The sequence below is a fragment of the Microcebus murinus genome, chromosome 4 (genome assembly GCF_040939455.1).
Source record: "Microcebus murinus isolate Inina chromosome 4, M.murinus_Inina_mat1.0, whole genome shotgun sequence".
In the NCBI taxonomy this organism is placed as follows: Eukaryota; Metazoa; Chordata; class Mammalia; order Primates; family Cheirogaleidae; genus Microcebus; species Microcebus murinus.
In genome coordinates this window covers 93022955-93094784 of record NC_134107.1, presented here as the reverse complement: position 1 = coordinate 93094784, position 71830 = coordinate 93022955, and the positions used below count along the sequence as shown (strand labels likewise).

Sequence of the window (71830 nt, the reverse complement as noted above, 5' to 3'; positions counted from 1 at the left end):
TCTACGGGCAAACTGGATGGGCTTAGGAGGAAGGTTCGGGAGAGGTGTGGAGGGAGCAAGGAGAAACCAAACTGCTCCCAGGGCAGGAGGCCTGCAGGGACAAAGTCGTGATGAAGAAGCCAATTCCTAGGCCCTAGTCCTATTCTATGCGGATTTCACGTGCACCCCAGTGTCCGCTCTGGGGACAGTAGGAGCACTTTCTGAAGGGAGGCATGGAATATGAAGGTGAAAGTGCATGGGGTGGGGAAGGGGGTACACACTGGAGGACCACGATACAGGCGGCAAAGAGGAGATGGGACTGGGCGGGTAGACTGGGGTCTTTCGAAGACCAGGCGCCAGCAGGCCGGGCTCTCACCAAGCAAGACTGCCCCTTCCTCATCCTGTGTGCAGCCTGCACAGCAGATCAGTACTACAGATTCCCTCTCACCCCGCATCCCTCGTAAGGTTTAGGCTTCCTTTAGGACAGAGAGAGGGAAATCAAGACTGTCTTTTTTAGTGCCTCCTTTGGAATAACATCAGTTAACCTAGTCTTCATTTTGACCTTAGAGCAGTCCACCAGAGTGGCTGTTTACAGACAAGGATGCCCAGAGCTCAGAAGGGTGAGTATCGTGCCCTATAGGTGCACGAACTGAGATTCAAGTCCAGATCCGTGTGTGTGTCTCTGCTATACTGGCGACAGCCCAGATCCTACTGACTGGGACTCTAACCGGCGTGGAGAGAGCCAGACTGTCCCTGCAGACCTCAGAGCAAAGGACCATGGCTGGGAGGGACAGAGCTTCTCCCCAGCTTGTGTTTGCCTAGCCCACTCAGCATCTCCAGATGACAGCTCCTCTCGCTCACAGCCCTGCACCTCTGTCCAGTCCCCAGATGGCGTCCTTCTAATTGTGCCCCAACGTGCTCCAAACCAGCTGTGCAGGGAGAGAACCCTTCCAAAGGAGAAGGAACAAAATCTGCAGCGAAGGGAAACATATTCCTTGTATTCAAGGGAGTCAGGAGGACTGGATGGGGGTAGGGAACGCAGGGAGAAGTCTGGCATTACTGGATTTTAAGTTCTGGAGGGGAACTTGCAGAAATGCAGGCCCAGAGAGCTAATGCAACAAAACCAGAGAAGTTGAGGCCAGATGATGAGATTAGTTCTGGTCCGCACTCTGCTGCCAACAAGCTGTACGCATTACTCCCCCTCTTTGGACCAGGCATTCCCATTTATAACAGGAGGGGCCAGACCAAATGAGCTCAGAAGTCCCTTGCAGCTGCCATTCAATGAGTTTAGGGGCAGGGCAAAGAGGAGAGGAGCCCTTCTCCTGGTGCCCGTGTCTGTTTTTCTATTTTGCCACGAGGCTGGTCTTCTGTTCCCCTCCTTGCAAGTCCTGCTCTCGCCCCAGGACTCAACTTTCCCAACTTTCTAGCTCAAAATGCTCTTGGCTTATACGTGGTAAGATAGCTGATTTTCCTGCAACTACACCACTCCCAACCCTCCTTACCTCAACCCTCTGAAGGTGGAAGCATCCCCTACCCCACCTGCCAAGAGGGCCAGCTGAGTCATGCTGTGACCCTAAAATGCTTACCTTCTCCCTGTGCCAGCAGCGTGGGGAGGAGCAGCATGAGCAGCGCCTGCCGGGCCCACGGCAGCATGGCGAGCTTCCCGCGTGGGAGTGCCTCCGAGTGGCTGCTCAGGGTGAGCCCCTCCAAGGGCCAGCCTGCCCGCCCGCTGCCAGCCTCATGTCCCAGCCAGCCTGCCTCTCCGGGTCGCTGCCTGCACCTTCTGAGGCTGCAGGCTCACACTCCCTGGGCCACCAGGGTTGGGGAGCCGCCAAGTTTTCCAGCAATCAGACCTTCAGCTGGATCAGGTTTCGGGCGGGAGGAAGGAGGAGGGAATGGCCGAGAGGGGAGCCCGCCCTGGCTGATGTCATATGGCGGGAGCTCAGTCCACCCTTTCAGCCAGGTGGCGTGGCCATGATTCCCCTGAGGAGTGAATTGGGGACAGGGGCTGCAGGAGCCCGTGGAGCATGGGTGCAACCTGTTTGCTGGGAGGTGCACCAGGGTGCTGCTTTCATTTCTGTCCCTTGGCAAGTATGCTTCAGTGGCACTGGGCTGGGCAGGGGAGGGTGAGTCAGGCAGGAGCCAGAGGGCCATTCTCTTGCTCTTCAGGGTGACATAGTGCTCCTAGCCAAGCAGGTGACTGGGAACCTCTGCAGACGTGGGAAAGGTACCTGAGGTCGCCACAGGTCTGCCTTTTTGTCATCATACTTAATACTAAGATGTATATTAAAAATAATAAAATATATGTAGTCAAAAATATATTTTATGCATTTTACTATACATAGTATTAAATACATATATGTGGTAAAAATAATAATAATATATGCTCATTATAAAAAAATAAAAAGAAAATTTTAAATCATCCATAAACTTACCGCCCAGAAACAACCACTGTTAATATTTTGTTATATATTCTTCTATGCTTTCCTTCTATAATATGTATGCAATAAAGTAAATATACCACAATACAAATTTTTTTGCTTAGTATCATTTCATAAGCATTTTCCATATCTTCCTTTTAAATGTGGCTTTCTTTTAAGAAGTGTTTCTTTTCTCTTTGTAAGTTAAATAGTTAAGTAGCTATCCCTCAAGCACTCAACTGTGTGCCCCTAAAGTTGCCTGAGGAAAGAATTGCTGCGAATTTCTATTTGAAGGAGTCCCACCCCAGTTCACCACTTGGGTAAATGTGAACGTTTCTACCTCAACTGTGTTGCAGACAAGATGCACCTGCATCAGTCATGGCAAGCTTCAACTACAAAAACATTTATTCCTTTTCATTTCTTTTCCAGGTGAAGCTAAGTGTGGAATTGGATGGGAACACTAGGAAGGAAGAATGTTCTGAATTGTAACTAAGTTTCAAAAAAGAGAAACCACCTTGGTCAGGGCTGAGTCCTTTGTAGTTTTTGTTGTTGTTGTTGTTGCACATGTCTTTTTTTTTTAGTGTATCCTTTTTAGTTTTTATTTATGCACATCAAGGAATCTGCATGTAGCATTGAGCCATTTGTTGATGGAGTCCCTTCATATGGCCATCAGCCAGGGTTTGGCTCTGGAATGTTCAGTCAAGTTCAGGGAGCTTGGGATATGCTTCTCTTAAGCCATATGTTTCATCACTGCACAATCCAGAAAAACAAGGAAAATCAGCTCCAAGAATTTCTTTTATGGGAATAGAGATGAGGATAAATGGTAGAATAGGGGGCCCTAACGTTCTAGAGATTTTATAGAGCCAGACCTTCCCAAGATGAATGTTCTCAGACCCCAGGTTTGACACAGGACAAGATGAGACAAGAAAAACCGAGTGCCTCCTGGGCCACCAAGCTCAGAGTCAGTGCTGTGGACTCCTAAATGCGTCTTTGGACCCAACAAAGATTCTTAGGCTCCTGCTCTCCTGCATTCATGGCCATTGCCACCCATAAATCTGCTGCAAATTTCTAGAGGACTTTCTATTCTTGTATGTGCCTTGTGAAATCTGCATACAGCGTTACACCATTCTTTCATGGGGTTCCTTCATATGGCCATAAGCCAGCCAGGGTCTGGCCTTCAGCAGTAAGAAAACCATTGGCGTCACCATCATAATCATTTTATCAGTAAGGAACAAGCAGATATAGAATTGCCCCCCTGCCCCCTGCACCCTAACCACTATCCCCACATGCCCCATCTTGTACTCTGTGGGGTGCTTTGTGTATCTATCCAGTGTGGCTGGGCCCATTCCTCCCACAGAGCCAAGCCATTTGGAGACAGAGCCAGGAAGAAGCATTAGAAACTGGACTCTTTCTGCAAGCAGTAGCACCAACGCAGGAGGAAAAAGGGCAAGAAGAAGTAGCAGGTAAAACAATATAAAAGAGGTTGGGGCCAGGCGCCGGTGGCTCACGCCTGTAATCCTAGCACTCTGGGAGGCCGAGGCGGGAAGATTGCTCAAGGTTAGGAGTTCGAAACCAGCCTGAGCAAGAGCGAGACCACATCTCTACTATAAATAGAAAGAAATTAGTTGGCCAACTAATATATATATAGAAAAAATTAGCCGGGCATGGTGGCGCATGCCTGTAGTCCCAGCTACTCGGGAGGCTGAGCCAGAAGGATCGCTTGAGCCCAGGAGTTTGAGGTTGCTGTGAGTTAGGCTGACGCCACGGCACTCACTCTAGCCTGGGCAACAGAGTGAGACCCTATCTCAAAAAAAAAAAAAAAAAAAAGAGGTTGGGAGGAGAAGTAGTACAGTATATAAAAGGATGGAAGAAAAGGAGGATGGGACAAGGAGAAAGATAGGTAGGAAACCATGGAGGAAAAGGAAGAAGGAAACCAAGGAAGAAGGGAAGGGAAAAGAGAGAGGAAAATGGAAGGAGAAAAGGGAGAGGAGGAGGAAGGATGGAGGAGGCTGAGCTATGCACCCAGGGTGGTCTGAGGGGGGCTCTCCCTCCCACCATGGTAGTCTGAAAGTGGGCGCTCCACACCGTGGAGTGGGGTGCCAGCCACGGCGTGTGTGCAAGAAAGCCTGGAGATCCTGTCCCGTGGGGCCCGAGCCTTCTTCTGCGCTGAGCCCCTGGGATCCTCTGGGACTGGCCAATTGGGTTAGGGAGGAAAGAGGCTGTCCTCTGTGCAGCGCGGGCATTAGAGAATTAGCTGCTTAGGTAACAGGATTAGAGGGAGCCGGGCAGGCCGCGGCCCGGGATGGAGATGTATTGTCTGCGGGCCTCTCTGCTGCAGCGGCAATCAAGTTTCCCCCGAAGAGATTTCCTGTTAATGGATTTGATGGCACAACAGACAGAAGGAAGTTGGAGTCATGTGGCCAGTGGCAGGGTGTAAATTACCTCGGATGAAACCGTGGAGTAACTTTTGCCCCTTTTAAACAAGATAAGAATTAGTGCGAGGCCTTGATGAACTTGCCTTGGCCGGCGGGGACGAGGGAAGGGCAGAGACCTGGCTAATTTGATTCCTGCGCTCTGCCTGCAGACGGCCCGGCTCCTCCCCGGGAGTGGAGGCAGACACGCAGATGGCAGCGGGCCAGCCCGGGTAATGAAAAGCTCTGCGGCTGCAGGACCCACAGGCCTGGGCCTTCCCTGCGTGTCCAGCGGCTCAAGCGCGGAGGGGAGGACGACTGTGCTCCCCGTGGGCCTGAGCCTCCCACCCGCAGACAGGTGCTGTCACCACTGTCCAACCCATTGCTGCTTTTCTCGCTCCCATTTTCCGGGTTAAAACATAGAGCCCGTAGAGCCCCCACGACCTGCCTTAATTCCCACGCTGGTTACGGATGCAACTGAGATCTTCCAGACCCCTGGTCCAGCCCCTTCCATGACAGCTGTGTTTCCCGTCTTCTGCAGTAAAATTTTACTAGTCTGTAAAACTTTTACCACCAAAGAGCCTGACCTTTTAAAGCCTGTAAACTTACCAAAACTCCGCAACCTGGAGTAACATCTGGCCCCACTAGGGGCCCACCTGCTGGGGAAGGGGTGGGGAGACTTATGGCTGTCATCACGGTGCTAACTGGAGGATGCGACCTCATCTTCCCCCGTCACCTTGGGGACAGGGCTCCATGGAGCTCCTCCTGTTGGACACTTAGGTGTGGCCCTTGCTCACACAGTGTCCCTACAGGACCCACCTCTTTCCATGCTGGGGGACAGAGAGGGAGGACAGACAGGTGCACCTTTTCCGACACTGCTTCCAGGGACCTGACACATCCTGGCATGGTGGCTGGAAGATTTATGGGCTGTCTACTCACAGAGAGGGTGGAAACCAGCAGTATGGGAAAATGCCCAACTCAATTTTCCTTGTTCTTCTACCTGAAGAGGCAGAAGTGGCCTTTATAGGGAGGAGAGAGGCACAGCAGTGTTCTCAACAGACAGAGGAGCGTCTCTTCCTTCCTGGTCTTCCTCTCTTGATGTCCCACCATGTGTGACCCTGACCTTTTCTCCACCAGGGCCCTGAGTCCTTGGAATGGCCCCACTCTGTACCACCCCACCAACAGCGGCCACTGTTTATCAAGCATATACTGTATGCCAGGCACCGAGCTCAGCTCTTATTTAATCTTTGTTTCCTATGAAGGAAGTATTATTATTATTCCCATACTGCAGATAAAAACATTGAGGTGAAGAGCTGTTAAGCTACCTGTGCAGAGTTACATAGCTAATAAGAGGAGGGTGTGGCACTAGGTCTTCATAGACTCGAACCCCTGGGCTCTTAACCACTTGATGGCACTGAGGACCACAGCATCTTCTCAGACTGAGACCCAGGCCGGTCGGACTCTGGGTCCTGCACCCCTACCTCCCAAATCCTAGAACAGCTGGGTGTCCCACTCCTGGCTTGATTCCTCTTGTTGAAAGGGCTGGCTCTATGAGTCCACTAATTAAAGATATTTTTATTGAAGAGTATCCTAAAGATATATGATAACTTAGACCATGAAGCTTACAATTTTCCCCAGTACAAAGTGGGTCTTCACAGTAAATTTGGCCTGGTGGCCTCTGTAGTCCCTCCTCATGGTGTGGAAGGGATGCTAGGGTTTTGGAGTGTGCTATTACTCTGTTGAGTCTGGGTGCCTGGGGCGATGCTTCATCTGAAGGGTGGGGCCATTTCTTGTCTCCTGTCACATGGGAAAGAGGCCTTTTCTAGAATGCCAACCAGAATAGGTTGGAAATCCTGAAGTTTTGGCACAGGGGGGCTTTTATTGCTCTCAATATTGACCCCAAGAGGTCAAGATGACCGAGAGGTTGTTCTTAGGAGGTGGATATGCATATCGCCACCTTCTTTCTACATGGAGACAAGCAAGGAATAGGAATTAAGAAACCCAAGCAAGGGACCTGTGATGTTGTACTTTGGGGACCCTCCAAAGCTATTTCAGGACACTGGAAAACATGGCACAAGTCTAGAAGAACTGGGACCCCCTAGGCATGACAAGTTAGTAGTTGAGTCTTCACACACCCCTTTTGCTTACTTCCCCACCCATTCCCTTCACTGTGTTCATGTTGGGATTTCCAACCTTCATCCTCCACACTGAGGGGAGGAGAAGGAAGGGGACTTTGTTCCTGGTAGGCCAGTGTGGTGGTGGCAGCAATGGTGCGGGAGAGACAGAAGTACCAGAGGAGGCGGAAACTCAAGGGATGGCATATAGGGCTGCATGGTTCCTGCCCCACCTGCCTGGAGATCTTCCCGGTGCTAAGCTCTGGGGTCTGGGGACTTGTGCTCATGGGGAGGTGGCAATCCTTCATGCAGGCCGTTGGGAGTCCTGGGTATGGAAAATGGCAGAACAAGCAGGGTCCCATCCTTCCTTCTTCTCTTTCCCCTCTTTTCTGGCATAGAAGGAAGGTCTCACTCTAGTTTGTACAGGTATCCAAGAATGAGATGTTCTAACCTCTTGGGTATATATCTTTCCTAGAAGATGAAACTTCCCTCTACTCCTTTCCCCAAATCTCTACCAACTTCTAGCTTTTTTATCTCCTTGAGGGTGGAATCTTTCTTCTGTGCCCCAAACAACACAGCCAACTCTAGCGTGCACCCAGGGTGGGTGACCCTGAAGAGTCTATCTAGAATTACTAATAACAAGCTGGTTGCAAAGGCCAGGCTGTAATGGGGTTGGCCATGGGTCATTAGCCTATCTGCTCAACCCAGAGCTGGACCTGGGAGCAAAGGTCATTTGCCTTAGAGTTCTCTCTAACTCAAGAGAATTAATAAATTCCAGGGACGAAGGGACAAGAAAGGCCACCTTATTCCTGTTGAATGGCCATTCATCCATCTGGCCACCCCAGAACTGGACCTGGGGCAGAGGGCGGTGGGGCTTACATTTCTCTTTTACGTGAATTCTAATTTCTAAGGAGGAAGGGACTGGAGTGGCCATCTCACCCATCCCCTTGCTTCTGGGAAGAATACAGACTTAATGCTTGTTATTAGTATTTTCTGAGAAATTTTCAGAGAACTCAAAAACCCCTTGGGATTCCAAAACAAAGTCTCTTCTAATATCTAACTTTAATTGCACTTGGTCCATTTTGAATCATTTCCTTTTGTCCTGTAGAAATCAGCGCCATCTCCGATCCATCCTCGCCACAGTCTCTGAAAAGTGATGGAAACACAGGGGTGGAGAAGAAAACAGAGGCAGAGAACAGCAACATTTACCAACTTTGCACGGCCCTGCACTCTGACAACGAGCTTTCATGCCTACTCTTTTCCTGAACTCATCACAACACTCTGAGGTAAGTGACGTTATCCTCATTTCACGGGTCAAGAGCTACGACTCTGAGATATTCAGTGACTTCCCCAAGGTCACTCCGCTAATGGATGACCAAGCCTGGTTTAGACCCCTAAGCCAGGCGGGGACAGACTCCCGAAGGTCCAACTCTGTCCTCTGCCTTTTCCGCTGGGGTGAGAGGCAAAGAGGAAGGAAACAACACAACAGATTGTGATGGCTGTTGCCTTCAGGGTGAGATGTGCATCTAGGGCACGGGGTAGGGAGGGATATTTTATTTTTCACTCTCCGCCCTGTTATGCCTTGAAATTGTAAATATATTACCTTTTCAAAGAATGTTAAAGAAGCTATTAAAAAGAAGCAATGAGAAGGATGGAATACAGCCTGGTCCCAGTCCTGGTTCCATCAGAAACTGTCTGTGTGACCTTGGGCAAACCAACTAAATGGTCTATGTCTCAGTGTCATCACCTATCACATGAGAATAAGGAATAACGGCCCCACCTACTGAATTCTTCTGTCCACCAAATTCACTGGACTTTTCTTTGAGAGTAATAGAGTTGAGCAATTATTAATCTAGAATGCAGAAGGCAATAACAGCATCACCTGTTCAAATTATGCATGTCCCCATGCCCAGATATTCTTATACCCACGCCCTCTTCCTCATTGCACAGAAAGTATGAAAAGCATCACTCATGGTGCTACCAGCCCTCTGGAACCTCTTTTATGAGGGCACCAGTCACCTGCCCCAAACCCCACCTCTGAATGCCACGTCACACTGGGGTTTAGGTTTCACAGGTGAATGCTGGGGGCATACAAACAGTCTGTAGTCATACCTAGAGTGTCAACCTCAGTTTTCACATCTAAATTGGGCATAGCCATATTTGTCCTCATAAGTTCTTGCGAGGATTCAGTGAGATGTGGTGAAGCCTGCAGCACGCTGCCTGGCACACAGTGTATACTCAACAGTGCTCAGTTTCCTTCCCTTTACAAATAAGAGGGGTCAAGGGTATTCATAAATAAAGGAGGTGATAGGTCATCAACACTCCAAAAGAGTTAAATATAGCAATACAACCCAAAAGCAGCCTGCCACAGTGGCCTGAGGGTGGAGCCCCGGCAGAGGGGCAGGAGAATTGAAAAGCAACAGCTTGTATGTGACCCAAGTGACCGTCATCTTCCTTGAAGGCCAACTTCTCAGTGAGACCTTCTCTGACCACCCTATCTAAATCACATCCCAATACTAGCTAGATTCCCTCTCCACAGCACTTGTCACCATCTAATGTACTATATATATTGAAGATAAGCTCCACAAGGCAGGGATTTTTACCCATTTTGTTGGTTGTTGAATTCTCAGAACCTACAAGAGTGCCTGTCACATAGTAGATGCGCAGTAAATACTTGTTGGCTGAATGGATGGCATTAGCAGAAGGGAAGATAAGTGGGGGATGGGAGTTTAGTAAAATCTACCTGTGCTCTGGGCCTCTCCCTACCTCCCTGGAGCCTGTCAACTGAGGTAGGAAGGATGCCACCAGCCCTAGAGCCGGGATTCTTGGCTGCCTCCTCTGGTTCCAGAATTGCACTGAGCAGACAGTCATGGTCCCACTGGGTTTTGACTCTCGTCTGCTGCCCTCTCGGGCAGTGGCACAATGGGACCACTGACCACTGGGGCAGCTGGGCAGACATGCATTTCTTGAGATGAGAGCCTCTGGGCCCTCGAGCTGCCATCACCTGGAGAGAGGAAGCACTCCAGGACCCAGAGTCTGTCGTCCTGGGTGAGTAGACAGAGAGATGGGACAGTGTGGAGAGGGCAGGCATGGGAGAAAGAGGGAGGCAGGGAGGCCCCACAGGGGACTCAGCTAAGGAGGGCTCTGCCCACACCACCCAGAGGAGAGGCAGGACACTGAGGAGGCCACGTGGCCCTCCTGCCCTGGGGCCACTGTCTCATTCACCTCCGCATTTGTGGGAGAGCAGTCCATGTCCAGCCTACAGCAGGACCCTCAACACGCCCCAACAGGCGCAAGCCTGCCTTTGTTTTGTGTTGTTGTTGTTGTTGTTGTTGTTTTCTGAGACAGAGTCTTGCTTTGTTGCCCAGGCTAGAGTGAGTGCCGTGGTGTCAAACTAGCTCACAGCAACCTCAAACTCCTGGGCTAAAGCAATCCTCCTGCCTCAGCCTCCCGAGTAGCTGGGACTACAGGCATGCGCCACCATGCCCGGCTAATTTTTTCTATATATTTTTAGTTGGCCAATTAATTTCTTTCTATTTATAGTAGAGATGTGGTCTCGCTCTTGCTCAGGCTGGTTTCGAACTCCTGACCTTGAGCAATCCGCCTGCCTCAGCCTCCCAGAGTGCTAGGATTACAGGCGTGAGCCACCGCTCCCGGCCACAAGCCTGCCTTTGTATCAAAGTGCTCCAGAAATACAGGTATCAGAGGAGGCTCCCTTGGGCCTTAGAAGCCATCTAGTCTGGCCACATTCTGGCACCCACATCTCGATGACATCCCCAGTGGGAGATTTGTGGGTGCAGTTGGGTTCGCGGGTGCCCCTCTTGCTATCCAACCCGTCTCAGATGCTCCATGTGGTATCCTGAATAATGGCCCCAAAGATACCTGGTCTCGATGCCTGGGACGTATGGATGTCACCTTATATGGCAAATGGGGATTTGCAGATGTTGTTAGATTAAGGATCTTGAGATGAGGCTGGGTTGTCAGGTCAGCCCTGAATGTAATCATAAGTGTCTTTGTAAGAGGACGGCAGAAGGAGATTTGATGACAGAAGAGGAGAAGGACACGTGAAAACAGAAGTGGGAACTGGATGTGGATTGAAGATGGAGGAAGGAGCCACACACCAAGGAACGTAGTCGGCCCCTTGAAGCTGAAAAAGGTAAGGAAATGAATTCCCCCTCAGAGCCTCCAGAAGCAACCAGTTCTGCCCACACCTTGACATTAACCCAGTGAAACTGACCTTGGACTGCCGACCTCCATAGCTGCAGGAATAAATAGCTGCATAAACAGCTGCATAAATCCATGTTGTTTTAAGCCACTAAGTTTGCAGCAGTTGTCACAACAGCAATAGGAGCCTAGTGCACCCCGTTCCACAGGCAGCGCCCACTTCACAGCCACCAGGACAAACCCCAATTCTGTTATCTTATACCACACTAAATCTCAGACCCTCGGAGACAGGAGTTGGGGTGGGAGAACCCAATAATATCCTGAGTGATTTTCAGCTCTTCTGGCCTCATGTTCCTACTCTGGAATGTTCTTAGTTGAGCCTTCCTCTTCCTCCTCCTCCTCTGGAGCTTCCCACCCCTGTAAATAGACCCTGAGGTGTCTTGCTGGCCTGAATGAAGTAGCTTCCCCGAGAGGACCCTTTCCCTCTTCCTGGTTCCAAGCATCTAATTAGCCCTCAATGAAGAGTCCTCCAAAAGTGCGTGGCACTTTGCATATTTGCTGACATAATCACATTTGCACATCTGCTGTCGCCACCAGTTGTCATCCTGGAACATTTCTTTCCCCTCCGGCTTCCCTGAAGGTGGTTCCATGTGTGCACTGGGAGCAGCAGCACTGCCCAAAGCAAGTCCTCGTGTTTCACGGGGCCTCTCCTGAAGTCCATAGCTTGGCCTGTCCTTCCACTGAACAGAGGGCGAACTGACCGGCCCCAGGGTATCATTGAACTTCACACATGAACACAGATGGCTACAATACCGTCTTCCTCCTAGGCTTGAGATTTTTGCATATTATGTCCTTTATTCACCACAACAAGCCTGCAAGGATTATTGCTTCTACTTTTCCAGTGAGAAAACTGAGGCTCAGTACACGGAGGGAATCAGTCGAGCACTGTAATCACCACCGCATGTGGTAACCATGAGTGCTGTGCTCCAAATATTCCAGTTCTCCCCTTTTCTGGGCACTTGTAAGGATTGTACTTCCTGACCTCATGGTGGTTGGGTGGGTTGCATGATAGGGACAATAGGACAGTTACTTGTGAGCAGAAGGGACAGGTGTGTCTTCCAGGCCAGGCAAGACCGACACTTGCAAGATCTCTTCTCTGCCACGGTGGCAGGTGATACAGCAGGTGGAGACTGCTCCACTGGCCTGGGTCTCAGAGTGAGGACATGGAACAGACAGAGCTGCAGCTGGCCTCCTTGGGCACCCCACGGCCTGCTGTCCTAAGCCACTGTGACTTAAGGGTGTTGGGCCTCAGAAAATAATTCCCTAAAATGAAAGCCTCAGAAGCAAAACTTTTTCGCTGACCTTCTCCTGCCCTCCGATCTCCCAGTCCCACCTCCCCCAAAGTTAACTGTAGAAACTAGAATCCCTCTTCCCCAAGGCACGTCATGGAAACCAGAACTCCTTTTCCCCAAAACCAGACATAAAACCTAAAAATATTACTCGAACTTTCCCTCTGCTTTTCTGTTCAAAACTGGCCATAAAGAAATTATTTGGGGTCGGGCGCGGTGGCCCACGCCTGTAATCCTAGCACTCCGGGAGGCCGAGGCAGGAGGATCGCTTGAAGTCAGGAGTTTGAGACCAGCCTAAATAAGAGGGAGACCCCATCTCTACTAAAAATAGAAAAAATTGGCCAAATGTGGTGGCATGCCCCTGTAGTCCCAGCTACTCTCGAGGCTGAGGCAGGAGGATCGCTTGGGGCCAGGAGTTTGAGGTTGCTGTGAGCTAGGCTGACGTCAAGGCACTCTAGCCCAGACAACAGAGTAAAACTCTGTTCTCAAAAAAAAAAAAAAAAAAAGAAGAAGAAGAAAAGAAAGAAAAAGAAAAGAAGTTATCTGACCAAACTTGTTTGACTGTAGGCCACAAGACCCCCATTCCAAGAGGGCCCTGCCCACACCCAGAAGGAAGGAATGCTGCCCAGAGAGGCCAAGAAGAATCTAGACAGACAGGCCTTGCTGGGTTCCCCACTCAGTCTGTTAGCATTAGGTAGGTCCTACCCTTTTTGTCCAATCATATGTCTACACAGCTGTCCATACTCTGTTGAACCTAAGCATAAAAATGGACAATTTCCCCTGTATCTTTGGGTCTTCATTCTAAAGGCTCCTGTGTATATACATTAAATACATTTGTGTGCCTTTTCTCCAATTCATCTGCCTCTCATCAGTGATTTTCAGGGCCTTTCCCTTTGGTCTCTGCAATGGTTCTGTGTTACCACAGCATAGTCTGTCCTGACTGATCGTGTTCAAATGCCGGCTCTGCCGCTTTCTAGCTCCACGCCTTGGACAAGCCCATTAACCCCCTAGGGGCTTGGGAGGATGGGTGGACAGGACACATCATAGAGCATGGGGAGGATTTAATGAGACAATGTATGATTCTTAGCACTGTGTCTGTCACACAAGTGCCCAGTGGAAGTTGTAGTCACCGTGGTTATTATTATAAAGGAAATTAAGAGAATTACCCAAAGTCCCCTAGTTAGAAGTGACTAGCAGGGTCCAGGAAGGGAACAGAGACTGAGTTTTTAGCAACTATTACATGTTTTATACCATATACTCACAGAGTCTTCATTCTATATATTGGGCATACTAATCCCTATTTTACAGATGTGTAAACTGAGGCTCAGGGAAGTTATTTAACTTGCCCAGGGTCATGTAACCATTAAAAGGTAGAGCCAGGATTTGAATTTAGACATGGATGACTCTTTCTCCATCATCTTCTTTATCTTGTTGAAAGAAAATTCTTCCAGCGCTGGGCACATAATCCTTCCTAAAGTCCTGCCTCCTCCATTCCACCCTCCAACCAACCCCGTTGCTTTCCCAGATCAGCACGGTTTGTAAAGGGCTCCAAATGCCAGCCCTCTCTAGCCTGCTCCTTAAGTCAAGGTCTTACCCATGCTGACTGCACCTGCAGCGGCCCAACCCCAATTCTGACACCTCCCACTCCCCTTCCCACTTGCTTCTCTTCAGCCCTGGAAAACACCACAAGGGTCCCCAGGGGCTTGGCCCAAGGCAACATGCGCATCTTCACACCTGGGGCAGGAGCCTCCTCCCTAGCAGGGTGGAACCTGCAGGTAGCCATGAATAATCATCCGTCACCTTTGCAACTTCCACTCCTTTCTCCCTGGTCCTCATCACCACTCGGGTTTTCAGATGAAGGTACTAAAACTGCTAGAAGGTAAAGCAAATAGTCCCAAGATCAAATTCTACTCTTCCACTTACTTGCTGTGTGATGCTAGGCAAGTTTCTAAACCCAGCTGGGCCTCTGTTCCTGTACTTGCAAATTCACCCTACCATGTCCGTTTGTTATGAGGACAAAATTAGATACAATATGGAAAGTCCCCATACAGAATGTGACACATACATGTGTCCCCTAGGTGGTGTCTATCAGTAATCATTGTCTTTATCCCTATCTGGGATGTATTGTTATTGCTCTCCCAGGCTCATCTGTAAAATGAGAGCTTTGCACAAGCGCACCTAGATTCTCCTCCAACTTTAAGTTACTGCCTCAAACACACACACACACACACACACACACACACACACACACACAGGCCTATAAAGCCACAATGACAAGCCTGGGCTCTCCCCTCTGCATCCAGCTCAGGGTGGTATGATGCTTGAAGGGCACAGAGCAGGAAGTGAGAGGGGGACCTGCCTCGTGGCAGAAGGGTCAGCAGGCTGAGGGGACCAAAGAGCCTGGAGTGCAGCTCCAGAGCCGTCTCCTTAGCCCTGGAAGCAACGCCCCATAAAACGGGATGGGCGTTTGAATTATCACCAGCAAGGGGAGGTCTGGGAGACGGAGAGAGCTTTCATCCCTCCCAGGGACCAGGGCTGAGACGCAGTGGCGGCAGGGAGGACAGGCTGCTTGGCAGCCTGGGGCACTTGGCTGGGAGGTGGCGCCTCCGCCCAGCACCTCTGGCACCTCTGGGAGGCGAGGGCTGAGCAGTGGCAGCAGCACAGCCTCCCCCGTCACCTGGGATCGCAGCCACCTCACTCTCCATCACTGGGGCTCTGATAGGAGAGGGCGGCCAGGCGCGTCACCCACCGCAGCCCAGCTGGCCGCCTCTCAGGATGCTCCTTCAGCCACAGCTCTCTGGGCCTCTGCTCTGTGCTGGCCCGGGGGTACTAGCTGCTGCAAACGTGGGCAGGACGACAACCACATAGTCCCTCTAGTCCCACGCCTACCTCTGCCTGATGTCCTGATGTTTCAAGCTCTGGGAAAAAAGGGAAGGTTCGGATGGACAAATGGGCTACATCTTGGCCGTGACTCAGCCAGCAGGAGGGACCAAAGGCTGGCCCAGGCCAGGGCAGCGAGCAGGCTCTGGGGAAAGGGAGGTGCCTGGTCCCTGGTGCCAGCAGCCTGGTTCTGCAGAAAAGAGGGTGTTTGCTGTCAGGGGAAGGAGGCCGGTGGAAGGGGCCCTCTTTACCCCTCGCCCCCTCTCTCCTCGGATGGCACACACAGAGCCATCTCCGCCATCTGCCCACAGCCTATAATTCAGCTGCCCAGCTGTGCCGAGTGCCTGACTGCACTCATTGTGAGGAGGGGAGATTACCGAGTGGGGCGCAGTGATTGGCAGCTGCCCCGTGGGCCCAGCTGCCCTGGTAGCAGGGGTGGGCTCCATGTGCCACTGTGCTGCCTCTGAGCCGCCACTGTCACCCTTTACCTCCATGGGTCTTTAGGTCCCTGCTTCTCCAGTGGCAAAGTGCACATGAATCCCCGAGGGGATGGTTAGAACTCAGACTCTGGTGCAGCAGGTCTGGGAGGACCTGAGATTCTGCGTCTCTAACAAGTCCCAGGTGACACTGCCACTGCTGATCCAGGGACCACAGTTTGAGAAGCAAACCTGGAGGGCCGACAAGGCTTCTTCCCACGTAGGATCTCCCTGGGCTCTCATAACGGTCCTAGGGTCAGGCGACAAAGAAGGACAATCGCTGTCATTCTCAGCGCCTCGAATACAAGGCACAGTGCTCCTCGCTTAGTAAATCTCGTCTCGTTCAATCCTCTCAATGCCTCAGCAAAAGAACTCTTCCTAGAGCTCCAGACGGAAAAAAACTGAGGTTCTGAGACAGTTAAGTGCATTGCCCAGGGTCACAAACCTAATGAGTGGGGGATTTGGAAATCAAACTCACATATCCTAACACTAGCCCCTTCCTCTCTCCACATATTAAGTTGGCAAATATGAAGTGCCTTTAAGAAGTAAAGGTCGAGGTAGCGAGCTCTGGAGCCAGAGTGCACCTGTCCAGGAGCAGGGAGTCTGAGCTCAGAATGCTTAGATTTGAATCCTAGTTTTGTTACTTGCTAGCTCAGTGATCTTGGGCAATTTACCTAACCTCTCTGGGCCTTGGTTTTTCCAACTGTGAAATGGGAAATATAACACTAGGGTTATTATGAAGGCTATATATTATGAAAATATATCTATGTAATGAAATCTCATAATATAATTGTCATAATAATCCTAGTTTATCAATAATCCTAGTATCATCTATCTATCATCTAGCTAGAGATTCTAGTGGCCCTAGAATAATACCACCCAAAGCACTCAGCACAGTGCTTGGCACATGGCAAAACCCTTATAAGTGTTAGCGCTTGTTGTCCTTACCTGATGTCACCTGTGGCAGATATTACTAATGCATTATGGCATTTTTTCCCACAGAGCCCACCTGTGGCCCCAAAATCTGTCTCAAGACAACATCCCAGGCAGCTTCTACCAAACTATCAGGTTTGCACTCGGACAGTCTATGTCAGGTCTGAGAAACTACACTGTAGTGGAACTCAGACGTACATTTTTGATCCCAAAACCTGTGTTCTTTCCACTGCATGGCTTCTGCTGGCTTAAAAGCTCCTTTGAGGCCAGAAACTCTGAGTGTCCTATTCAAGGTGCTATTTTGGCACCTGGCAAGGTCCCTGACACAGAGGAGATGCTCAGATTACTACTACTGAATGAGTATGTGCGTGAATAAATGCATGAATGAATGACTATGTCTTGCCCAGGCATTGCTTCCCTCAAATCTCTTTTCCTGCATGCTTGCCACAGTACCCAACATTCTTCCCTTACAGTCGGATCTTTGAGTTATATTGCCCGTTTCCACTTAATTACAGAAGGAAGGGATCTCATCCTGCCTGGATTCTTAGAAGGAGCTGTATTAACCTTGTCTTTCATTTTCTGTATTCTGATGCTTTGACATCGGGGGTCTTGCTGACCCTGGAGAGACCGCCCTTCCCAGGGAGAGCTAAATCCTAAAGATAGTAAACAACTCACCCGCAAGCACATTTTTCAAATATAAACCAACCAATCCAAAGCCCGCTCCCCCAGTAATCTTTTTTTATTGGGTTCTCATACTCTGGGCCACTATCCACCTGCCCTAATCACCCCAGGACTGGGTACCAGACAACTAGGGACAGCCCTGTGCCCCAGACCCACCGAAATTACTCCCACTAGCCACCCCCAAGCCGGCTTGCTCTGCCTCACCTGCTCTTCCCGCTGAAACCACAATTATGGCTCTTGCTCACATTCCCTCCCCGTCTCCCCACAATGATCCACCTCGGTGTTTTCTGGCATGCATCCCTCCCCCATGGTGCAGTGTGGCTCACGTCCAGCTCTTGGGAACTGCAAGTAACAAACTATCTTCTCTGGCAATCGTCTCCTCATCTGCTGGCCTCACTATGCCTGAAATGTCCTGTTAACGTCCTGTATTTTGATAGCAGGGTCAGAGCCAAAGAGGCCTCCCCTTCCATAAAGTCTAAAGTTTTGTCTCTAATGTTTTATTCTAAATTATTCTTCACCAAAATACATCAGTATTCATTTTCATATGAAAGTAAACAATCGTCCTAACGACGCACTATTGCATCAGATTAGTGCTGTACAAGAGGAACCATGCCCACTCCGGGGCTCTGAGTACACCTGGTGCGCTGCTGAGCCTCTCTGGGGATGCGTGTGCCCTCGATGGAAGATTTGGCATGAACTCAGTTTACCAGTTTGTGCTGGAGACTAGATTAATTTTAAGTGACTGCACAGGAGTTGGCACAAGGGAAAGGATTTTGATGGGTTTGTGCACAGTGTTCAGGAAGGTAGATTTGGGAAGAGCACGGCAGGGAGGGGACCCGGGGCAGTGTGGCAACATAGGTCCCTGGTTAGGTGTGGGTGGGGAAGAGGAAGGACAGAGAGTAAACATAGACAAGCTTCAGCTACAGCACAGCGTGTCCAAACCCAGTCTCGGTGCTCAAAGGGCCAGGAGGTGGGAGGTGGCGGCAGGAGGATGGGACTGAGGCGGGGAGAAAAGAACTGCCAATAGCGCCTGACTCCCTTGCTCGCAGCCTGGAGCTCTGCACAGAGGAAGGGCAGGGTGACCAGGAGCAGGGTCTGATCCATGGCTGCTGTCCGCATGCAGCCCTGGTCCCCAGTGACACTGAGGAGGGCTGAGCATCCTGCTTTGGAGCCCAGCGCAGGCTTGGGGAGAGGAAGAGAGGGCGAGGAAAAGGGGGAGCTAGGGGCCCCCTCCCCATCAAATCTGGAGTCTGTGCCCGACACAGAGCCTGCCCACGCCCAGCAGTGCCTTCCAGCCCCTGCAGAAAGCGTTGCTGCAATTCCTGCTTTATGGCCTCTGCCAAATGAAGCACAAACTTAACTACATCACCTCCCCGACAGGACAGGGGAGGGGGCTGGGGCTGGCGTGCTGGGCTTCTTCAGCCCCCTAATCTAATCACTGGTGTGGGTCATTTCAATTACGGACACCGGAGTGTGGTGGGGGGCGCGGCTGCTCATAAAAGCCTCCATGCTGCTGCTCAGCTAATTATGAAGCTCTTACTGTCTCGGCAGGTAAATAACTCAGGACTGAGCAGTTCCGGCTGCTGAGATGGAGTCTGAGCCAGGGAACAGGGCAGGGTAAACTAAGCTCAACTCAGGTGGGGCCCAGGGGCACAAAGGAGGCTGCAAGGAGAAGGCCATGCCTTCCTGGGCTCTCCACCCTGGGGTGACCATCCACCAGCCAGGAATTGGTGAAAGAACTTGTCACCTTAAAATCCAAGCTCTGAAGTTTTCTAGAATACTCAGAGCCACGGTAGGGTAAAATGTAGATTCCGCACACTTCTACTAACCTTGCCTTTGGATGTATATATAATCAGACCCCTGAGAAGGGAGAGGATCTGGGAAGCCCGAGGCTGAACTGAAAGAGGAGGACTAATTCCACCGGGTGTGTTTCACTCTGGCGCCCCTCGTGGCCATTTTTTCCTTCACTTCCTGGTCCTTGCCCATCTAGGCTACAAGTCAGACCCAGGGAAACTGGCTGTGTCTTAGAGGTTTAAGAGGTGAAAAGTTCAGCTTCCTTTATTGTGATGGCTCCTGCTCCTCTAGGACAACTATGGGGGACAGGGGTTATATCAAGAGGAAAGAGAGACCCTCTGCCACCTGATTATTGGCAATGCAGAAGGCTGCACAGGCTCTGGGGGGTCACTGGAGCAGTACTCGGAAGTCATCTTCAGATTTAATGATGAAGGCTGCCTGCCCAGCTGGGGACTGCGCTTAGCCAACTCGTGATTCTAGACATCAGTGAAGCCCCCAGAACTGGAGCTGTGATTTCTTGGGGAGTGGAGAAACTACCTTAGGTTCTGGGAAACAACAGATGGTAGGAGCAGTCACAGCTGGGAGAATCCCATTTTTGCTCTGTTCCTCAGTTTCCTTCCTTTATGAAACAGGAATCCTGAAATTTTATGAACATTTGGAGGGCTAAGCTCAAGCTGCTCTGTAAATAAGGCTGCCGGCTCCCATATTCCTCCCCCCACAGAGGGACACCATTCCGGGAGGACGTCTGTACTGCCAGTAGTTAACGATGTCATTGCTTCAGCTTGCAGGCCTGACCTTGGGGCTTAGAATGAGTTCCTGGCTGCATCTGAGAATAGGGCCACTTGGCACCAGTCAGAAGGAGTCCACACCGGGGACCAGCTTGGCGGTCAGGCTTCACCCCTGAAGGCTGCTTCTTAGAGGCTGACATGAGGAACCTGGGCCATGTAATCTAGAGATGGGGCAAAGGTGAGCTGCATGAGAAAGGAATGGGAAGTCCCTTTGTGACCCACCCCCCACCTTTAGGTCTCTCTGCAAAGAGGCATGTGATGGCTTTAGCCCTTGGCCTTTGGATCCTGTAACAAAGGTACCCATGGGGAGAACCAGAGCCCATAACTGGATGCTGATAGAGGTAGCTGGAAATTGGACCTCACACCAAAGACTCAGACTAGAATTCATTTGTTGACAGCAGGCAGGTCTTATCTTTATTTTGTGATATATTATTTACTTTTCAAAGTGCTGTCTAATACATTGCTTCATTTTGATCGTTGTAACTCTGTGATATATGTGTAGAGTAAGAATAAACAGCCCCAATTTGGAATAAGGTAAGTTGAAGTCAGAGGAGTTAAGCTCAAGGTCACCTGGCTAGATAGTGATGGAGCCAGGACCAAAATCAGTACTCCTGACTCTTAATCTGGTGTTTCCAGTTGGGAAGGAGGGAGACCTTACAGCAATGAGTTCACTGTAGGACTTTTCCTCTTTCCCTCCTCTAGTACAGAGGAGGAAGTGGGGGAAGCTGGACTCAACTTAGATGGGACGCTCAGGCGCCCTGGGGACCATGGTGGCGAGCCCCCACGTGCATGTGGAGCAAGGCAGAGGCCCAGAGTAGAAAGTAGGAAGTGAGGGAGGAAACAGGTGGAGGTTTGTGTGGACACTTCCTGCTCACAAACTTCTTATGTTCCTCATTTCATTAAAAGCAGCAGTGGAATTTCATGGACAATTGGCGCTGAGCACTAACTGGGAGGTAATGAGAGAGGGAGGATGCAGGTAAAGGCTGTTTGAATTTAAATTCTTTTTCTTCAGGGGGACAGAGGGGGACAGATTTTTTTAAAAGGCAATTTTAGTGCTGGGAAAAGTTTCTAGCAAACAGCTTTGGATTTTTTGTGTCCTCTGTCGACAGCACTAGGACTGATGACTATCACCCAGCCCACTGTGCTCTACCCGCCAGCCTCCTGACTACCTCTCTGGGCGAGGGGCAGAGGGATGCCCAGGGACTGGGGGTCTGACCTTCAGTAGGTTTTGTCTCTCAGACCTGGAAAAACACACAAGATGTGTGCCCGCCATCCGTGTGAGCTAGAATGAGTAGTTCTGCAGTAGTTATTGCAGAATCAGCATATGATGCACAACTCTGTATGGACCTGGGTGTAGGTAGATGGGGATAAACTAGCAAAAGACACAAGTAACTATTCTAGGAGCGTGTGACAAATCACACACACACACACACACACACACACGAGGCCATGGAACATTCACAGGGAGAAGGATATAGGTGATGTAAGACTAAAGATACCAGGTAGAGATGAGGCAAGAGGAACAGGGTGCTAGGTGGGCAAGGTGGGCCAGGGAGTGGGGGCAGAAGGCCATTTGAGCAGGTTCCTGGACAGAACTGAAATACCAACTGGTGAAGCCCAGAAGAACATGCCCAATACAAGTAGAGGCTTAGGTGGAAATAAACCCCTTCTGGAGAAGGATGGCAAGGAGGTTGGCTTGGCTGGATTGAAGATTCTAATAGGAAACAATGAAAGAAGCAAAGAAAATCAAATACAAGGGAAGGATATTTAGGGGACGGCTTGAATTCTCATCTTAGGATTCAGGTTATGAGGCCACAGGAACTTGTAAGACAGGGTAATTGGTACAGATTTGGCTACTAGAGAAGAGGTGCCAAAAGTGGATTAGCTCCCCAAGTGCCAGGTGACCAGGGCTCTCCTGTTCTGGATGAGTGACTGTGAGCACAGACGAGAAGCCAAGGGGCCACCGGGGCTGCAACGGTTAACTTTATGTGTCAGCTTGGCTGGGCCACAGCACATAGAGATGCGCTCAAACATTTTTCTATATGTTTCCGTGAAGGTATTTTTTAGGTGACGTTAACATTTTAATCAGTAGACTTCAAGTGGAACACATTACCCTCTGTCATGTGGGTGGGTCTCATCCAATCAGTTGAAGGCCTTACTAGAAAAAGACTGATCTTCCTGGAAGAAGAGGGAATTCTGTCACCTGTGGACTCAAATTGGGTCCCCAGCCTGCTGACCCACACTGCGAATTCTGACCTTGCAAAAACATCACAATCACATGAGTATTATGGGCTGGATTGTATTCCCCCTCCCCACCAAAAATTCATATGTTAAAGTCCTAACCCCCAGTAATTCAGAATGTGACAGTATTTGGACATAAGGCCTTGAGTGAAGTAATGAAGGTTAAATGAGGTCATTAGTACTGGCCTTAATCTACATGGCACAGTGGCTCACATCTGCAGTCCCAGCGACTTAGGAGGCTAAGGTGAGAGACTCGCTTGAGCCTAAGAGTTAAAAGTGACAGGGTAAGACCCTATCTCGAAAAAAAAAAGGAAAAAAGGGGGCCCTAATCCTATATGACTGGTGTCCTTATAAGAAGAGGAAATTTGGACACAGATATATGCATGTACAAGGAAAGATCATGTGAAGACATAACAAGAAGGCAGCAGTCTGCAAGCTAAAAAGAGAAGTCTCAGAAGATACCTACCCTGTTGACACTTTGATCTTGGACTTCCAGCCTCCAGAATGGTGAGAAAATAAATCTGTGTTTAAGCTACCCAGTGTGTAGTATTTATTTATTTAGGAGACGGGCTCTTGCTCTGTCACCCAGGCTACAGTGTGGTGGCATGATCATAGTTCACTGCAACCTTGAACTCCTGGGCTCAAGCGATCCTCCTACCTCAGCCTCCCGAGTAGCTGGGACTACAGGCGCACACCACCACACCCGGCTGGTATGTATTATTTTATTATGGCAGCCCTAACTGACTAATACCGGGACAGTGGATTGCCAATTGCTTGAGCCAAGGGACCACGGGATGTGCCTGTCCTCCTGGTCAGTGCATGACACAGGGTGTGCCGTCACTAAGTGCTGTACTAGACTGGGCCTCAAAGCCTTGGCACCTGGGTCCTCCCCTTAGTGACACCCTGCCGAGGAGGAGGACGATGGAGGCAGTGGACTCGGCTGGGACAGTGGGAACAGGAGCTTCAGAAGGTTACAAATGTAGTGGGAATTTTGTGTTCTGGTTGGTATGACATCAATCACAGGAATCAAGTTGAGTGGAGAATGATCTGTGACTGACCAAGCTTGTGTTCTCTGGTGTGTCTAACATAATGCTTAGGACTTCATTGGCACTCAAGAAAGGTTTTGTTGAATGAATGACTGAATAAATGACCAAGGAAGGGCTGAGAGACAGAGTGATCTTACACCTTTAAAAAAATAAATAAAACTGCTTAAACATACGTATATACATGCATGTGCCTAGAAATGTTCTGAAAGAGATGGCTAGAGATGGTTATTCTAGGGGAGTGGACTGGGATAAGAGGGAAGGCTTACTTTTACTGTGTATCTCATACTGCTGATACATTTTCAACAGCAATGCAGTACTCCCAGGTCACTCAGCAGCCCACTCAGTGCGTGTGCCTGGACTCAACAGAAAGAGGCAAGCGTTTCAACCTGCCATTCTCCCCCTCCAATCTCCCCTAAGTGCTGTGACAGCACTTTGATCGAGACCAATAAATTTCAGTCTTCACAAGCCACTCCACAGCGCCCAGAGTGAGCACAGGGTGACAGTGTAGAGCCCCAGCATGACAAGGTAGCTTCGGAAGAGCAGCCGGTCAAGGCGGTACAGGAGGGCCAGCCACCCGACCTCCTCTTGGAGCGCCTGGTCCTGACTTCGGAGGTGGTTGTTGATAGAGTGAAGCTGAGACCAGACTTCCTGCAGGGTTCCTGCCGGGGCCTGGAGCTCTTGACAGATCGGGGACCCTGCATGGCAGAGGACAACACCCCAGGTGAGCCTGGACTTTCCCTGCAAGCTGATGGCCTCATCCTTCAAGGAAAGGTGTGGGCCAAACTGAGCAGTGGACTGGGTTTGGGTTGGGGTCTCCCTTCCTCCCTTCTTCCCTGCTTAGGGGAGGCAAGGCTGTGCTGAAGGAAGCCTCAGAGAACCCGTCACAGCTACATCATGGAAGTGGAGTGTGGGTGGGCTAGATCCATCTGGGAGATTTTCTGAGCTAGGGGTCAGCCCAAGTTGACTCAGTAGACGCTTTAGGGGCTGGGATGATTCTTATACTTTTTCACATTAAGCAACTAGAACACAGAGGTATACAAACTCGGTGTGTGTGCATGTGCACGCCAGCTCAGTCACTTTAGGTCATTGGAAACTAAAACAACCTAAGGGCAACTGAGAGTCTGACCTTCAAGCTCAATGAGGCTTTCTAGAAAGAGCAAGCAAGAGGCAGCCTTCGATCTCCAGAGAGGTATCCTAAAATGCAGCGCTAGGCTGAGAAGCTGTTGTTTCAGATTTGTCACTCAGTCAACACAATGCCTGGTACTTCACCCAAGGGAATTAGTTTTGAGGGAGATCAAGGAAGACAGGGCAGGAACCTCGAGGCTTTTCACAAACCTGTCACCCCAGCGTCCTGGGCCCTGGGATCCACTGCAGGTCCGTCAGCCTCCGTGTCCCCTTGAAGGCACACGAGGGGCCACTCCTGCCCACTGCACCGCTCACCATGGAGGAATCTGACCAGCAGGATGGACTTGAATAAGCTGAGCACCAAGAAGGCTATGCAGACGGTGAAGAAGATCCCTGAGAGAAGGGGCCGGAGGAGGAGGGGTTAGTCTGGGCCTCTTGCTCCTCCAATCTGAAAAGCAACAGGAGGCCTTTGACAGGAGTAACGTAAGGTGGGTGTCCGGTGACCCCGAGGCTGCTTACCAATCAGAGGGACGCTCCCTGCATTCCTTGGCACTTCGTCAGACATGTTGACCTTGAAGACGGTGTAGCCTACCAGCACGTTGGTCTTGAACACGATCCTCGCACGGCAGTCGGGGGGCAGGTAGAAGCTCCCCAGGTCCACGAGCATCAGGAAGACGCTGGGAATCAGCAGGCTCACCACGTAGACCAGCGGGTGCCTGCGAATCACCACCTGGCCGGGGACAGGGACTCTGAGGAAAAGAGGATCTAAGCCAACGGACGGACGCTTGGCCAAATCCACAGCCAGGGATGCTCCCTGACGTCCCAATGTGCTTGCACGGTGTGAAAAGGCTACGTAGTTTATCTTAGAAATATGTTTGAGGTTATTTCGTAGTTCAGAAAATAGAAAAAGAATCCTTTAAGCTTTTTATAGAGCTAATAGTAATATCATTCATAATTACAATAAGGAGCAGCTGGCATTTATTGACCACTTACTGTGTGCCAGGCACTGGCTTATCTTATTCAATCCCCATCACTTCAAGGGCTGGGTCCTATTATCTCCAAACAAGGAAACTGGGGGTCAAAGAGGTTCAATCACTTGTTTAAACTCACACAGCTGGTAGGTGAAAAACTGACCTAAAATCAAAATCTTCCTTCCTAAACCACTTACTTGGTTTCATCTATTTCCCTACTTGGGTGGTGAGCTCCTTAGCACCTGTGTGTCTATCAGAGCCTGGGAAGGAGCAAATAGCACAATTAAATTGGGAGAATCGAAGAGGACTCAACAGAGAGACTACTTTCAAGGCGGGGGCAGGTAGAGGGCATCCACAAGGAGCAGGGCAGCGCCCTGGGGCTTTGGGGACTGGGTGAGCTGTTACCACCCTCAGGCCTAAAGAGGCCAAGGGCTAACGTGGTGGTCAGACACCAGGAGAGAGAAAGCTGTGCAGAGAGACTGCCAGAGAGGAGCTGTGGCTTTCTCTGCAGCCAGCCTGGCAGTGACTCCACTGGGAGGAAAAGAGAGGGGTAAGTACCCCACTCGATCTCCTCCCTCCCTCCAATCTCCTGCTGTTCTTCCTCCCCACCCCATTGGCCAAACATGACCAGGGATGATCCCGTCTCTGCAGGCCACGGCTCAGGCTCCAGGAGCACAGACAGGGAGGAGACGGGGGAAGTGGGTCTCTGTGGGGCCATCTGAAGCTGACCTGGGTACCCACCACTGTGCTGCATGCAGAGAGGGGGAGCAGCTTTTGTAGCTTGGAATTTGAGTCTCATAAAACTACGATTACCATTGCTGTTTTTTATACCTATCTTCTTTGGGATGGTAATGGGAAGTGCCTTTAATAAACACATACTCTATTCTCATCCTTCCTAAAGGGAAAGCAGGGAGTGGCAGGCCTGCCACCCCCACTAGATTGGAGACTCTCATCTTATCCCATTTCTGGGATGAAATGGGATAAGTCCCCCACGGGCCCAAAAATAAGATCGATCTTGTGGTGGGTATTCAATAAATGCTTGTTAAATAGATGAACATACTGACAGCCCTTTGCTGTTAGATTTGATCAAAAAGAATGCTTGAAAACTCCCATTTCTTTGATTCACCAAATAATGGAATGTTCTCTGCATGTTAGGTAACATGCTAGATGCTTTTGCACATACTATGTGATTTGTTTAATCCTCACTGCAAATTTGTTGGAGGGTTATATCCTCCACGCTATAGAGTTCCAAAATTAAAGCTCACCCCCCTCAAGTGAGCATGCCCAGTAAGTGATGGGGCTGGGACATGCCCCCACACCTTCTGATTCCAAGTCCAGGGCTCTTCCCCACTGCAGCATAGCCATGACTCTTGATCCGACCAGACCTCTGACCTAAATGCAAGGTTCTCCTCCCTCAGCCCCATCTCCCACTCTAGGAAGGAATCACAGAGAAAGAAGTCAAGGCACAGATGAAGGGCGGAGGCCAGCGATGGAGCAGGAGGTGGCAGGGGAAGAGCTTGGCTAGGGGCGTCACCTTGCTGATTAGAGTGCGGGCTCCCCAGCCATTGGGTCCGGGAGCACATCCCGCCTCAGTGGAGCTTGGCAGGCCAGAGCCGTGTGGTGGATTGTAATCTGGCTGTTGTCTTTCACATTAAACAGAATTGGCTGCAAATATCTAAACCAGAGCAACGCTCACTGCTTCGCAACAATTTGGTTAAAAACACATTCTAACAAAGTGCAGACAACAGAAAAACAACAACAAAATTAACTGTCATCAACCTGCACCCCTGTAGCACCTGTCATCATGCTGGAACTGAGATGGTCATGGCTAGGTGGGGGCAGGAAAAAGGGAGCCAAGTGTCAGAGTCCATGGGGGTGTTGTGCTGTGACCCAGCCTGGGCTATTGGTGATTTGGCCTTGGGGGATATGGGGACCAAGCCTGCTGTCTCTGGAGGGTAGAAATGGGAAACCCCTTGGAGACTTCACAGCAGATGCTATGCAAAAGAGAAGAAAACTATAAGAACACCGCCCTAAAGAAAAGAACAAGTAGACATGTTGGTTAGCAGAAAGAGCCCAGACTTAAACCCAAGGGAGCAGTGTTTCGGAGCCCCTCCATCCCAAGTGTCTGTATGTGCTAGTTTAAGGTGATCCTGGGTGCCATAGTCAACCTCTCCATGCCTCAATTTCCCCCCTCTTTCAAAAAGCAGCTTACTTTTTCCTTGCCAAACACCTTGGGTACAACTGAGATGAGCTGTTGTGCTCTTTAAATAAAGTTCCTATGTAAAGAGCACAAGCCGAGATGATTCCTCTCCAACCGGAGGCTGGCACAGGGAGTGAATGCAAGTCTGAGCCCGAGTCAGAGATAGGAAGTGAGGCCCCTTGAGGTCCCTGATTTCTGGGAAAGAATACAGTTTTATCAGAGCACAAGTTCCCCAAGGTGTGAGCTGAGGAAGGTGTGGGAAGAGCTAAGAAGTCAGGAAGCTGCAGGCTTCACGGGTATACAGTCACACAGGGCAAGCCTTGGAAGGACTCTGCACTTGGTTTAATGCTCTATGGGTGCCATTTTGAAATTCTTAATAATTTTTGAACAAGGGGCCCTGCATCTTTCTGTTTTCACTAAGACCCACAAATTATGTAGCCAACATCCAGAAGGATATTCCTCATTGGATGTCAACAGTAGATGAAGCTGGGTGTGGTAGCTCACGCCTGTAATTCTAGCATTCTGGGAGGCCGAGGTGAGTGGATCCTTTGAGCTCAGGACTTAGAGACTACCCTGAGCAAGAGCAAGACTCCATCTCTACTAAAAAAATAGTAAGAAATTAGATGAAAGTCAGGAGAAAGACATAGGTACAAGGATGTATAATTAGCTTCTGCTGTGATATAAAGCAAAATAATCTCCTTCTTTATTTGGTTCATAGAATTGTAAAGCTAGGTAGGCCTTCGAAAACCACCTCATCCATTCTCCTGCCTTTAGCAAGGGTGTTCCCATTCCTAACATAGATCAAATTGTACCTGAAGTTTTGGTTTTCTTCTAGAACAAAGAATCCACCTTTTTCTTCAGGTTTATTTAGGGATGATGTTACCAAAGGACTAGACTAATTTTCTCTAAAAGCCTAGTGCAGCCTAAAGAAACTCTAATTTTATCACTTAGCTTTTAGAAATTTTGTTTTCATTATCTCATTTGATGCTCAGAGCCCTTTATTCCACAAACACTAACTGGTCATTAACAGGTTGTCAGGCACTATCCTAAATACTGGAGTTAGTACCACTTATAGTAGGATAGACCCCTGCCCTTACCCCCATCGTATGGAATCAGGAACATGACTGGTGGTTGGATGTTTCACAAGTCTGTGGGCAGAGAGGAATTTTGCCCCAGAATGGAACATAGTCAGAGTCCATACCTTGTATAGATGACTAAACAAGGAATTTTGGGACTTTTTAAGCTTATATTAATATTTAGATGATATTTTGTGCTTAGAGTTGATGCTGGGTTGAAATTTGGGGGCTGTTGGGATGGGGTAAATGTATTTTGCATGTAAGGCAGAAGTGAATTTTGGGAGGCCAGGGGGTGGCAGACTGGTTTTGAATAGTGCCCCCAAGAATTCCTTTCTGGAACCTCAGAATGTGACCTAATTTGGAAATGGGATCATTGAAGATGTGATTAGGATGAGTCCTGAATCCAATATGACTGGTGTTCTCATAAGAAGGGGAGAAGGGACACACAAAGTGAATGGCATGTGAAGATGGAGGCAGAGAGTGGAGTGACGTGTTTACAAGTCAAGGAATGGCAAGGACTGCTGGCAACCACCAGGAGCTAGGAGAGAGGCATGGAACAGATTCTCCCTCAGAGTGCCCAGAAGGAGCCAACCCTGCCAACATCTCGATGCCAGACTTCCAGCCTCCAGAACTGTGAGGGAATACATTGCTGGTTGCTGTCAGCTACCTGGTTTGGGGTACTCTGTTATGTCAGCCTTGTGAAACTAACACAGGTGACTTGCCCAGTAATGCACAGTGGGTGGACGGCAAGGAATGCACTGGAATTCGCTGCAGTATGTTCAGTCGTGTGTCAGCCTGATATAGGATCAGACACACGGTTTCTGGAGTCAAATTGCCTGGGTTCAAGTCCAGCCTCCACCAGTCACCTTGCAACCTCTGGTAAGTTGCTTAACTTCTCTGCATCTCAAGTCATCTGTTTGTAGAGGTGCAGCTACTCAGAGAAACCACCTCTTAGAGATGTTAAAAGTACATGTGCAAACTCTTAAAATGGTGCCTGGCATAGAGGAAGTGCTCGATTGTGTGGTTGCCATTACTAATATTGTATCTTGTGGGCAGAGGTCCATGATAGGTATCAGGAGCCTTGTTTTATTCATCTTTGTGTCCTGAGTGCTTACTATTGAGCCTGGCACATGATAAGGGCCTGAAGGATGTTCACTGAGTTGCATTGGCGTCTGGTGAAAACGCTACTTTTAGTTCCAATGGAACAGAAGTGTCCACACATTCCATTAGCCCAAATGTGGGCTAGCCTACTGAGGTCAGCCTTTCTGGGGGCTACCTGTCTTCAGATCATGCCAGAAACGATAACCCCCTACTTCTACTGGGGGAAGCTATATCACCAGCTCAGTGAGACATGGCTCTTTGCAAAACTGCCCCTACCCAGAGCCCATCATTTCTAATGGACTAAAGGAGCTGGTGCCTTTAAATTCCACAGAAAGGGAAGAAAAAGCACTTTAGTTTCAGTCCGTGTTCCCCATTAGACACCCTTCAGGTGTTAGCAATATTATGCCACAATTTCATTATCCATTAAAGCCAGGTAATAATAAGTACACAAAGGTATTTGGAGCCTATTGATGTTAATGAAAGAGATCAATCTAATTCAGAGTGTGTGTGTGGAGAGCTCCTTGGAGATGGGATAGGCCCCAAGGTTAGCCTCTAATTGCCTCCTTGATGATAGACCCCACCAGTACTCAATTTTGCATGACCGTCTTTATGACATAGTTGGAATTTTGACGCCCAGACTCACGCTTCATACAGAAGCCCATTTGCCTCCTCTCCCAAGCCCCTCCCAACATTCCCAACTCAGAAAGAACGGGAAAGTTGCTGCCATGTAAGTAAGATTCTTGCACCAGAGGGAGAGTTTCTCGGATCTGGACTGTGGATTGGGCTGGACTAACAGAAAGTCCAGGATTCCCAAATCCCTTGAGTGACCCTGGAAGGATTTCTAGTGCTCTAAATCCTCTCTCTCTCTCTGTCCCCCATGTGATCTAACAGTGCTTAGAAGGACCTTCTATGGAGTTTATGAGCTGCATTCAATGGGTATCTCAACAAAATTACTCTACCCTAATCTAGAAAGGAAAGTTACGACAGAAAAAGAGGATAAATGAAGCATCTTTCCTTCCCAAATGCCCCTTTGAGTGTTCGTGGGAGTAAGTACCCTGTGGGTGCCCCAACTCCTGCCCGAATGAACACTTTTACTCAGTGTGAGGCTGTCTGTGGTTGGGCTCGGTTTAGTTCCCGCAGCTGTCCACCCTTTTCCATCCAACACGAGTTCCTAAATTTTATTTCTACCTCCTCCCACTTCTACCCTCATTCTTTTCTCGAACAAAAAAACACTGCCATACAGAAATCAAATGCTCACCCTGCTGTTTTTGGGAACCAACACCTCCGATAATGTGTTGGAGGAGACTTCCCCTCCCATGGCTGCTGGATCGGGTCCCAGGCTGCACACGGACGCCCTTGTAGGGAGAAGTGACTGTGCTCCGGGCCCCCTGTGGAATAGCCCGACTCCAACGCGTCAGCGGTGCCCTCTGATAAACAATACGTGTCCCGGAGCCAGCAGCCACGATTGCACATTAACTGGGAGTCGAGGGGCATCCGGAGCACTTGATTTAGTATAAATGGCAGCCGCAGATGTCAGGCCAGGGCAATGATGAATTTAGACTAGATCATTGCTTCTCCTGTCTGCCCCCCTCTGTCCCCAACCTCCTGCTGAGCAGCCTGGATGGAAACATGGCCAGTGATTAGATTAAGAGGAGATGGCCTTTTGCTGTCAGGACCCTGGCAGGCCCAGTGTTGGTGTGGAGCTGGGCTCTCAATGTCACATCACTGGCCAAGTGCTGTTGAAGGACACCTGGGTGCCTCAGTTGCTAGATTCAGAGTGGGATGTCTGGTGCGGAGCAAGAGAACACAGCGAGCCTGGGCTCAGTGCACAGAAAGGCATGGAAGCTGAGCGAGGCTGAGACAGACAGAGACCTGTGATAGTCACTGAGCCTACTTCGTCCTTCTAGAGCTGCAGAGTTGCTCCTTAGCCTGGCTCCCTGCCCTACCAAATATGACCTGTGACTCTGCTCAGGATTCCTTCCCTACTCCGTTCCTGAGGACCAGGGGGGGAAGCCAGCCCTCTAGAGAACCTACCTTAGAGACCCAGGGCAAAGCTCTGGAGTGTGAAATCAAATCCTCGCCTTCCTCCTGCATGCCAACACTGCACACAGGGAGGAAGCATGGCAGTGAAGACAGCAAAGGAACTGGCCATGGTTCTGAGATCCAGGGACTTCCCCCCCCCTTCATTAAACAACCTTTTCCCATCTCTGCCCATCATATCTGAAATGGAGGTAGTATATAGAAAACCTTCAGCTGCTCTTGAGAAGACAGATTAATATTCAGAGTGAAGGGTGGTATGGTACTACAAATAATGGCTGCTCCGTGGAGTGTGTGTGTGTGCATGTTCGCTCACATAAGCACACACTCCTGTCTACCTGCCCCATCTCTTGCCTCTGTTTGTCTCCTCCGTGCAGTGTAGGTAATGGTGTGTGCAGCATTCTCCGGAGCGCTTGGTAGGTGACTATGTTCCACCTTGCACGTGCTACTCCTTCACATTTCCCTTTAATGCTCTCCATTATTCGGGCTGCATTAATAATGTTTGTGGGCTGATATCTTTAAAATTAATGAGGTGTTTACTCTTAGCCAAGAAACTCATTGAAATTTAAAAAAAAAAAAAGCTTTCTTTTTTTTCCCCTTCCCTTTCCCTCACTAAGAAAAGTGGACAAACAGGCCACAATGCAAGCTTTGCTTAAAACCAAGCAGAATTCTAGCCAAGAACCCAAAGCCCACCGCTAGGAAGGTATGAGTTGCAATCAGCCGCTAGCCAGTGTTACACATTAGTCAGGTTTAAACCACAGCTGTGTCGAAAAGGCCCCAATTTAACAAAAGCTTTGCTGGAAACCTGCATATGACACATTTCAACCAACGGAGGGACACGTGTGCCCTCAATAATAGTTCATTGCGCCACCACCCCTTAGCATACCCATTGTACCGTAGCACCTTAGTCTAGTCTAAATTTCCCTTCTTATTCCAAAGGGTTGTTTCTAGGGGAATTCATCTTGTGCACCACCCTGACCTGCCTGTCCTCTCTATTTTTCAACTGGATCCATTAGTTGGCTCCATGAAGGACCACCCTGCCCTCACCACCAGCACCACTAGCTGACTTTGTGCAGAAAACAGGAGCACACTGCTGAACACCAACAATGTGAGTCCACTGCTCATGTGAACTTGCTGTGGACCACATGTCAAAACAGTTTGCCAACGTTTGGGGGATGGACACGCTTGAAGCTCTCACTCGAGGGGGGAGAGGGGCATGGGCAATATATGTAACCTTAACACTTGTACCCCCATAATACGCTAAAATAAAAATTAAAAAACAAAAAAAAACCCAGTTTGCCAGAAGGGCCAGAGAAGGGAGAATGGCGCGCAAGGCAGCAGGCTTCACTGTTCTGCATCCCACTGCCCCCTAGCCCCCGACTGGACAAAGTTCCTTGTGAACAATGCAGCCGAGGGCATTTCCAGGGGTGCATTGGAAGAGTGGGGGTTCTCATCACGGTTTTTGGGGTAGTTGTTCCCTCTGATTCAGAAGCTACCAGTGGTTTCTGAGGATCCTGCAGGTGACTTATTGATATTCAAGTTAATAACATGATCATTTTATGCATCGGCATCTGGAATTAATTGATAATTGCTCAATGAAAAACAGGAAATATTAATAATGTTGATGAGACAGTCTTCCCAAGTTTTTTCTTTTGTTGTTATTGTATGTGGGTTTGTTTGTGTTTTTCTTGGTAGCAATTAGAAGTGATAATGTTTCTAGGTGTTGAGAGGTCTGAGGATTCCCACTGCAGGGGGATGGTTCAGGTCTCTGGTGCTTGAACACCACCCTCTCTATTTTGGCTCGTGTAACATCTTTGGCAAGAGCCCAGGATCTCTCACTGAACCTCCGGTCTCCAAAATGCTGGAATGCAGGTGGATGTCCAGGGCTATCTAAACCAGCTGTTCTTGGGTGATAACAAATGAGAGCATGCCATGGAGCAGAGATTCCTCAGCCCAACAGAGAAGGCAAAGACTGCAGAGAAGTAGGCAGCAGAGACAGAAGGAGAAGAACCTACGTTAAACTGAATCTGTGCAAAATCTCCCGCGCTGCTCTGCAGGATGCTGTATGCTGAGGACACAGAGAGAAGTTCCCACTCACTGTCATTCAAAAACATCTTTTTGTCATGTTTAATGTCTTCTCTGCTCCTCAGGAAGGCCAGGTCTACATCTTCCACTGGAAACAACAGAAACAGTTGACTTCCCCCAAGAGAAAGAGATGCCAACACCAACCCACTTTTCCAACACCCAATTCGAATCCTTCCTGTTTCTCCTGCCCCCGCATGCATCATCTCACTGGTCTTATTTGAATTAGGGTGTGGAGGTGGGAAATAAAGTCTTTCCAGTCATTAAAAAATGAAAAAAAAAAAAAAACACCTATGAATTTAGGGTATGGAGTCTGTTCTACAGAGAATGATGGGGTTTGCCCTGTGACTTCTACAACGTTCTTAATGGCAGTGGAAGCTTAATATTGTATTTCCAAATCAATCGCTTGGGCCATGACATCATACTTTGTCTGAATTACAGCAGGAGCCAAAAAATTGCAAGAAGAGAGTTAGATTTTTGAATAGTCACTTACGTGCAAGAATAAAATAGACCTGAGGGATGCTATAATGTAAGGTCACTATGTGTGCCAACCTAGCATAGGTATGTTTTTACAACCAGGGGACTGTATCTCTCATGGTTTACCTGTGTGCAAAATGCTATTGAAGGTTAGGCTGCAATTCTGGATATCAAATGGAAAAGCGTATGTCTCTAAACCGCATGCAGAGACCACCTGGATGGGCTTAGAGTTCTTAATGGTCCCAGATGAGTTCACATAAACATAGGGAAGGTCCGGGGATCTTTCAGTGTCCACACTATGCAAAACACAAGAGAACATTTTGTTATTGAGAGGGCTTCAGTCATTTCTAAACATAGACTGATTATGAGATAGTACTGACAGTGAGACCCAGGGCCAGCCTAGCATTGCAAAGACAGACTCACGTTTCCCACAAGATGATTCACCCTGGCAAAGATGGGCTCAGTAGTGACAGCCTCTTAACCCATTTGCTACTGTTGCAACACAGACATAATGAGTAACCTCAAACATTAGTAATCATATCTGTATCTTAAATGACGTCAATTCAGGGTACTTCCTAACCTGAATATTCCCAATGTGCACCTCTGCAAGTTAGGAAACAAAAAATAGGAATACAGACTAAAAGCAAGCAGCCACTGGCCTGAATATTCTAACTAGCCTAAATCCCACAGAGATACACACCAGCACACTTACAACTCATTAATGACGATATCAGGGGCCCAGATGGCATTTAGAGGTAGGGAGATCTCTCTAATCTCATCAAACATGCTGGAGTTCCAGGATAAAAACTCATCATTCCAAACCTGTTAGGAGTAGCCAAAAAGGAAATTTATCAAAATAGGGCAATGTTGATCTCACTAAAGAGCTAAGGAGATATTTAGATTAACAATTCATCAGCCCCTTGGTACTACCCATTAGGGGAAAGAACTTCCCATCCAAATCGTGAAGATGGTAGACCCAATCAGAAACCATGGCTGTACAGTTTACACAGATTCTAATAAATAATGTCTGCTGCAGAGCTAAGGATCTATAAATACAAAGATAATACTATTCTATTAATTCCTTAGAGTAATCATATTTTGCAGTAGATCCAGATCAGGAGTCCAGCATGCATAGAAATATAATCGTTTACCTCACGGTACCATATACTTGTCTTTAATATTTGATTCTTTGCATCCTGGAAGGCAAAAAGAAAATCCACACCAAATCTTAGAATGTCAATAAATCAAAGGCCAATTCAACAGTATGACAATTCAGAGGAAGAAAATCAAATCTCACCAAAGAATGCAGATTTTTAAAACATTACCTAGACTCTTCAATATCTGGGCAATCTCAGTCCCTATTAATTATGCACACCTGTCGCTATGAGATTTACTAAATTATCTCTGACAAAATGGCACTTTGACTGTACTTGACATCTTGAATGATTTGCTAATCTCTTTCCCACTTTAATTAGTTATTCCACCATTAATCAGACTAAAAAATGATAGGTGGTCTCAGACAATTCTGAGCTAAAAAGATGAGACTACGCTTTTATTTATAATCAAGATATTATTCATAATCTTTCAATGAGTATTATCTCAACTGTTATTGGCAGCCATTCTGTTAAGTAAGTTACCCTGTGTTTGGATTTCTCTGCTTATAAAACAGACTGAATGAGTTTATTATACATGAGGCATATTTTAAATGATATAATGGATGTGATTTCCCATGTCTGCAATGAGTCAGAGATTTTTTTAAAAGACCTCCCCAAACAGCAATTTAAAAACTCCTCCTTAGCAATTTTTTCATATTTGATCTAGTAAAGAACATTTTAAAACTGTGATGTTCTTAGGAATTAAAAGAAAAGGGATATCTCACACTATATATAAACATTAACTCAAAATGAATCATATACCCAAATGTAAGAACTAAAGCTATAAAACTTTTAGAAGAAAACATAGGAGTAAATCTCACACTCATTAGGATGGCTACTGTTTCTTAAAAAACAGAAAATAACAAATGTTGATGAAGATGTAGAGAAAATGGAACCCTTGTGCACTGTTGGTGGGAATGTAACATGGCGCAGGTGCTGTGGAAAACAGCATGGCATTTTCTTGAAAAATTAAAAATAGAATTACTATATGATCCAGCCATCCACTTCTGGGTATATACCGAAAAGAACTGGAAGCAGGGACTTGGACAAATAAGTGTACACCCATGTTCATGGCAGCATTACTCACAATAGCCAGAGGTGGAAGCAACCCAACATCCACTGACAAATGAATAAACACAATGTGGTATATACACAGATTGAAATATTATTCAACCTTAGGAAGGCAGTAGATCTGGACACATGCTACAACATGGATGAAACTTAAGGACATTATACTAAGCGAAATAAGCCAGTCATTAAAGGACAAATACTGCATGATTCCACTTACACGAGGTACCTAGAATAGTGAAATTCATACAGACAAAAAGTAAAATGACATCTTTCAGGGGCCAGGGGAAGAGAAAATTGGAAGTTATTGTTTAAAGAGTACAGAATTTCACTTTTGCAAGATGAAAGGAGTTCTAGAAAACAGATGGTGGGTGACGGTAGCATAAGAATGTGAATGTACTTAATGCCACCGAACTGTACACTTAAAAATAGTTAAGATGATAAATTTTATGTCATGTGTATTTTACCACAAGTAACATTAATAATAAAAAATGGTTCCATCAGAAGTAACACCTTAAAAAAAAAAATGGGTGAAGAACTTGAATATGTATTTCTCCTAAGGAGATATAAAAATGGCCAATAAGCACATGAGAAGATGCTTGACATCACTAGTTACCAGGGAAATGCGGATCAAAACCACATTGAGATACCACTGCATCCCCACTAGGACAGCTACAATAGAAAAGATGGAAAGTAACAAGTGTTGGCAAGGATGTAGAGGAACTGGAGCCCTCCAACCTTGTTGGTGGGATTATTAAGGGATGCAGCCACTTTGGAACACAGTCTAGTAGTTCCTCGAAACGTTAAACATACAGTTACCATATAGCACAGCAATTCCACTTCTAAGTATATAAACAAGAGAATTGAAAACGTAAGTCCACACAGAAAAAACCTGTATGGGAATGTTCATGGTAGCATTACTCATGATCGTCAAAAAGTGGAAATAACTCAACTGATGGATGGATAAACAAAATGTGCAATGTCCATATATGTCCATATAACCAAATATTATTCAGTAATAAAAAATGAAACACGAATGCACAGTAAAGCGGAGGCAGCAGGGGAAGTGGCGGTGGCTGTGCTACAGCAGGTGTGGACCGTGGAGCAGCGGCACAGGGACCAACTGCCCAGGACCGACATTACCAAGTTTCTGCAGGACCATGGTTCGCATTCATTTCTTGCAGAACACAAATTGTTAGGAAGCTTTAAAAATGTGGCTGAGACAGCTAACGAGGACCATTTGATTACAGCCTACCACCGTATTCTTTAAACTAAGCGTTTCGAGGGTACCGAAAGTGTAAGTAAAGTGTCTGAGCAAGGCCGGGCATGGTGGCTCACGCCTGTGATCCTAGCACTCTGGGAGGCCAAGGCGGGCGGATCGCTCAAGGTCAGGAGTTCGAGACCAGCCTGAGCAAGAGCAAGACCCTGTCTCTACTAAAAACAGAAAGAAATTAGCTGGACAACTAAAAATATATAGAAAAAATTAGCTGGGCATGGTGGCACATGCCTGTAGTCCCAGCTACCCAGGAGGCTGAGGCAGTAGGATTGCTTGAGCCCAGGAGTTTGATGTTGCTGTGGGCTAGGTTGATGCCACGGCACTCTAGCCCGGGCAACAGAGTGAGACTCTGATTCAAAAAAAAAAAAGTGTCTGAGCAAGTGAAAAATGTGAAGCTTAAGGAAGAGAAACCCAAAGAAACCAAGTCTGAAGAGACTCTGGATGCGGGTCCACCAAAATCTACAAAATCCGTTCTAAAAAAGGGAGATAAGACCAATTTCCCAAAAAGAGAGATATTGTTCACTGGCAGTGTACAGGGACACTACAGGATGGGACTGTTTTTGATATGATATTCAAAGAAGTTCAAAGAAGAAGAAAAATACCACGCCTGTAAGTTTTAGGGCTGGAGCAGGCAAAGTCGTCAGAGGGTGGGATGGATGATGCACCCTTGCTGATGAGTAAAGAGAAGAGGGTCGACTGGAGACTGATGCAGGGCGGGTTCATGGAAAGAAGGCGCAGACTGATGCCAAAATTCCACCAAATGCAAAACTCATCTGCGAAGTCGAATTACTGGATACTGATTGAAATAGCAGTGATTCGGATCTAAAGACATCAGCAATGATACAACTTGGCCTTGGAGGAACTTATGTTACTAATTAGAGCTTGTTACTATTATAAGGGAAGAGTCAGCTGGGAAATTCATGGAGTTAAAACTTGTTAGTTATCCCCAATTTTTGAGAAATATAATCCCTTATAAATCCCTGAAGTCAAATATTTTACTACAGCTGTGTAAAATATTGATCAAGGAGAGCATTTTCCTTTTACCTCATATTGTGAACCAAAAGGCTCAATAAAAATGTATCTACTGTCTTGAAAAAAAAAAACAGAAATACTCATACATGTGACATGTACGAACCTTGAAAACATGCTAAGTAAAAGAAGTCAGTCATGAGAGGCCATTTATTAAATGATTCCATTTATATAATATGTCTAGAACAAGCAAATCTATAGAAACAAAAAGTAGATCAGTGTTTGCCTGTGGCTGGTAGGCGTGGAATGTGGGGCGTGACTGTCGATGGGTATAGGATTTCTTTTTGAGGTGACGAAATATTCTGAAATTAGATAGTGAAGATGGTTGCACAACTCTGTGAATGTACGAAAAACCACAGAATTACATACTTTAAATGGGTGAATTTTGTGGTTAAATCGGATCTCAATAAGGCTGCGATTTTAAAAAATGTATTAATACAGAAAAGAGAAACCATTTTTGAAGACATGTCCAGGGAATGTGTAAGTAAGAAGGCTGATACATACTATTAAATAATTCTCCTTGAACTCATTTTTTTTTCATTCTTTTCCACGTATAATCTACCAGTAAAAACTATATCGTTAGAAAAGAATAAGATGGCAAATCCAACATGAAGAAATGTGGAATAAAATGTGTAAAACATTTCCCCTGTTGATTTAGATTTCAAAGCTAAAGAGTCATTTAGATAACCTTTGTGTTTCTGTAATATTTAGTGCAATACCAAATTTCAGTACCTAGTGTTTAGGAAATTGATGGCATAAAAGCAAATGACAGCTCTGTTTTCCTCCCTAGAAATGGGTATATTCATTGCCCAGTCCCAATTATCCAGCCACATTAAAAATATATATTCTGGGCTGGGCGCTGTGGCTCACGCCTGTAATCCTAGCTCTTGGGAGGCCGAGGCGGGCGGATTGCTCAAGGTCAGGAGTTCAAAACCAGCCTGAGCAAGAGCGAGACCCTGTCTCTACTATAAACAGAAAGAAATTAATTGGCCAACTGATATATATATATAAAAAATTAGCCGGGCATAGTGGCACATGCCTGTAGTCCCAGCTACTCGGGAGGCTGAGGCAGAAGGATCACTCGAGCCCAGGAGTTTGAGGTTGCTGTGAGCCAGGCTGACGCCACGGCACTCACTCTAGCCTGGACAACAAAGTGAGACTCTGTCTCAAAAAAAAATATATATATATATTCTGGCTGGGCACGGTGGTTCATGCCTGTAATTCTAGCACTTTGAGAGGCTGAGGAGGGAGAATTGCTTAAGGCCAGGAATTCAAGACCAGCTTGGGCAACATAGCAAGACTCTGTCTCTACAAAAATGAAAATTTTTCAAAAAATTAGTCAAAAGTGGTGGTGCACACCTGTAGTCCTAGATGCTCATGAGCAGAGGTGGGAGGATCACTTGAGCCCAGGAATTTCAGGGGTGTGAGGCTACAGTGAGCTATAATGACAACATAGCACTTGAGCCTGGATGACAGAGCAAGACCCTGTCTCTAATTATGTGTATATAGTGCACAGGGTCCAGACTACCTGCCACTCTGGAGAATTCAGGTTGGGCCAGGGCTACAGAGGCACCATTGATATATTCTAGTGGATGTTGCACCTGGAGTTGTGCAGTGCAAAGACTGTACAAGCGTGCACAGACTGTACAAGCATACACAGTGGTTTTGTACAGGGTGGCATCACTGGAAAGAGAAACAAAAATCTTTTTAAAGTTTTCCCTTTTTACAATCAGGAAAGCAAATTGCTACTGATAAACATTTCTAGGTACCTTGAGAAAGAAGGAGGGATTATGAGCAGATCTATAGTAACCCTGCTTTAGTGGCTCAACAAAGCCTGGTCTGAGGGAACTTGTTCTACAGATTTTTATGGACTTTAAATAGATGCTTGGGAAAGGCGGGTTTTAAAGTGGTATACAAAGTGAAAAGATTGAATTCACAATCATTTCCCCAAGGAACAGCTTGTAGGAGGACCAGAGGGGACTCCCAGCCAAGATTGGCTCAGCAGGGGTTCTGGCAGTTAGAAAAAAAGACCTCTATTGAGAGCTCAAGATTAGGTGACACCACTTCTTTGCAAATTTTACCAGCTGAGAGATCATGAAATAGATCATGTCTCACCCACTAAAGCACAAAAGGCTAGTTGCGATCAATGAGGTTTCCCCACAAATAGGGGAAAAAAAAACAAGTCCAACATGCAGTTTATATTACGGAGCAATATAGCAGTTAACTACACTTTCACAAGAAATTTACTTTTCCATCTATTAAATGTCCTTAACAGTTTCTTGGTCACTGTCCTACCAAGTGGTAGATGTATCTCACTGATTTGGTCATTGAGCTGGGAGAGGATATCTATGTTTTCACATTCATTTTCACTACCATTGTATCTCGTTGATTCTTATTAACTGCCATGTTGATGCCTGAGCTTGTTTTTCTCTTCTTGCCCACTACTTGGTCATGTTACATGAAACAATAACAAGAATTTTTTTCTAACATCTTATGGGGGTGGCTGGGAAGATGCGTCATTCAGCCCTAAAGAACACAATGTCAAAAAGTAGTTTGAGGCTAAAACGAAAATCTTTTTTTGTCAAAGGAAACAAGTTTCTCAATGCCAGCTGGTGAACATAATTGGTTCTCTGGTGGCATTATTCACAGCTTTTCCCTCTGTGTATCTCTCTCCCTTTTTTTTTTTCCTTTAGATACCTTCCATCTTGCTTGTTAAAAGCAAAGGATATTTCAGAGAATTGGAATTCATTAGTCTTCCTAACAGAGGGAGTCTATTTAGATCTAAATTGGTGGTTAGCAAATATACAGATAATTCTCCCACATTCTTATTTATCTTCCCCAGTTCCGGAGACTATAGAAACAGATGCCTCAACGTCTGGCTGGGAGGCTCTAGTCAATGGACTGGAATACAAAGGTATCTGGGATTCGGAATTGACAAAACTCAATAGAAACAAATTGAAACTCTTCACTGTTGAGTGGATTATCTCTATAATCAGATTTCCCTAAGGTACTCATAATACCCAGAAATTCTAAGACTGTAGTCTTTTATATAAACAAAACAGGAGGCAAAACATTATAATGGAAGTGAGGTGCTGGGCTGAAAGCTCTTCATTCCAAACAAAAGTTGCCAGCAGTTCAGCGGCTGGCAGATGCATCCAACAAGTTATCTATTCACATTGAAAGTGTCCTTGTCTGTGCAGAATCTGTGAGCGATTTTTTTATCAAGTCCTTCAAAACTGTCCCTGCCTCTCTGGAACTAATTTCAGGCTTGGCCCACCTACACATAATAGAGACATTTGTGACGCACACTCAGAAAAGCCAAGTCATTTATGAAGACAATCCTAGAATTGGTACTTAAATATTTTTAATTCATCCCTTCCTTTGACAAGTGTCAATCCAGTGTCTTGGAAGTTAAAATATACTGTGCTACAGGGAAATACATACAAATATGAGTAACAAAGCCCTTGTCTCCAGGAGCCTCTAAGTTAGGGTATATGACATTTTAACAAAGAACTATGTGCATTAAGAAATACACAGACTTAAGTGGATTTAAAGGAAGAAGATATCACTGTCATGTTGGGAAATTGAGGGACATTTCTTTCAGGGGCTGAGATTTGAAGGACTATAATATTTTGCAGATAGAGAATGAAGAGAAAGACGTTAGTGGAAGAAATAGTAGAATGAATGGCACACAGGCAGGAGACACATGGGGTCCAGGTTTGCTGTAGTAGGGAGTACATGGAGAAGATAAGGTAGGACAGTACACAGGGATAAAACTAGAGATTTATCTAGTTAGGTAAATTAGAATACAAGAATTTGCCTGATTTCTCCATATTCAATAATATGATATGTCTAACATATTTTGGTAACAAACGAGTACATTCTATTAATAAAACAGTGGGGGAAAAACACATCTTTAGAAAAATAATGGTGTTCTCCTTACCATAAGGAATCTGATTTTACTTTCTTTTGTCAGGGTAGGTAGAAAAGTTAGAGAAAAATTTTCAATTTGACACCTTTGTTCCAAGGGAAAACATTAATATAAAGACCTTACACCTTTTCTATTTATCTCCAAATAAGCCTGTAAAGGAAAGCCTGAGCAATCTTACTTTATCTTAATCAATATGAAGTCAGAAAGTAGAAGGATGAGGAGAGACCAAAAAGGCAGCCTTAATCCCTTACTCAAGGCTCATTATACCTCTGCCCTGGGGTTGCATGGTTCCTATTGCATGTCTATATGCAAATCATGCTTCTACCATTGGACAATGTCTAGTAAGCAGTACAATCATAACAACCCACTGACAGCTAAATGGCCAGGAGTAATATCTCTTTTAACCAGGTGAAGAAACAACCCCAGGAAATTAAGTCTCCAAATATTCTAGATCAATATCCAATTAGAAAAGAAACTTTCTATTAGAACTGTGTAAGATGAGGCCTTTTGGCGTGGGGGTATCTCCTGGCATTTAATTAAACAATATTGTCTAAGATCTTAGGGTTAGTTCTTTAATAGGTGGAAAAATAAAATTGCAATTTGTTGTCAAAAAGAGAGAATTTGGCTGGGCATGATGGCTCACACCTGCAATCCCAGCACTTTGGGAGGCTGACGTGTTAACACTAGCCTGGGCCAGAACTCATCTCCACAAAAAATGTAAATAATAAAAATAGCTGGGTATGATGGTGTATGCCTTTAGTGCCTTTAGGAGACTGAGGCAGGAGGATCACTCTAGCCCAGGAGTTCAAGGCTGTAGTGAGTTATGTTCATGCCACAGCATTCACTCCAACCTAGGTGACAGAGCAAGACCTGTCTCTAAAAACACTCAAATAAATAAATAAAATTTTTTTAAAGGTGGAAATTTTGGGTACCATTTAAATATTCACATTTACTAAGAAAAAATGGATTAGGGATTTATCTAAGTAGGGGGAAAATCACACCAAAGTAACCTGAATCAGTAAAAAAAACAAAAAAAACAAAAAAAAAAATTTAAACCCTATTCTCTAAGATTCAAATTTATTTTTTCATCAATTTCAATGGCTAATTCTCAGTCAAAAAAAATCAGAGATTTTATGATTCACTGCTAGCAGTGAGACAGAAACATAGAAAATCTCCTCTATTAAAGTAAATTAAAGAGGAGTCATTAAAGTATTTTAACAAACTACATTAAAATAACATTATATTGTGGGTATTTATGTATGTAAATGTCAAATTGCAGTTCAAAGTAGCACAAAGGATGGGGAAGTAGGTAAATGGAATTTTACTGTTGTAAATTTTGTGCATTTTATGTGAAATATAATGTTAATTCTAAGTATACTGGATAATAAGCTAATGATGAGTATGGAAATCTCTAAAGCAAAGTCTAAAAAATAATATGAAGATGGATAGTTTAAAAGCTAATAAGGAACTAAAATCAGATATTAAAAATATTTTTAAATGTTTTATTATTTTTAACATTTATTTAAAATTTTAAAATTGCCTAAAATAAGGCAGGATACAAGGAACAGAACAAAAAACAGATGGGACAACTAGAAAACAAATAACAAGATGGTATTGGCAAATGGACTAAACATTTCAATTAAAATGCATAGATTGTCAGACCAGTTTTAAAAAAGCAATAAGCTGGAATACTACTCAGCAATAAAGAGAAATGAACTATTGGTATGCACAACACCACAGATGAACATTAAGGTAATTATCCTAAAGGGAAAAATCCAATCTCGAAGGTTATATGTTATATAATTCCATTTACATAATATTCTTGAAATAATGTAAAGATTGAGAAGAGATTAGTGGTTGCTAAGGGCTAGGAATTAGTAGGGAGAAGAGAATGTGACTATAAAGGACTCTTGTGATGCTACTGCTATGTACTTTGATTGTGGTGGTGGTTACACAAAGCTACATACATAATAAGATTACATAGAACTGCACACACACATACACACAAATGAGTACAGATAAACTGGAGAAATCTGAATAAGCTCTGTAGATTGTAGCAATGTCAATTTTTCGATATCAAGACTGTACTGTATTTATGCAAGTTCTTAATAGTGGGAGAGGTTGGGTAAAGGGTGCATAGGATCTTCCTATACATTTCTTTGAAATTCCCTGTACATTTATAATTACTTCAAAATAAAAAGTCAAAACAAACAAAAAAGCAGGACCCAACTACATGTTGTCTGTGTGAATGACTTCAAATACAAATGACACAGATAGATTAACAATAAAAAAATGGCAAAGGAAATACCATGCAAAAAGAAAGCATAAGAAAAAGTTCAAAAAAAGGAATATTATTACAAATGAAGAGGGGCATTTCCTAATGATAAAAGGACCAGTTCATTAAGAAGATATACAGTCCTAAATGTGTACGCATCTATAATAATAGCTTCAAAAACCACATGAAGCAAGTTTGACAAAACCAACGAGAAATAGACAAACTACAATAATAATTGGGGATTTTAATATCCCTCTCTATAAAATTTATAGAACAGAACGAAAGAAATCAAAAAGGATATAAAAGCTTTTAACAACACAATCAACCATATTTATTGAATTGATATTTGTAGAGCAGCACACCATTCTATTCAACATTGCATTTTAAGTCCTAGCCAGTGCAGCGAGACAATAAAAGGAAACAAAGGTAGGCCAGTGTCATGACTCATGCCTATAATCCTAGCACTGTGGGAGGCCAGGGTGGGAGGATCACGTGAGGATCATAGGAGTTCGAGATCAGCCTGAGCAAGAACAACTGCCTGTGTCTACTAAAAATAGAAAAAATTAGCCAGGTGTGGTGGCAGGCACCTATAGTCCCAGCTACTCAAAGGCTGAGGCAGGAGGATCGCCTGGGCCCAGAAGTTTGAGGTTGCAGTGAGCTATGATGGCATGACTGCATTCTAGTTGGGGCAACAAAGCAAGACTCTGCCTCAAAAAAAAAAAAAAAAAAAAAAATGGTAAACAAAAGTATAAAGATTGGAAAGAAGTAAAACTGCTTTTATTCACAAACATGATCTTCTACATAGAAAATCTGGAAGAATGTACCCAAAAAGGTCTCTAAAACTAAATAGAGATGTCAATCACAAGATTCAACGCCAATATTTACAAATAAATTGTATTTTTGTATGCTAGCAACAAACAACTAGATTAGAATTTATAATAGCAACAAAAATGTGAAATACTTAAGGATTAATTTAACCAAATATATGTAAAACACTGAAACTACAAAACGTTAATAAAAAGAATTCAAGAACTAACCAAATAGAGAGACACCCTGTACTCATGGAGTGGATGACTCAATATTGTTAAGATGTCAGTTCTCCTAAAATTGACCTATAGACTCAATGCAGTATCAATCAAAATTCCAGAAGATTTTTGTAGAAACTCATGAGTCAGTTCTAAAGTTTATGTGGAAGTAAAAAGGATCTAGAAAATTCAAAAACAATTTTGAAAAAGAACAAAATTGGAAGACACACTGTCAAGACTTCTATAATGCTACAGTAATCAAGAGCACGTGGCAGTGGTATTAGGAGAAACATAGAGATTAGTTGGATAGAAAAAAGTCTAGAAATAAGCTCAAAGTATATGAAGAATTCTTGCAACTTAATAATAAAATAATAACTCGGCTTTGAAAATGAATACAAGATCTGAGCAGAAAGTTACCAAAGTTGGAAAATAAGCACATGAAAAGATGCTCAACATTAGTCTTTAGGGAATTAAAAGTTAAAAACCACATTGACATACTACTACAAACCTACTAGAATGGTTAAAATTTAAAAGACTGACAATCTCAAGGGCTGATAATTATGTGGAGGAACTGAAACCCTCATACATTGTGAGTGAAATGATGAAATCAAAATGATACAGCCACTTTGGAAAACAGTTGGACAGTTTCTTATAAAATTAAACATAGATTTAGCATACAACTCAGGAATACCACACCTAAGCATTTATCCAGGAGAAATGAAAACATATGCTAATGTGTGTAGCAGCTTTATTCATAATTTCCCCCAAAAGGAAACAACGCACATATAAATAGGTAAACACAGATAAACAAATTGTGTTTCATTTGTACAGTGGAATACTACTACTGAAAAATGCAATAATATGGATGAACCACAAAGGTACTACGCTAAGTGAAAGAATCCATACACGAAAGGTAAAATACAATAGGATTCCACTTATATGACATTCTGTATAAGCCAAAACTACACACAAAAAAAAAAGAAAAGAAAAAACAGACCAGTGGTTGCCAGGGAAGATAATGTCTTTAAAAGATGAATTTTGTTCTAGGTAATTTATACCTCAATTTTAAAATGCATCAAAATGTGCCGTATACAGATAAAGTAGTGTTTAGAGGGAAATATACAGCTTTGAATGCTTATATTAAAAAAGAGAAGCTTTTCCGTCTGGCGGCAGCCATCAGGTAAGCCAAGATGGGTGCATACAAGTATACCCAGGAGCTGTGGAGGAAGAAGCAGTCTGATGGAATGCGCTTTCTTCTGAGGGTCGCTGCTGGCAATACGGCAGCGCTCTGCGCTCCACAGGGCTCCCCGCCCCACCCGACCGGATAAAGCGCGCAGACTGGGATACAAGGCCAAGCAAGGTTATGTCATATATAGGATTCGTGTGCGCCGTGGTGGCCGCAAACACCCAGTTCCTAAGGGCGCAACTTATGGCAAGCCTGTCCATCGTGGTGTTAACCAGCTAAAGTTTGCTCGAAGCCTTCAGTCTGTTGCCGAGGAGCGAGCTGGACGCCACTGTGGGCCTCTAAGAGTCCTGAATTCTTACTGGGTTGGTGAAGATTCCACATACAAATGTTTTGAGGTTATCCTCATTGATCCATTCCATAAAGCTATCAGAAGAAATCCTGATACCCAGTGGATCACGAAACCGGTCCACAAGCACAGGGAGATGCGTGGGCTGACATCTGCAGGCCGCAAGAGCCGTGGCCTTGGAAAGGGCCATAAGTTCCACCACACTTTTGGTGGTTCTCGCCGTGCAGCTTGGAGAAGGCGCAATACTCTCCAGCTCCACCGTTACCGCTAATAAGTAATGTTTGTAAAATTCATACCTAATAAACAATTTAGGATGGTCAAAAAAAAAAAAAAAGAGAAAAAATTTTAAATAAGTTTCCCCTTTTAGAACTTAGATTGGGCTCAGTGGCTCACACCTGTAATCCCAGAGCTTTGGGAGGCCAAGGTGGGAGGATCACTGAGGTCAGGAGTTAGAGATCAGTTTGGGCAACAATTATTTTTTAAATTCTGATTTATTTATTTATTTCTCCCAGCATGGGCTTATTTATTTATTTATTATTTCAGAATATTACGAGGGTATAAACATTTTGGTTACATGAATTACTTTTGTACAGTTTGAGTAAAAGTGATAAGTGTGTCCATCACCCAGATAGTATGGATTGTACCTGTTAGGTGTAAATTTACCTGTCCCCTGCTCCATCTTCCCACCTGCTTGATTTCCATTGAATTTTACTACCATATGTACACATAAGTGTTGATCATTTAGTTCCAATTTAATAGTGAGTACGTGTGGTGTTTGTTTTTTCATTCTTGTGATACTTCACTTAGAAAGATTGTCTCAGGTTACATCCAGGTTGTTACAAAAGGTATTAGTTCGCCATTTTTTATGGCTGAGTAATACTCCATGGTATACGTATACCAAATTTTATTAATCCACCCATGTATTAATGGGCACTTGAGTTGTTTCCACATCTTTACCATTGTGATTTTGCTGCTAAAAACATTTGAGTGCAAGTGTCTTTTTTGTAAAATGTCCTTTTTTCCTTTGGGTGAATACCCAGTAGTGGGATTGCTGGATCAAATGGTAGGTCTACTTTTAGTTCTTTGAGATATCTCCATGCTTTCCATAGAAGTTGTACTAGTTTGCAGTCCCACTAACAGTGTATGAGTGTTCCTATCTCACCGCATCCACACCAGCATTTGTTGTTTTGGGACTTTTTGATAAAAGCCATTCTCGCTGGAGTTAAGTGATATCTCATTGTGGTTTTGATTTGCATTTCCCTGATGATTAGAGACATTGAGAATTTTTTCATATGTTTATTGGCCATTGTCTATCTTCTTTTGTAAAGGGCAACAAATTTTTAAAAATTAATCAGGCATAGTGGCACACACCTGTAGTCCCCACTACTTGGGAGGCTGAGGCAGGAGGATCACTTGAGCCCAGAAATTTGAGTCTGCAGTGAGCTATGATCATGCCACTGTGCACTCCAGCCTGGACAACACAGAGAGACTCTGTCTCAAAAGAATAAAGAGAGAGAGTTAGAGAGAGAAAGAGAGAAAAAGAAAGAAACAATTAGATAAAGAAGAATAAATTAACCCAAAGTCAGTAGAAGAAAAGAAATAAAGATAAGAGCAGATATCAGTGAGTTAGAAAATAAACAATAGAGAAAATTACAGAGACCAAATTTGGTTCTTTGAAAAAAATAAATAAAATTGATTAAACTATGACAAGATTGTTCAAGGGAAAATAAGAGAAAACACAAATTACTAATACGAGGCACAAAAGAAGCCATATCACTAGAGATCCTATGGACATTGAAAGAATAAAAAAGGGAAATTATGAATGACTTTAAGCCAATAAATTTGACAAATTGAATAAAAGCGACAAATTCCTTTAAAAAAATACACATTATCATAACTGACACAAGAAAAAAGTTGAAAATCTAAACATCTCTTTTAATAAAATTGAATTCATACTTGAAAATCTTCCCACAAAGAAAACTCCAGTCCCCTTTGATTTTACCAGTAAATTCTATCTGTTATTAAGAAAGGAAAAATACTCATATTATACAACTTCTTCAGAAAATTGAGGAGGGAACCATTCTCAACTAGTTTTATAAGGCCAACATAACCATGACACCAAAAACCAAACAAGAAAAGAAAACTTTCTGGGGTATAAGGTTATGTGTCAAAAACAAAATTTAAAAGAGATAAGAAATCTGTAGCCTAATGCCCCTCATTAACATAGATGTAATATATATTAATTAGAAAATAAAATCCATATGTGTATATATATGTATATATGTGTGTGTATATATACATACATATATATATATATATATATATGGATACTATATTAAGATCAAGTGTGGTTAATCCCAGATGTGCAGGGCTTATTTAACATTTGAAAATCAATCAATATAATTTACCACATTAAATAAAAGAGAAATATTATCTGATCTTCAAAATACATCTATAAAAAACATTTGGCGTAGTGCAATACACATTTGTGATTTCAAAAATTTTTTATCATGCAAGAAATAGCAGGAAACTTCCTCAACCTGTTAAAGAACACCTATTAAAAATCCATAATTAACATTATACTTAATGGTAAAGACTTTTTCCTAAGAATGGGAATAAGCAAGAATGTTTGCTGTCACCACTTCTATTCAACATTATAGTTGTAGTCTTAGACAATGCAATAAGGTAAGAAAAAAAGAATAAAGAGCATACAGATTACCAAGGAAGAAGTAAAACTATTAGCAGATGACACGATTGTACATGTGGAAAGTATTAATTTACAAAAATACTACTATAATTAATAAGTGAATTCAGCAAGGTCACAGGATACAAAGTTAACTTACAAAATCAAACATTTCTATATTGCAACACATAACTAGAAAATAGAACACTTTTAATAGTGTTTATAGTGGCATCAAAAATACTTCAAGATAAATTTAATGAAATATATGTAAAATTTCTACACTGAAAATTACAAAACACTACTGAAGTTCTAAATAAATGGAGAGATATATCATGTTCAAGAATTGGAAAACTCAATATTGTTAAGATGCCAACTCTCCTTTAAAATGATCTGTAGATACCAAACCATTCTCAACAAACTACCAGCAGGCTTTTTAAAAAATAGAAATTGACAAGTTGATTTCAAAATTGATGTGGAAATACAAAGGACCTTAAAAGAGAAAAAAAAATCTTTAACATAAAGAACAACTTTAGAGGACTTACACTACCTGGTTTCAAGAGAAACAGACTGACACTTACACAATCAATTTAATTTTTGACCAAACCTACCAAAGCGTTTCAATGGGGGAAAGAAAAGCCTTTTTCAAAAGATGTTTGGCCAGGCAGAGCAGCTCACACCTGTAATCCTAGCACTCTGGGAGGCCAAGGTGGAAGAATCACTTGAGGTCAGCAGTTAGAGACCCAGCCGGGGCTACATAGTGAGGCCCGTCTCTACCAAAAATAGAAAAATTAGCCAGGTATGGTAGTGCACATGCCTGTAGTCCCAGTTACTTGGGAGGCTGAGGCAGAAGGATCGCTTGAGTCCAGGAGTTTGAGGTTGCTGTGAGCTAGGCTGACGCCATGGCACTCTAGTCCGGGCAACAAAGTGAGACTCTGTCTCAAAAAAAAGAAAAGAAAAGAAAAAGAAAGATGGTGCTGAAATAACTCTTATCTAAATGTAAAAAATAAAACAAAAACAGACAAAAAATCTTAACATATCTCACACCATCACAACAATTAATTTTCAATAGATTACAGACTAAGGCTGGGTACAGTGGCTCATGCCTATAATCCCCACACTTTGGGAGGCTGGGGTGGGAAAATTGCTTGAAGCCGGGAGTTAAAGACCAGCCTGGGCTACATAGGGAGAACTCATTTCTAAAAAAATAAAAAATTTAGCCAGGCATGGTGTCATACACCTGTAGAGCCAGCTACTCAGGAGCCTAAGACAGGAGGAACACTTGAGCCCCAGAGTTTGAGGGTGCTGTGAGTTATGACTGTACCACTGCTCTCTAGCCTGGCAGACAGGGAGATCCTATCTCAAAAACAAAAAAAAAAAAAGTAGATCGATCATATACCTAAATCTAAGAGCTAATCATGATAAAGCTTATGGCAGAAGATATAAGAGAATAGCTTTGTGATATTGAGCACAAAGATTTTTTAGAAAGCGCCAGAAAGCACTAACTATAAATAAAGAATTGATAAAAATGAACCTTGTCTTAGTCTGTTCTCTGTTGCTAAAACTGAAGACCTGAGACTGTGTAATTTATAAAGAAAAGAAACTTAATTTTTATAGTTCTGGAGGCTGCAAAGTTCAAGGTCAAGGGACCACAACTGATGAAGGCCTTCTTACTGCATTATAAGGTGGCACAAGGCATCACAATGGTAAGAGGGCAAGAGCATGTCAGCACAGGTCTCTCTTCCTCTTGTTATTTTTTTTTCTTCCTCTTGTGATGAAGCCAACATCCTAATTACCTCCCAGGGGCCCCACTTCCAGATGCCATCAACATATGAATTGGGAGATGAAATTTGGGGGCCACACTGAAACGATAATGGACTTCATCACATTTTTAAATTGCTGTTCATGCTAAGACCCCTTGAGAAAGTGAGTAGGTAAAACACAGATAGGGAATAAGCATTTGCAGGTCATAGCTGACAAAGGATTTGTGCCCACAATATAGAAATAGCTCCTATAAACCTATAATAAAAAGACCAATGACCCAATAAAAAAAATGGGAAAAGGCTTAAACAGGCACCTCACAAAGAAAGATCTATAAGTAGCCAATAAACACATGAAAAAGAGCTCAAAATTATTAGCCATCAGGGAAATAGAAATTAAAACCACCATGAAGTACCATTACACCCTTATTAGAATGGCTAAAATTTAAAAAACTGGTAACACTAAATATTGGTGAGGGTATGAAGTCACAGGAACTCTAATATATTATTGGTGGGAATTTAAAATGTACCACCTTTACTCATTAGGTGTGAATTAAAAAAAAAAAAGGAAAAAGAAAATAAAAGGTACCACCACTGTGAAAATCAGTCTAGCAGTTTCTTAATAAGGGCACACCCACCTATGACCCAGTTATTCAACTCCTAGGTTTTACTTAAGACAAATGGAAACGTACACAAAAAGACTTGTACAAAAATGTTCGCAGCAGCTTTATTCATTATATCCTAAAACCGGAAATGACCCAAATGCCTATCAACAGGAGAGTGGATAAACAGATCATGGCATAGCCATAACTGAATACTACTTATCCGTGAAAAGGAACAAACTACCAATACACACGACAGCATAAGGGAACCTCAAAAGCATGCTGAGTGAAAAAGCCAGACACAGTAGATAGAGTACATGTAATAAAATTTCATTCATATGAGGTTCTGGAACTGGCAAAACTAATCACTGATGAAAGCAATCAGAAGGGCATTTGTCTCTGTGGGTGAAAGGGAGGGGATGGACTAGAGAAGGAATTAGGGACCTTTCTGAGGCAATGAAAATCCCTGGTATCTTGATAGAGATACGGATTTTATGGGTGCGTGTAATTGTCAAAACTCACCTGTCTCTACATGTAAGATCTGTGCATTTCAATACATGTATATTATACCTGAATCAGAAAAAAAGTTTTGAGAAGTACATTGAAAAACAATTACGAAAACTGCTTTAACAAAACAGGCACAGTAAAGTCTGTTTTTAAGAGAAATCAAAATAAATCTGGGACCTATCGATATTGGAGATAATTAGGAAAAAGGAGGAAGAGAGAAAGGCGGTAATTGTCAGGGCCCTCACTTTTTGCCGGCGTACTAAGAACTCTGCTAACTACAGGCATGTCCTCATTTCATTCTCATGACCTATCTTTCAGATACAGTAGGAAATGGATGCTTTCATAAACACACCCTCCCACCATGCTCACCAAACACTTTAGGTATAAAAGCCCCATTATAAAATCAAGATATCCAGGCTTTTTTTTTTTTATCTCTCTTTAAAATTTCAGACAATAAATAGTGGATCTCTGCTTAAATCTACATTATCACTAACAAATGTGAACCATAGGAAAAAATACCTATAACCATTTTTTGGGTTCAGCAACTTCTATGAAATATGTACTGTGATCTATGACAATTCTTTTTTTTTTTTTTTTTTTTGAGACACAGTCTCACTTTGTTGCCCAGGCTAGAGTGAGTGCCATGGCGTCAGCCTAGCTCAGAGCAACCTCAAACTCCTGGGCTCAAGCAATCCTGCTGCCTCAGCCTCCCGAGTAGCTGGGACTACAGGCATGTGCCACCATGCTCGGCTAATTTTTTCTATATATTTTTAGTTGGCCAATTCATTTCTTTCTATTTACAGTAGAGATGGGGTCTCGCTCTTGTTCAGGCTGGTTTCGAACTCCTGACCTCAAGCAATCCACCTGCCTCAGCCTCCCAGACTAGGATTGTATGACAATTCTTAAAACATCTTAATTCCATGCAACTCATATTTCTAGACAATTTGCCTCTCACAATGTACATCGGAGACTACAAAGCATAATTTGCCTAATAAATATGTTATCTCATGCTAACTGCTAAATCGAATCTAGCACAACTTCCCTGAGTCTCAAGAATATAACCTCTCCCAGGCTTCTGCATGAACTGCAGGTAGTTTTAAAATAAGGTAGCAACAGAGAAGGGGTGGGGCTAGATGACCGAATAGAAACCCCCCTTGATCAACCCTCTGCATAAATCCCAAATTCAACAACTATCCTACACATGCAAGCACTTTCAGAAGAACTAAAAATCAGATGAGCGATCTTACTATCTGGTTTTAACATTATTCAAGGAAAGAGGCATAGAAGAGGGCAGAAAAGACGATCTTGCATTGCCTGCGCCGCCTCACCCCCGCCCCCAGCAGTGCCCTGCCAGCACACCTTGCGAAGAGAAAACCTGTGTGCTCCAGAGAGGGAGAGTGAAGTGATGGTGGGACTTTGCATTGAAACTCAGGGCCATCCTGGCACAGGGGGACCCGGGACGGGGCAGAATTCTGCCGGTACCCACGGAAGAAGCATCTAGACCAGCCCAGCCAGAGGGAAACCCTCTGCCCTGACACCTGAGTTCTGGCTAGCCTCACCACCGGCTGACAAAAAGCAGCCTGAGAACTAGACTAAATCCATCCCAGGCAGTCAGGCCACCAAGGCTGCTGTCCTTGGGCAATTCTTGCAGCTGTGCTGGCTCAGAGCCATTGGACTTGAGGTGCATGTGACCCAGTGAGACACCAGCAGCGGTGGCCAAGCTCACCCCTCCCCCATCTACAGGCAGTACTGCTCAGGGGGTCTTCTTCCACTTGCAGAAAAGAACAGGAAGAGCTCAGAGGACTTTGTTTTGCAACTTGAGTAGCAGCTAAGCCACAGTAAAATAAAGTACCAAGCAGACTCTGAAACCCCTGAGTCTAGGCCTTCATTCCTGGATGGCATTTCTAGACCTACCCTGGGCCAGAAAAGAACATGCTGCCTTGAAGGGAAGGACCCAGTCCTGGCAGCATTCACCACCTGCTGACTAAAGAGCCCTTGGGCTTTGAGTAAACATCAGAGGTAGCCAGGCAGCAGTCACCACTTCAGCCCAGGAGTTTGAGGTTGCTGTGATCTAGGCTGATGCCAGCGCACTCTAGCCCAGGCAACAGAGTGAGACTCTGTCTCAGAAAAAAGAACTCATGGTAGGCCGGGCAAGGTGGCTCACGCCTGTAATCCTAGCACTCTGGGAGGCTGAGGCAGGCGGATTGCTCGAGGTCAGGAGTTCGAAACCAGCCTGAGCAAGAGTAAGACCCCATCTCTACTATAAATAGAAAGAAATTAATTGGCCAACTAATATATATAGAAAAAATTAGTCAGGCGTGGTGGTGCATGCCTGTAGTCCCAGCTACTCGGGAGGCTGAGGAAGCAGGATTGCTTGAGCCCAGGAGTTTGAGGTTGCTGTGAGCTAGGCTGATGCCACGACACTCACTCTAGCCTGGGCAACAAAGCGAGACTCTGTCTCAAAAAAAAAAAAAAAAAGAACTCATGGTAAAATTTACTCACTGAAATATTATATAGCCACACAAAAGAATAAAATCTTGCCATTTGCAACAACATGGATGGAGCTGGAGAACATTATGTTGAGTGAAATAAGCCAAGCATAGAAAGACAAATCTTGTATGTTCTCACTCATATGTGGAGCCAAATATTAAAAACAATTGATCTCATGGAGTCAGAGAGTAGAATTATGTTACCAGAGGCTGGGAAGGGTAGGGGAACAGGGGATAAAGGGGGTATGGTTAATGAGTACAAAAATAAAATTAGATAGTTAGATGTAATGAACAATATTGGATAGCACACCAAAGTGACTACACTCAACAATAAGTTAGGGTATTAAAAAAGTGAGGCAGCAAGAATAGGAAAGGGCAAGAATGGTTCTTACCACATCCAGTACAGCATGGACAAATAGGTCCAGGTAGACGGTGGTGGTCTCTGTCCAGTCATGAACTGGTCTCACTTCCTTGTGATATTTCTGTAATAGCTGCTTCGTGAGATGATGGAGAACAGAATTCCTGGGATGAGGTGCATCTATGGCTAGAATTCCTGGAAAAGAAAACTATCACTGTGAAGATGAATATAACAGGAACTGAACGTGTTAAGACTGCTTAGGATGCAGTGGCTCTTCGTGGAATATAGTTTTTGGCTCACCCCAGTCCGCATGAATTCACAGCCAGCTGGTAGGGTCTTGGCAAACACTTATTTTAAAGTAAGCTAATGGCCTAAGTGCCCGGTGCATTGTAAAGACAAATAAATCAACCCCATCTCCAAGGTTGCAAACCGCAGCCACGATTCTGTTTTATAACAATCATGCATCTTGGAGACAGAATCCTTTTTTTATTCCTGTATTACCCACTCTTGGCATAGAGAGGAAACCCACCTATACACTTAGCCAAAACTTAACTCCTGCTTTGGTTTTTCTTTGGATTATTCATTTGTAATTCAGCAATTAAACCTTACAGAACACCCAAGCAAAAACATGGACAAATCGGCGAACCCAAACATCTGTGCGGATTTCTAGATAACAGGATTACTGAGATTCCAATTCATACTTTGCTCCTCAAAAATCTCCTTTCTCACTTGTCTGTCTCTAAATAAAATGCACTTGTCAGAAAATGAGATCTTTGTTTGGGGGGAAATTCTCTCTGGTTCTGGGGAACAACCGTTTCTTGTGACCCAGGCATCTTGATGCGCAGAGGAGCCGTGATTGGTGTTGAGGCCGGGGAGGCCAGAGGGAAGGAAGCGAGAGAAATGAGCTCTGGCAATTGGAAGTGACAAATTTCTGAGGGCTTTCTCTGAATTGCAAAAGGATATTTTGTTCACAATCTTTGCCAGCCCTTAGGGGATACAAAGCCTCACTAAGTCATTGGACCGAAGCAAATTGCACACCTCCTGATTCAGCGCGTGAGCGAAGCCTGTCTGTACTGTCCTGCGTGTGACTGTGCCTGGGCTCTCAGTGCTTTTGATGGCTATTTTGATGAGCTGCTGAAGGCATGAGGGATCCAGCGGGAAACTGTAAATGAGATCGCTTCTCCCCGTGCGACAATCCTGTTTATGCCCATTTCTTTATGAATGATGTCATGTCACTTGCCACCGCAGGCAGCAATTTCTATGATTTAACAATGTCAGTGTGACCAAAATGCTAACCCTGGGGCTGGAGGTGCCATGCCAGACTCCTTGTGGGCAGTGGAATATTCACTTTCATTACCATCGGAACTGGGAATCTAATGAGCATTTTAACTCCCTAACTATTCACCCAAGAAGACGCCTAAAATGGTGTTAGCTATTCAGGCGTGCAGGACTAAGGTGGGTGGCTTGCATCAGGCATCATTTGTAGGGTTTTTATGAACTTTTATTGTCAAAAAGTGTGCTGTGAATCTCTCTACCTGAGAACATTTCTGGCTGGTGTACCCCAGGGGAGGGAAGTCAGGAGCACGAAGCAAAGCTGGCCCAGTGCTTTTCCTGCAAACTTTGCTTTGGGCAGCTTCACTTTTACCTCGCTTGGAAGCTCCCAATTCAAGTCTCAGTTGGGGAAACAATGAAATGTGCATGTTTCGATACAGGAAACTACCTGACCCAGAGTTAAAACATAATTCTATGTGTTCCCTGCACCCCCTGCTCATAAAGACTCAAATTCCTCTCTGCTGTCTTTTCTAGGAAACCATCCATGGGTTCCCCATGGATACACACATGTTTTCTAGAATGTGTCAAAATCTTTGGTTAAAAAGAGAAAGTTCTGGAAGCTGGGACTAGGAACAAAAGAGAAACAAGCAACGAAGGGAGAAAAATAATAAGCAAAGGGAAATGTGCTTAAATAAACCAAAAGGGGGAAGGAATTCTTTGTTTAAGATGGGAAGAAATAATAAATTGCATTTCTACTATGAATGCAAATTTGCCCGAAGAGAAAGATCAATTACAGGAGAGAGATTAAGGATTTAAGTGACCATTAATTAACAGTAAATTATGCCCCTTGAAAGCTAATGTGACATTCACACAAGCACTAAATGACTCACAGTTCAGTGATGTTTCAACGGACACTGATGGAAGCTATCAACAGACCCAGAAAAGATTCCTCACCAACACTGCCTCCTTGAATGCTAATGGACAGTCTCAAATAATTCACTTGTGAGATTTCTGGGAAAGTAGAATGTGTTAGGGACTGAGCTATGAAGCACTTGTAGGTGAAGAGAGATTAAAAAAGAAGATAAGAGTACAATACAATTATTCCTTTGTTTTCCTTGTTTTAATGAGTTACTCTGCCACATGCACCTATCTTAAAATGTTTGGGGCACTCTGAAGAAAAGAGCTATTCTTGCTTTAGTTATATGAATACATTTATCTGAGGGGTTACAAGGAAATAGAGATTTAGGTACTGAATTCCTAATACTAACTGAAGACTTCCTTACTTGCCAGCCACTAGGCTAAGCTCTGCACATGAAGGATCTTTAGCGTTCACAGCGACCTCATGAGATGGGTACTCTACGGTCCCACGAGGAGTGCTCTGTTAACGCAGGTGACAGACTATAGACATAGGTAGGTTAGTACCAAGGTCATGCAGCTTGCAAGTGGAGGAGCTGGGGTTTAAAGACAGCTGAGCTGGATCCAAAGCCCAAGCTCTTAATCACGCCACTACACTGACGTGAGAATATTAGGAACAGCAGTGAGTAACCCTTCCGAAGGAAAACTGACATGTTGCATGGTGTATGTTATCGGACAGAAATAGCCAGTGTTGTTTTCTCTGCGTGTGAGTGTTTTCAGGTTAATGATATCTTATACATGCTTTGCACCTTACAAATTCACAGTGCTATCTTATTTTACCTTCATGAATATTCAAAATAACAGTTAACTTACAGAGAAACTGCATCTCTGAGAGATTAATTGACTTGCCCAGAGTCACATGGCTGGTGAGTGGTGAAGCAGGATCTAGATGGTTCCCCTCATCCGGGCCTCCTCCACCCCCCCGCATTGCCTTCTGGGAACAGGTATGTACTGGTGATTGATAATAATGCTCTTATATTTACAAATTGTCTTGATTTGTAACTATAATAAAATTTGTGAATATAGTAAAACCCAGAAAAATTCCAAAAGGCAGATTTTTCTGTAACAAATGTCCTCAGTATGATTTATGGTAAAGCATTGGTTATTAGACTCTATTAAAACAATTTTTCTGCTACATTTAGAACCAAAATCATGCATAATACAAGACATTAGAAAGCGATATCATTAAGAAGAATTTCTTCTGTTTTCTTACCTTCATTTTTCTATTTTATCTTGCTTTAATGTTCACAATTATTTTCTGCTAAAAAACCCATTTGGCATTTAATGAAATTTCCTCTGTTTTTATTTTTATAATTAAGATATGCTTTTATCCTTTATGTTCAACATCCAGGATTTTTATACGTTAATGATAAGTGGCTATTTTTCTTCTCTACCCAATAAAAAAATCATTTCCAGCTCCTTGGCTACCAAATTCCTAACTCGTCTTTGTAATTGACTCATTCCACTTCCAGTTACACTTTAAAACTTGAGAATTTAGATATGAGCTCTAGAAGAATCCCCAAGAAAGTGCAGTGTTGGTAGACAGCAGCATAAACATAAATTCTTGATTTGTGCACATTTTCTAAGGATCAATTGTATCCTAACTGAAATGGTTCAATTCAGTAGAGTTAATACTGGCACTATGGAAGTATAGTTCCAGAAGTTTAGAAGAGATACATTAGTTTCTAAAGCGTTTTTAAGAGGAATTGTGTACTCAAAATTTGCAAGTTTATAATACCTGTCTTTAGAGATACACTCATCACCTATATAGATTTTGTAAGGCTGGATGTTAAAGCCTCTAATACCAAAATGATATACACATGTCTGTAGTTGTGAAAAATCCAAGAGACTCTTTCTCTGAGCTGCTGAAAAGCTTATCATGAAGCCGAGATTATTTTGGATAATAAAAATATATTATCCACACATAAAAGTAAATTTGGAAAAGAATGCCCCAAACTCTCAATGTAAATGGCTGCAGAGAGCTGGATTTCTAGCAAAGCAGAGATTTATCAAGCAATTATAACATCACGGAGCATATTTCAGCTATGTGTAAAAAGCCCCATAGTGTGACACTTTATGTATGTGTATCTATTATATAATTGTAGGAACAAAGTCAGAAGCAAATCATTGATCTCTGTGTAGTTTCCCAGGACTGATATTTTACAGATGAATAAAACAAACATGAGGAGTTCTACAGCACAATGTATAAAAATATTGTCTCTAGCTTCTAAGAGTCAATACTCAGCGCGTACTGAAATCATGTAAAGGACTCACCCGAGGCAGCCACCAGGATGCAGGGCCACAGATGGGCCATCACACTTGCCAGCATTCCTGGTCAGGTCCCAAAGAAGAGAATGCAAACTTGCCTACCAGATGGAATGCCGCTCAATTTTTCCAAACAGGGCTCCTCTCCACTCCGTTCCTCTCTGTTTGACAGTTTGTACTACCCTTACTGGTGCTATTTTGTAAACACTCGGTGGGACCAAAGGCGATATCAGCACCATGCAAATGTTTTGGAATTGATGCCATCACGAAACCCCTAACTTCTCCCTTTGGTTCTGCCCCAGGATCAGATCCTGGCCAACATTTCCATTTCCCTGACAGAAGATAGCTAAGTGAATAATGTAATCTAAGAGGAGCCCCTAAGGAGAGGAAATTCCACACTAATATGATTTCCTTTACAGCCTTTACCTAAGGCAATGCTCTTGCTGACATTCAGGACACTAATTTCATTAATAATTGAAATCTAAATAGCTGTTCTAAATCAGACTTATGCAGTAACATCTTTAGCATTTAAAAATGGTTATTGGACTCTTGAATTACACAAAGCTAATGGAAACCTGGTATTGTTTAATGAAGAACAACTGCAAACAATACAATGGGAAAAGTGCTTTTTGTTTTTCCTAAGCCCCTTTAATTAAAAGAAGCATTGATTTTTGATAAATAGGAGTGCTTCTTAAATTTTCGCTGCCCACAATTCGGAAAGTAACTACCTAAGAAAGGATGATTCTAGGCTTATTGGAGATGAGAACTACTGAAGTTTAACATCATTCAATAAAAGTTTTTTTTTTTTCACTTTTTGGTTGAATACCCATTCACTCTTCATTACTAAGGCAAAAGAATGCACAATTCTATACAACAACTCTATTTTCCATTGGTAGACCTGCAGATGCTCTAGAAAGCACAACCAAATTCCATACCATTTCCAATATCTGTCTGCTTTTTTATCCAATTGAGATTGTAGAGGCAAAGCTTTGAGGTAAATTTTCACCAAGCAAACTGAGACGGGAAATGTATATATTTGATTCCTATTCTCTTAATCACTCAGTCCCTTTGTTTAGAATCCATGAAGTTCTCCATCTAATTTTAATCTACCAATAAAATGTAGCCTGACTGCTTTTTCTCTGTTGCTAAAGGGAGTTATAAATAACTCCCTTCAGTGAGAGGGAGAAAACTAGGATGAACCCAGTGGTGTTGAATTGGTTTTGGAAGTGTCAGTGTGAACCCATGGTTTTTAGTATATAAAGCTCAATGCAGAAATAAATACAAACGTAAATGTATGTGCACACATGTTCATACATACCAATCTTCCACATACATATGTTCCATAGGTCTTTCCACTAGAGGGCCTGGGAGAGAGACACCCCAATAGCAATGAGCACACCCGGCACTCAGATCTTAGCTTCTAAATGCCATACTCAACTAAAAGGAAGAAATGGTGAAGTGAATGATTCCAGACCTGACGGAAGGTATGAGAAGAGCCTAAAACATCCTGTTGTACCAGAAAGCAAAGAAGTACTAAAAGAATGATGGATACATGATAAAAAGACACAGGAGTCAGCTTGAAGGGGCTTCCACTGGCCATATCTAGGGCAATTTGAGCATCAAAATCAATAATGATCATGTCAAATTATAACCCACTAAATAAAACAATAATCTGCAAATTCATATTGATCTAAATAAACAAATGGGCCGGGCATCCTGGCTCACGCCTGTAATCCTAGCACTCTGGGAGACCAGGGCAGGAGGATCGCTTGAGGTCAGGAGTTCGAGATGAACCTCAGCAAGAAGAAGACCCCATCTCTACTAAAAATAGAAATACATTAGCTGGGCAACTAAAATAGAAAAAAATTAGCTGGGCATGGTGGCATTTGCCTATAGTCCCAACTACTTGGGAAGCTGAGGCAAGAGGATCACTTGAGCCTAGGAGTTTGAGGTTGCTGTCAGCTACGCTGACGCCACAGCATTCTAGCCCCGGCAACAGAGCAAGAGTCTGTCTCAAATAAATAAATAAGTGATTAGGAAGAAGAGAAGCTTTTCCTTAAATTAGAATGCCAACTAATAAATGTAGAAGGGATGATAGAATTGGCATATAATTAATTCACCCAGAAAACATCCATGGTTGCTAAAATGAGTTGGTCGAAGTTTGATGAGGAATAGGACATTTATACAAAATACTTATTAATTACAAAGATTCTTTTAAAAGACAAACTTTTGGCCGGGCGTGGTGGCTCACACCTATAATCCTAGCACTCTGGGAGGCCAAGGCAGGTGGATTGTTTGAGCTCAGGAGTTCGAGACCAGCCTGAGCAAGAGCAAGACCCCATCTCTACTAAAAATAAAAAGGAATTAGCTGGCCAACTAAAAGTATATAGAAAAAATTAGCTGGGCATGGTGGCGCATGCCTGTAGTCCCAGCTACTCAGGAGGCTGAGGCAGAAGGATTGCTTGAGCCCAGGAGTCTGAGGTTGCTGTGAGCCAGGCTGACACCATGGCACTCTAGCCCAGGCAACAGAGTGAGACTCTGTCTCAGTAAATAAATAAATAAAAGACAAACTTTTCAGTGGAGAAAGCTAGCAGCAACACCTTAATCAAACAATGAAAGTTAACGTCACCAGTAATGGAAACTGTGTGCCACGAGACAGGATGAATTGAGAAGACACAGGAGCTTTTCTTGTACAGTTTTGCCAAAAATCCATACCTTAAATGTATTCAGGAAGAAACACCAGACAATCCCATATTATGGAGCACACAAAACAGCAGGCATGGAGTCTTCAAAAGTGTCAAAGTTACGAAAGTTAAGGAAAGACTTAGGAACTATATCTAACAAAAGGAAACTAAAGAGACATGACAACCAAGTGCAATGTGGGATCCAGAAGGTTGTATCCTTTTGTTATAAAGAACATTTTGGGGAGAAATGGTGAAACTCAGATGACGCATGTCGATTAGATGACAGTATGTAGCAATGTTGACTTCCTGATTTTGATTGGATTTGATTATACAAAAGAACGTCCTTGTTTGTATTCAAGGGTGACGGTGCATCATGTAGGTAATTTACTCTCAAATGGTTGCATGGGGCAGTGGAGGAAGTTCTTTCTACTGTTCTTCCAATTATGCTGCACATTTAAAAATATTCTAGAAGAAAAACAAATTTAAATGTAACCTGGTAGAGGAACTTTGATAAACAGTTACGGAAAGTTTATTTGAGAAATACCCTTTAGAGAGGGTTGAGCAGATAAATGGAGCTTCATCAAGAGATGAGCTTCCAGAGGATTAATCTGGCCCTCAAAATCCCAGCGCTTTCCATCAGTTCTTCGAATGGTCAGCTTCTACGTATGAGATGAATTAGGACAAGAGAAAGGCAAACTACAGGTAGTAGCACTTTGGATGGGGAGGGAACACAGAAAGCTTCCCTTTATGGAAGGGTTTAATTGAGGTGATGATCAACATTGCATTCTGGCCATGCACTTTAGTAAAGCCATGACTCTAAGTCAAACCTTCTGGGACATGCTTCCCCTCCCTTTTCCTTGCACTTTCTCATATGCCCATCTGTTACGGGAAGGCCATTGCTAATGATCTGTAATACAGGTACATTACGGCCTTCATTAGCTAACTTAACAACAGTCTGGTGCGTCTGCCCATTACAGCTCTTTATTGGCTGATGAATTCTGCCAAGATGGAAATGGTTTTGTGTGAGTGACTTGTCTTCCAAGCAGTTTACATACAGATGCTTCCTGCTCTCTTGTTGATGGCCCGGCCCTGTACCGTCGGCTGGCTCCAGTCTTTCTTTTTCTAACCTCACTGTCCTGTCTGGGTTTAGTTTGTGTACTCAGTACTTGTAGATTTCGTATCACCCCCCTCACTCCAACCTTTAATTTTTCATGAAACTACTCCCTTCTCACTCTCCTTTACATACAGCACTTTTCATCTAGAGAAAGATTTTTATTTGCACTGTTTCTGATAATTCCCCAGACATCTTCTTAGGAAGGATGAGTGTGGGGATGAACCTCATTTGGGCCCTTCCAGCAGATCAAAATTTTGGAATCATGGATGGCTGGGCATTTGGACATAAGTAACATCACTTGGGCAAAAGAAACAAAGACATAATTTGAGATTTGAATCTGCCATTCTCTGACAGCAGTTCTGGCCAAGCCCATCATTAAGACAGTGCCTAGAAATATATTTCTTTCAGAAGCCCCCACTTCACACCCATAAGAGCCCTTTCTCCCTTGTTTTCAAGCAAGATACGGCACATCTTAGATAGACCAATGTCTTTCGGAAGAAGCAAGGGGAGAGGGTTTATTATGCAAACATAATAAGGAAGTGTTTATTATGCAAACAGCAACTGAGTTATGTGTCCTTTAAGACTACTAAATAGTTTTTAATTACTGCTATATCAGTAAATCCCATAAATATGCAAATGCAATTAGTTCACAAAATAGGCCTTAAATATCTTTATTCCTCTCCAACAAAGTTCTTTGAAGTTAATCACTAACTCTCTTTGTTCACTCCCTTGGCAGTCGTGCTGAAATTGACAGGAATTTTGACAGATGTACATATTCAGGGGGAACCAAATTTTCTGAGCACATCTGGTCAGGCTGGAGGAAAAAAGCCGAAATGGACATTCCAGCCAAACTCAAACATTTAATGAGTAGAGTCCCATGTGACATTTCTGTTACTCCATCGGGTTGTCCTCTGAAATAAATATCGAGTGAACTACTGAGGCGGCACTTCAAGTCCAAAGACACACTCAGCATTTGATTTTCCTCTAGCTTAGAATTTTATTGTTAATAATAATGCACATTTTCTAGTCCCCGAGAATAAATAAATAAGCACAGGAATAGAGTCTTTCGTGGTTCTGGCCTTTTGCTGTTTATGTGTCAAGGGTTTTCTATAGGAATTCAGAGAACATAAGAAATAAGGACCCAGGCCTTAGAGTCAGACATACCTCATTTTGCATCCAAGCTTCATCACTCGCTAGATGCTCATGGCCTTGGCCACATTGCTTACTGTTTCTAAGCCTTAGTTTTCATATCTGTAAAATGGGTTTAATCGGTATTGGGTTAGAATAACAAATTACTACAAATTTCGCAGCTTAAAGCAGAGCTCATCTATTATCATAGCTTACAGTCCTGTAGGTCAAAAGTTCAGGCACAACATGAATGGATTCTCTGCTCAGAGTCTCACAAGGCCAAAATCGCAGCCAGCTTTTACTGTATCAGAAGAGTCAACTGTGTATATCCCGTCCCAACTCTGTGTTCACTTACGTTAGGTTAGTAACTTGAAATCAGTCACGATGGGAGACTCACTCTTGCTCTGAGTAGAGTGCCATGGTGTCAGCCTAGCTCACAGCAACCTCCAACTCCTGGACTCAAGTGATCCTCCAGCCTCAGCTTCCCAGGTAGCTGGGACTACAGGCACGCAACACTACACCTGGCTAATTTTCTATTTTTAGTAGAGACAGGGTCTCACTCTTGCTGAGGCTGGTCTCTAACTCCTGTGCTCAAGCAATCCTCCTGCCTCGGCCTTCCAAAGTGCTAGGATTACAGGCCACCATGCCTGGCAGTGAGCCACTGCGCCTGGCTAGATTATGGGCCTTGAAGTCTTGTTATACTGGCAGTAGGGGATCCCCTCTGACCTGTGGCTCACTGCAGGGCCCCCAACTTTTCTACGTAAGCCCATTTGAGAGTTTTCTGTGGAGATGCTCGATACAATCACAGCAGCTAGTGAGATATTCCGGTTCAGGTCCTCATTTCTGGATATTCCATCTCTGCTATGGACTCAAGGTGGGGACAGGTCTTTGATCTTTCAGAGCTTTTTAAATTTATTCATTCATTTATCCACTCACTCTGTGGGGAATTGTGGTAAACACTGAAGATATAAAGATAAGAAAGCCCAAGGTACTTGCGGTGGAGAAGCTACATAAGACACACTTTGCTACAAGGAGAGAAATGCCTACAGGTGGATAAACTGGAGAAGACACAGGTACATAGGGAGCCCAGACTTGAGGTGGGGGGCAGGGAGAGGCTTCTCACAAATGGCATTTGTGCTGAGTACAGATAGTTAGCTGGGTGCGGGGAAGGCTGACAAGCTCGCAGCAGAAGGATGGCATGTGAAAAGGCTGGATGTTGAGATGAGAGAGCTTGATGCCTTCCGGGGGGCTGCAAGCCTCACTTTGTAAAACTGGGGGCAGATAAGTCCAGACTCACATGCATTGAATCAATTCACAAGTTCATTATACAGAGTGTTGAGTGGGGGATAAAATAGGAAAGTGAAATATTGTATAAGCCTGTATAAGTGCTGTTATTACAAAGCTGTCTCCAAATGGCCTATAGCAATTATTCTAAAATGCACAACAGCTGTATTTGTCCCCTTTCTGCCATTGCTGAAATTTACACTGTCATTGCGCCAGGAGGAAGGCTTGGCACTAATAACAGGCTGGCTGAGTATGGCTGGAGTGTGACAGACCTCTAGTTAGAGACCTTAAAGACTGAGAGCAGAGGAGTGGGGAACTGTAACGCTCTGAGAAAGGCCGAGTTTGCGGCTGTGAATATAGTCAGAGCACCACCTTGTGGCAGCAGTCACACCTGTCTTAACGAATTCTGTGCGGCTCCAGAAAACAACATAGAACGCATTTTAAATTTAATTATACAGTGCACCTTTAGGTGATTTGAAAGTCAGGTCACGCCTCTACTCACATCACCACTCTTTTTCTTTGCTCTTAATTTCCCTCTTTGGGTTCCCCAACACCAACCACAGCAACCCACCCAATCTGTTTCCACTGAGCTCACAGCTACCTACCAGTTCCTCCAAACTCTCTTGGTCCCTGGGAGCTCCCAAGTTTCCTGGGAAACTGACTCAGTGATTTTTTTTTTTTTTTGAGACAGAGTCTCACTCTGTTCCCCAAGCTAGAGTGCCATGGCGTCAGCCTAGCTCATAGCAACCTCAGACTCCTGGGCTCAAGCGATCCTACTACCTCAGCCTAGCGAGTAGCTGGGGCTATAGGTGCGTCACGACACCAGCCTAATTTTTTTATTTTTAGTAGAGATGGGGTCTTGCTCTTCCTCAGGCTGGTCTGGAACTCCTGAGCTCAAGTGATCCTCCCTCCCGCCTCGGCCTCTCAGAGTGCTATGATTATAGGTGTGACCCACCACGCCCAGCCTTAGTGACTTCTTAAGGGGTGACTTCCCTACTCTTTTCCTAAGACAGTGAATAAATAAAGTCTTGGTTCTCTACCTCTGAAAAGTTATAAACAGAATTATTAAAAGCCATATCAAATTTCACTCTTGTCAGAATGTTAGGGGCAGAAAAATGAGTGAGAGGTAATGAAAATCAGAAACACAGAAAGGAGTGAACATTTATAGAAAAGCAATAAAGAGGAAACAGTTGCAGAAAAATATAAAGGGGGAATGGTTATTTCAGTCTTAAAGAATGGAATAATTAGGCCAGGAGTCCTCAAACTACAGCCCACGGGCCGCATGCGGGCTGCCTAGCACATTTATCCGGCCCTCCGGGTGTTTTCGCCGAGACTGCCTGTCCTGCTTAGCAGCCAACTTGTCCCGGGCCCACAGTGCGCACTCTCCAGCGGTCTGAGGGACAGTGAACTGGCCCCCTGTTTAAAAAGTGAGGACCCATGAATTAGGCCATGGAACACTGACCATCGAGGAATGGAAAAACACCATAAACCGTTATAGAACTTTCCCCGCAGTACGTATAACGTGACCTTTACATCATGTCTGTGCCTGGAAAGAATTCAGTCCCCAAATAGTCACATATAGTTGTGAATAATTATAACCAACCATTCCCTAAACTACTAACATATAGACAGAAAAACACAGAAGAAGACAGGGTCTTCTCCACTCCCGGAGACAGACCCATTTCCCCTTAGGAAATGTACTTCCGCTTTGCACCCTTAACCTTTGCTTACAATACTCTCCACGCATACTTGCCGGGTGTCTGTCATCCCTCTCTCTGCAGGGGCCACGGCTTGCTGTTCTTCCAAGCCTGGAGCCCAAGACCCGGGGCAACACTTCAAAGTCCAGCCGTGGACTGAACTGTGACAAGAAGGGATGAAATTTCATAAAGTTGACTGTCTCACATTGGGTTTCCCTGAGTTAAACCTGCAATAAGGATTTGCGCACAAGTGGTTTATTTTAGAAGTGCTCACAGTAGAGATTGGGAAGGCGAAAGAGTGGTTTTACCCCGAACCGTCAGGGAAACTCGGTGAAAGTTACACAAAGGAGCCTGGCTGTCACACTCTCAGTCATACCCGTCAGTCCTTGGCTAAGGGGCTGGGGTGGGTGGGAGGCGCAGGGAGTGAACGCCTAGGTATTTCCCCCTCTTTTCCTGGGCAGACCAAACTTTAGGAGCCCAAGAGAAGTGCTAGGTGTGGGCCTTGGAAGCAACAGCACACAGAAGCCAAGAGAGGGGAGCACAGAAACAGTAATAGGAGCCCGAAAAGATCTGGAACAACCACTAAAGTTTTCCATTTCAGAGGCAGCAAAGATCTATGGGAGGCATTAAGGTTCTTATTCCTCCAAAAGACGATGAAGTTCCAAGAAACCTGATGATCAACTTTTCAGAGCCCAATCATACACAAATACAACTAACTATTTTCAAATTAATACTACCCCTCTTGAAAAAAGCTCTTCTCTCCCCAAAATACTTGGTGTGATGATTTGGCCTTAAATAGCAGAGACACAGGGTTCCTAATTTGACTATGTCTTTTAAGAATAAAATATGAGGCTGGGCACGGTGGCTCATGCCTGTAATCCTAGCACTCTGGGAAGCTAAGGCAGGAGGATTACTTGAGATCAGGAGTTCAAGGCCAGCCTGAGCAAGAGTAAGACCTTTTCTCTACAAAAAAAAATAGAAAAATTAGCTGGGCATCATGGGGTACACCTGTAGTCCCAGCTACTTGAGAGGCTGAGACAAAAGGATCACTTGAGCCCAGGAGTTTCAGGTTGGTGTGAGCTGTGATGATGCTACTGCACTCTAGCCAGGGTGTCAACAAGACTCTGTCTCAAAAAAAAAAAAAGAATAAAGTCTGAAATCTACATTATACTACTGTGACATCTAAACAAGTAATCTGCAACCCTGGCAACACATCAGCATGACCTGGGGTGCTTAAAAACTTTTTTTAATGAGCTGGGCCCCACCTCTATAGATTCTGACATTATGGTATAAGGTGGGGACCAGGCACTGGCATGTGTCTGAGCTCTGATATGCAGCCAGGCCTAAAAGCGACAAGTCTAAATCAATGCAAATATTGGTTTATTGTAGAAGGATGGAATGAATTTCCCTTCATTTTATTATCATTAAATTCAATTTTTTCTGAGTTTTTTGTTTTGTTTTGTTTTGTTTTTTAGAGACAGGGTCTTGTTCTGTGGCCCAGGCTGGAGTGCAATGGTATGATGAAAGCTCATTGTAACCTTGAAATCCTGGGCTCAAGCAATCCTCCCACTTCAGCCTCCCTAGTAGCTGGGACTACAGGTGTGTGCTTCCATGCTTGGCTAATTTTATTTTATTTTATTTTTTTAGAGACAGGGGTCTCCCTATTTTGCCCAGGCTGGTCTCGAACTCCTGACCTCAAGCTATCCTCCCCTCAAGCTATCATCCCGCCTTGGCCTCCTGAAGCATGCTGGGATTACAGGTGTGAGTCACCATGCCCAGCCCTTAAATTCGATTTTGACGCTTATAAAAGGAACATTTTAGGATGTCTACCTGTCTATACTTCCTTTCTTGGAGAATTGCCTTTTTCTCCAGCTCCAGTGGACTTGTACGCAGCATCGTCCCACCCTGACAAAAGCCAGTAGGACAAGGGGAAGACACCTGGTCCAGATGGACCACTAGATTCTCTCCGAACACTTGGAACCAGGACAGTAAGTCACTACCAGTGGTGCTGCAGCTGGGAAATAAGAAGTGCTGTGGACCCAGGACTAGAGTGCTCTCAATTTCCACCGTTTCCACAGAGAAGCAAAGAACACTGGCACAGAGAATGTGAAGAAAACAGACTCATTGAAAGAGGAAAGGTGACAAGTCACATGTGACCCCAGTCAAAGGGAGGAGTTATTTCGGTTGCTGATGACCCTCCTGGAACTGGTTATGGCGGTTGTGTGGTACAGCTGCTTTCCCATGAGGTTGCTGCTGTATGGCCTCCAAAAAAACAAAAAGAAAATCATCCTACCTTCCAATTTTATTAACACTTAGACCCACTTGTGGTGGTTTCTGTTATTTGTGCAAACAAAAAAAGTTCTCTGAAAAGAGGCCAGGCGCCGTGGCTCACACCTGTAATCCTAGCACTCTGGGAGGCCGAGGCGGGTGGATTGTTCAAGGTCAGGAGTTTGAAACCAGTCTGAGCAAGAGCGAGACCCCGTCTCTACTAAAAATAGAAAGAAACTAATTGACCAACTAAAAACATATATACAAAAAATTAGCCGGGCATGGTGGACCAACCCAATTACACCTCATTTTAAAACGAAACCCCCAACCCTAAAGTGAACATAAGAAGTATGTTGCAGGGCCGGGCGCAGTGGCTCACGCCTGTAATCCTAGCACTCTGGGAGGCCGAGGCGGGCGGATTGCTCGAGGTCAGGAGTTCGAAACCAGCCTGAGCAAGAGCGAGACCCCGTCTCTACTATAAATAGAAAGAAATTAATTAGCCAACTAATATATATATAGAAAAAACTAGCTGGGCATGGTAGTGCATGCCTGTAGTCCCAGCTACTTGGGAGGCTGAGGCAGCAGGATTGCTTGAGCCCAGGAGTTTGAGGTTGCTGTGAGCTAGGCTGATGCCACGGCACTCACTCTAGCCTGGGCAAAAAAGCGAGACTCTGTCTCAAAAAAAAAAAAAAGAAGTATGTTGCAGATACGTCAACCCAGTGCATAAACGCCCCCCTGCCTTACTCAGAGGGTGCACTTACAAATATCCCCCAAATCTGCATTTCCCGATCATAGGATTTTTTTTTTTTCTTCCTTGGAAAATGAAGCCTTCTCCTTTCCTTTCTCCATGGATCTCATGGTCTTTTGCAAACATTCTAACAGGGCATTATAGTCAAGACTGCAGCCTTCCAGGTGAGGTGCTCTTGCAAGAACACTTGCCTAGCAACGGCTGTCTCCGCCCAGTGAGCTACTTCAACTCCTGCAATGAGATTCTGTGACTGATGACCTTTCATTCAAAGGAGTTTACCTAGGCTTTTCCCTTTGCATTGAAAAGATTCCCCTTTCTTCAACTTATCTGTATACACTTATGACTTCTCATAGGAAGTGATTCCCAGGCCAGGGCCATGCTTTAAATCCAAATAAACTCATTGTCTTTTGAGAATCACTCTCTG

At 44.4% G+C, this 71830-nt stretch overlaps 2 protein-coding genes and 2 pseudogenes across 4 annotated transcripts in view; 2 read left to right on the top strand and 2 right to left on the bottom strand.

The window, feature by feature from the left end:
• Nucleotides 1-1638, bottom strand: part of HTR3A (5-hydroxytryptamine receptor 3A) — a 13412-nt gene extending 11774 nt beyond the window's left edge. The window contains exons 1-2 of one of the 3 annotated variants that reach the window (XM_076001320.1): nucleotides 1552-1632; nucleotides 73-74 (exon numbers count right to left, since the gene is read on the bottom strand). In XM_076001320.1, coding sequence (XP_075857435.1) covers nucleotides 73-74; nucleotides 1552-1632 — 83 coding nt within the window. Of the gene's footprint in view, nucleotides 1-72; nucleotides 75-1551 lie in introns of all 3 variants that reach the window. The other 2 variants (XM_012748037.3, XM_076001319.1) reach the window with 2 other exon arrangements.
• Nucleotides 1639-23735: 22097 nt separating this feature from the next.
• Nucleotides 23736-60547, bottom strand: HTR3B (5-hydroxytryptamine receptor 3B). Its single transcript, XM_012756365.2, has 9 exons — nucleotides 60493-60547; nucleotides 56066-56226; nucleotides 35497-35541; nucleotides 35058-35167; nucleotides 34472-34641; nucleotides 33802-33959; nucleotides 24921-25131; nucleotides 24612-24794; nucleotides 23736-23971 (listed from the first exon to the last, which is right to left on the bottom strand). Exons 1-9 carry the CDS (start codon nucleotides 60545-60547, stop codon nucleotides 23736-23738), a joined length of 1329 nt encoding a protein of 442 aa, XP_012611819.2.
• On the top strand, nucleotides 37604-38884 carry LOC142870437 (peptidyl-prolyl cis-trans isomerase FKBP3 pseudogene; annotated as a pseudogene).
• On the top strand, nucleotides 47262-47972 carry LOC105869878 (large ribosomal subunit protein eL15-like; annotated as a pseudogene).
• Nucleotides 60548-71830: the final 11283 nt, after the last annotated feature.

What these genes read in the sequence shown, in the direction of transcription:
- HTR3B (XM_012756365.2), bottom strand. Translation starts at nt 60,547, where the DNA reads ATGCTGGCAAGTGTGATGGCCCATCTGTGGCCCTGCATCCTGGTGGCT. An exon ending in AGGGAGCGTCCCTCTGATTG is followed by an intron (nt 24,795 to 24,920) that starts GTAAGCAGCCTC and finishes CCCTTCTCTCAG; the next exon opens with GGATCTTCTTCACCGTCTGC. An exon ending in CCAGGACGCTGGGGTGACAG is followed by an intron (nt 23,972 to 24,611) that starts GTTTGTGAAAAG and finishes TCTGCCATGCAG; the next exon opens with GGTCCCCGATCTGTCAAGAG.